Below are 70,690 nucleotides of genomic sequence, written 5' to 3'. Positions count from 1 at the left end.
GTTCCTTCTGTTTAGCTAGGAACTGCTGAAGCATCTCCTGGAGGTCGGCTTTGGTCAAGTACTCACCTGCGGACTTGTGTTCGGGACCTACCTGTGGGCGGCGCTCCTTAAACCTTCCACTGTTCCGACCTGCCTGCCGTTGGTTTTGGTTGGGCCACTTCCTGTCTGATTGTCCAGACCTAGGCGGCCAATCAGCACCCCCCTTCCCCTGTTGAGGAGATTGGGACTGCTCTCGCGGTTTAACAGGTCTAGGTTTAGCAGATTTTGGCTTAGTGGGTGGAGCTTCTGTGCCTTCAAGCTCCAAACGCGGCTCGGCGTCGGGAGCTAGGTGCATGACGCGGTGATGTGCGTCAGGCTTTTGGGGCTTTCCGCCGGCTTCCCAAGCCTGTTGAGCGTATCTCCTAATCTCCTGAGTTGTCAGTTTTTTCATCCGACAATACATTGAGACTTCGGAGCGAACACACTCGTGCAGGTTGTGAATGAACAGGGATCTGAAGGCAGGGTCTTCCTCGAGCCCAGGGCCGTTTCGACCTTGGAAATAAGCACTTTTGAGTCGGCGATAATACTCTCTGGGGGGTTCGTTCCTCCCGTGTTTGATGGAGAAGGCCCCCATTGTAGCTGACGCAGAGTCTGCATACGTGGCGTATTCATCTCTCAACGCTCGGCAGAGCGAGGAGTACCGATCACGAATGTCAGGTGGTAGAGTTTCCATGAAACCGTGCACCGTTCTAGATGTGGTTTTCCAAATTAGCTTGAGCTTTTCCCTTGAAGAGGGTGCTGGAAGATCAAGCAGACAACGTTCTATCTCCCTGAGATAATCGTCGACATTGGATTCATTGGTGTTAGGATCAAAACGTTCTACGTCTTTAGCTAGCGATTCAATTTGACGTACACGGAGCCCTGACTCACGGTACGGCGCGTCATCCTCTGACTCTGACCCACGGTCTGTCTCAGAGGGCGCTGGATATCGCTGGTGTGCTCTGGGCTCCCAATGTTGACTCCTGGGGCCCAAATCGGGGTCCGGCATGTTGTGGCGGGCTGCTGGCACGTCACGTGGGTGTCTTGGGAGGTCCTCCTCCCGGAGCACGTCTGCGTAGTGCAGCCTGCGTCTTTCAACTGGGGCTTCTGCGTAATACGCACTGTCCGGGTACGGACTGGCGTATGATGCTTGGTCATGCAGCTGGTTATCGGCATGCCGAATACCGGAGTAGCTAGGATGGGTGGATGGTTGAGGTGCAGCTTGGGGTGCATAACCCCAATCGGCACCTTGCACCCTTCGTGGACTGGGGGAGCGGTCTAAATAGAGGTGCCGCTCAGCTGGTCGACTTCTCACAGATTGAGAAGGCCGTGAAGATGAGGGTGGTGGTCCAACCTGGGGTTCGAGGGCGAACTGCCCTCGGCCCCTAGATGGTCCTGAATGCCCTATAGTGTGTGTAGGGAACGGGGCCGAAGGTTGGGACAGATAAGCTTCATCTCTCCCCTGCGGCGTGCGTCCGTCCAGAGAGTCCCACACCACATACTGTTGATTATCGTATGGAGCCGTATCAGGAGGTAGCCTACCTTTACGGCGGGACGGCGGTCCCTCGCTACCTTGGGTGGAGGGAACCAATTGGTCTTTGGCGATCGTCCTGGGCGGACCCTGGTTGGCTTTGCCGGCTTGCTTTCGTACCGGTGTGGGAGAGCACTCTGGCTCAGCCTCAGAGTCACGGTGTTCCCCCCCTTCCCACTGTCTGTTGTCATCAGCAGAAGGGGGCGGGGTCTTCTCCCCATCTTCCCCAGAATCGGTGCTGGCTTCCTCCTCGTCATCCTTCTGCCTTCCATTTTGCTGCCTTTCAGCTAGCATGCTCTGGAGCTTCATGATCTCTCGATCATGTTGGAGTTCTCTCTGATAGAGGATCAAGGCTAACTTAGCTAAGTGAACCTGGATTGGTTTTGTACCATCCGGGTTTTCTATTTGATCGATTACAGCTTCTAGCTCGTCGCTACGCTGTTCTTCAGTGAAATCCCTAGAAGGGTAGTCGGGTTCTCGAGCAACCGCGACCAGTTTGGACAATATTTGTCCAGAAAGTAGGCCAGGTTCATAGTCGTGGGCCGCAGCGCCACCTGGTTGCTGGGAGTTGGTCAGTTCACTACTCTGTCCCTCCATTTTTAACAACCGAACCAAAATAGCCTAGTAGAGCTTCTGCAGATAGCTCAAGCTGCACCTTTTGGGCAGCAACTGCTAGCTTTGTAGCAGAAAAACACTAAATTAACCTTTGTGCGCACAGGTTTTAGCGTTTTAAGATTGCACGGAATGCCGTGACTGATGCTTAAAATACTATTCCTTTCAGTATTTTAGCAAAAGCTGGTGCGTTGCCGTAGCAACGTCTTACAACACTTGCAGTGTTAAATATGCTAGTTATTCCTTCAGAATATTAGCAAACAAGGTGTTATCAGTCTTTGAGTGAAGGTTTCAGTTAGTTATAATAGCCACTGTGAGTTAAAGTCGCTAAATTAGCAGTTAATTTTAGCCTAAAAGGGTTAGTCAGAATTACTTACACGCTGCACCTTTAATGAGGAACTGAATTTTAACCTAAAAGGTTAGCCAGAATTAATTACACGTTGCACCTTTAAGGAAAAACTGAATTTTAACCTAAAAGGTTAGCCAGAATTAATTACACGTTGCACCTTTAAGGAAAAGCTGAATTTTAACCTAAAAGGTTAGCCAGAATTAATTACACGTTGCACCTTTAAGGAAAAACTGAATTTTAACCTAAAAGGTCAACCAGAATTAATTTACACGTTGCACCTTTAAAGAAGCACTGAGTTACTGGTGAGAGTTCGATGCAGCTTCCTGCTCAGCGAAATCAGCACCACTCTGTTGCTGGTTCAAGGCTGAACAACGGATTATTTTTAATTCAAGCTCTTTGGATTTATTTGTTTGTTTGTGCCGGATAGAAATCTCTGTGTATCCAAGCCTCACACGGGGCACCAATAAAATGTTGGGGTTATTAGGAGCGAACAATTCGTAAGCGTTAACTTACTTTTGGATTCTTCAATAAATTCTGTAAATATGTAAATATTTACTGATTTATTAATTAATTAAGATATTCTTAGATATACGGGGCACCATTCCCCTTTTTCCGGGGAAAAATTGAATCCAAAACTCTTATCAGTCTTTCTTGAAGTTCGTAGAATCCTTGGAGCAGAGACTTCTCTTCGACACAACAAAGCTACTGGAGACGAAAATCTGAATTTTATAACGTTTAATTAACAATTTGTCAAATGAATAAACAGTGGCATAAATGAATAATAACCATGTGATATAATAAAAGGATGTATATTCAAAATAATGTTCAAGGTGTTTTGTGTGTATGTAGGATGTATGAATGGGGTCCTTTGTTCTCACAAAGGAGTAGTGTGTGTGCGTGTGTATGGATTCAAAATGGAGTCTTGAATACAAGATGGCTGACTCCTTTGTCTGGCTAAAGTGTGGGTGGCAACTTGCACTTTAACTTCCAAAGCACTTAGAATCAGTAGTAACTTAACCTTAAATCACTCAAAACATTTCAAAGGATCATGCAACAACACAAAAGATTAATCACGAGTTAATATCCTTAGTTTATCAGCCTGGCCATGGCCGAACATTTAAAGATACCAAACAATGATTAATAAGCAGTTTATTCTTTCAAAATGACCCGAAGGACGAATTTGGAACGAAAGAGGAAAACACGAAGCTACTTTTTTTAAGCAATAGCGCGGTTTTATTGCTTATTCTGGACTATAGAGGAAACGGGAGAAGAAAAGAATGAGAGAAAAATGAGTTTTCTGATCACCAAAAGAGCGAGGCGTCCCTCCCCCTTTTGATTTGACGGTTCTCCGTGTTTCTCCGCAGTTTTCAGCGTCATCCGCCGGTTTGATGCTTTCTCCGTTGTTTGGCTCCACGAGTGTTTCTCCACGGCTGGACACAAAGAAAACGAAGTTCCTTTTGGGCTGAGTTTGACAACTTACAGCGTTTCTGAGAGCTGGATGGAGTTGTTGTTTCCCTCCGCAGTTCTGTGTCCTCAAACATCAGCTGGAGGGGAGCAGAAACGAGCAGATCTGATGGGCTTGCAGTTTAGTTTCCAGCAGTTCCGTGGCTCAACTTGGCACTTAGAGCTTCCGCGTGCTCAAGTTGTCGGAGCGTCGATAAGCGTGTCCTTACCGCCAGGTATCCTGGGCAAAAGAACGAGGTTTCTTTGTCTCTGCTGAAGATTTATGGTCTTAGTTTGCGGGAAAACTCCACGGCTTCCCGCACATGCGCAGAACGTGTTTCTGGTACTAGGCGGTAACATCACCCAATGCTTCCGTGTGCAAAGCATCATGGGAAATGAAGTTTCTTGGCGCTGATGTGATTATTTGCTTTCCAGAGCAATTTAAGCACAGTCATTTTGGAGAAAATCACTGCATAGTAATTTCCTCATGAGGTCAGACCCTCAACATAGTCAATCCGAGGCAAGATGTCTAAATATCAGGAAATAAGAGTCCAAATCCTGTGATCGGTGCTCAACTCTGATGAGAATCACTTCTAGTTCCTGAAACAGGTGCAACAGTGATTCTTTTCCCCAGTGTAAAAGTTACAACCTTTGAGTCCAACTGTTGTGAAGTTCTAGCCAGCAGCGGTGTGCTTTTGTGATTTCATCTGTCTGACTTCTGTCAATCTCTTGTATTAGAAGCAGATCCAGAGGCCGGAAACAAAGGAGAGAAAGCAGATCCAGCAGAGGCTAAATCAAATCCTGAGGGTACGATACACATACACTCACACAGATGATAAAGATGTTCACTTTGGGGTGTAGGTTAACCATTTATTTATGCTTTTCGTGCTTTTCTTTAGCTCTCGCCCCCCTTGTAGACCAGAAATCATGAGCAGAGGGAACTTCAATCAAGCAGAGTTGCAATCTCACTGTTAGCCTCCACCCCGAAGAGCTAAATTACTGTGAGACCTGAGAGAACAGCTTTGTGTATCTGTCTGTCTGTGTGTGTGTGTGAGTAGGTGTGAGTGTGTGTGTGCATGCATGCTGGGCCATATGACCCTGTGTGTGTTAAGTGTGTTCATTCCTGTTGTGTGCACATGGGAAGGAAAAGGAATTAGATAAAGATCAAGCACGTGAACTCAGTGGGTTTCTAATTATCAAAATGATCAATCAACATTCAACCCTGTTTTTAGAGTTACAATCAAAGAGATAAAATCTCACATTTAATAAATCCATAACATGGCTAACTTGCCACTATTTCTTCCCTGGTTTTACATTAATGGCTACTTTCCTGTTCTAGTAATGTGAGTTTAAACCCATAATAGAGTGATGTTATCAGTGTGTGACTTGTAATGAATTTCTAAACGTAGATTTTATATTATTTTTTTGCTAAATTCTAACATTTGTTATGACAAAGGTATGATACAAAAATCCACTGTAAAAATAGATCTCTTAAGCAACAAAAAAACCTATTAAAAATAGTCTTTTAAATTAAGTTATCTCTTGTACAAGTGTAGAATAAAAGGGTAAATGGCATAGATAACTACCACTATGTGTACAACACTTTTTGTCTGTTTTTATTTGTTTTTGTGAAGGTGAAATGGGTTTGATTTAAATCCTGTTAGGTGACAGTGTCTGCTTTTTCAATTAAATTAATTAGATGCAACTTAAATTAAACCTTTAAGCAGTAACTACTACAACTTCTTCTACATAAAAAAGAACAATTATCACTTAGCTAGAGTTAAATCAGCGGTCTAAATTCAATGCAAACTGGCATGCAGTCACTAAACATGGACAAATGTACTAACTGTAATATACTTTGTTCTGTAGTCTGTGTGCTGTTGTGATGCAGTCATTTCTTTGCTAGGAGTGCCTTTCACTGTCACAGCCTGGCTTGGTCAATGCAGAGACACACAGGAGGTTTATCTGGAACTTTAAAGCAACAAATTCCCCACTTCTCCCTTCTACTGGCGGAAAGTGGAATTACAACTGTCGTAAACAATCCTGCCGCAGACTGCTGTAGCTAGCGCTAACAATGAACTAACGGTAACATGAGCCGACTGATGTTAAATAAGCCACAAAGTAATACGATCCACACTGTTAAATAAAAAATAATATTACTTACGAGTCCAGTAGCATCAAAGCAGGGTCACCATCAGTCTGTGATTATTTCATAGCCTCCATTAGCTCCCTCAAATGAGAGTAGGCCGCGCTCTTTACTCTGGTTTTAACTCTTTGCTTTACCTCTAAAGACATTACGCACTTACAAGTTTAATTCTTCTGTTTTTTGTTGATGTTCCATGATCTGAAAAAGCTAATTGCTAGTCTTTAAATTGGCTCCCAGAACAGTGAACAGCTGAAGCAATAAAGCAGGTAGAGACCTCCCACTAGTGTTCCCACCAAACCACCAAACTGTAATGTGTGGTTTCTGGTCAGCAGGGGGCGACAGAGTGCTGTCCAATGTGAAGTCGCTCAAATTTCTGGCTCAAGAACTACTGAAACCAGTTTGAAAGCAGTAGCATGAAGTGCTCTCTTAAGGCTTTCTTTAATGTGAAAATCCACAAACTAGTTGATGAATATTAGCCAGAAAATGGAGCATGAATATTTAAAGTGTACACTGTAACAGCAGCAGGTTAGATTTAGTGTTTTATTTAGAACAATTGAAACAATCCTTATTGATTATAGCCTCCTCACATTGTGTGTCTTTTCATTTCAGCAAGCCAGTCGCTGTCAGTATTTTTGCATCGTTCATATAGAACCACTCGCCTGTGAAATATTTTTACATAGACATTCCAACCATTTAGCAGTGGTGCCTATTAGCCGACACTGATGGTCTTCAGTCAACTTGTTTGCTGTGTAAAATTTTGTGAATGTTATTGCAAAATGTCTCAGAAGAAGCTACTATGCTACTGCCTTTTTTTCTCCTACCACTGTAGCACAAACTAAATTCAGAATGTTTTTTTCTGTTGCCTTGAAGTTTTGTACCATCCCTAATCCTTTTGAACTTTAAAATGTGGTAGCACAAGTCATGTTGGGCTGCAGTTCATGAGGTGTGTTTAGTCGTAAAAGGATGTATTAGCTGCAATATAGGACAGAGACTGTTGCTGACAGCCTAGCCTCAAGCTGAGGAATATCAGTAGTCTGTGATGTCATATTCTTGATATAAACTGTGATTTTATTCTGCCAGCTGCCATCATATCCTGTAATCTGTGACACACAAAAGACAAATTTCTCTTGAAATGCAGAAAAAAGTTATTAATGTCTGATAATGCACAATCTACCCATCAAATGACAGTACAAACATTTTGGTATTACCAACAATGCCTTCAAAGTCTTCATTTGGATGCAGCACTCACCCAAATATGTGTTAAATATTCAAAAGAAAGCCGTTCTGCAGCACACAACGTTCTATTTGTGGGCGTTAAAAATCCACTCTACATTTTTTGTCCCAAGCCGTCACACAGAACCTTGAAGCACAGATTTTGAAACCAGAATATAACCCTGGTCCTGAAGTGCACTTTCCAGATCCTGCTATGGGGCATCAAACATGGCGCCCACCAGTGCTGCCTTATCATTTATAATCTCTTGAATATGGAGGAAAACTTAAAAATGGTGTCATGATCAGAAAAAAACATACAGGGATGTTTTCTAAGAACGTTTTTTCAATTGGAGAAGCACTTTCCTATCCTTGTATACACGTTGATTTATTAAACGCATTTAAACAGTGTAATTAATACTTTCCATTTTTTTATATTATATGTAGGAGCTGTCTTCTTCATTACTGTCATCTGGCACTTGTGCTTTTCTGCAGTTGTGTAAATAAGTCGATTAAACCGTTTTTGTGGGAGCTTTTGACTCTGTCTTGTTGTTATTTGGATGGTTTTGTTTTTCCTTTCCTTTGTCTGAGTGTCCTATGAGTCACAAAACACAAAAAATCAAAAGAACAACTCAACAAAGAAGAAAAATCACACCCAAAATTTCAAAGGAACAATATAACCATTTTTGACTTTTGTGCAATATCTACACAAGTGTATGTCCAATTTTAATATTAAACACTTCTGAAAATAACACTTCCTAATAAAGGTGTGGAATAAACCCATTTTTTAATGATAATTTCTGATTATAATCGGTCACTCAGAGTTTTTCATGCAGGCTGAACATGAAAACAGTCTCCTACATCTATCTCCTGCATTAGCTTCTGATAGAAAATAGACAGGAAAACTCTAGGATTTGGAAAGCCTGAGAGATCGATGCCACACACTGTCACTTAACTTTCATGGATTCACTCATCTTGACTCACGACGGGGTAGGCTGTTGTTGGTTTAGCGTTCTGGAAACAACAGAGAGCGTCTCAGCTAGTAGAAGCTAGCCATTAGCATTAGCAACTCCAAACTCCACCACACAGCAGAAGCTCCTCCAAGCTTGAGCTTTTTTTAGAGGTAAAACATCAATGTTGCAAGTGAGTGGTAGAGTTGTGTTGCTGTTATCCAGTCTGAGGCAAGATGTCCAAGTGCCAGGAAATAAGACTCCAAAACCTGCCGTCGGAAGCTCAGCTGTGACGTGGGTCACTGCTAGTTCCTGGAAATGGTGCACTGGTATATTTTTCCCTCTGAGAACAACTTACAAGTCATTGATTCCTACTAGAGACCACTGCAAATGTATCGATTAAACAAGTGAACCACATCTTTTTTTTTAGGTACATGAATATTTAGTAGCTTTTGGTAGAGAATTTCAGGAAGTCTGGAACTTATAAACCTAATCAAAGCGTGAGTTTCCTCTTTGTGCAGCTCTGCCAGACCTTCACAGCATCTGTTGTTTGGGGATCTCTTCATTTGCGAGAACATTCAGCTTAAATCTGCTCTTTTTTTTTAATTTCCTGTATAGGAGAAACCATTCTTTTTGAACATCGTCCCAGTTTTTGGGAAACATCCCCCTCAGCAGGATGTTCTCATCGTGGAGCTTCACCGTCTTTGATCAGACATGTTGAGGTTTGCACCAAACACATTAGTGATTCATGCGACAAAGAGATCATTTTTTAAAAGATGTTTCATGTGGCTGACTCAAACTCTTTAGGCGTTGCTCTTTTTGTAGCTTTCCATGAAGCTCGGAGTCTAAACAAGTCCTATAAACACAAAAACTGTGCTTTTCAAGCCCTTTGGGGTCATCTTCAGCCTCTATGTTATCTCTTTGCTCTTAGCTGATTGGTGGAGTCTGGTCTGGCTCCACTACTTTTATTTTGGTGCCACATTCTTTCTGTTTTATGATCCTGGATTAAACAGAGCACAGGGAGATTTTCAGTTTTGGATGTTGCCATTGTTTTCCAACCCTTATTTAAAAATCTTCGTCTCTGGCATATTTCTAAAGCTTCTTTTAAATGTTTGCTTTTTGGTTTGGTTTTTCCTATTCTGGTTTTTCTGACAACATGCACAAAAGGTTTACTAGACTTTTCGAATAAATGTGTGATTTATGAAGATAGGTTGTTGCAACAGATAGTTAAACATGGCTTTAGAAGAAGAGAAAAATAGCTTAAAGTTATTTTTAAAATCATTTAGGCACTTGTTTTATTTAATTTAGCTTTTTAAAAGGCAACTAGGCAGTTTTGACTCGCTTTTAGCACCTGCTACTGTCCATTTTTAGATCAGAAAGCAAAACCTATTTCCTTGCTGTGCGTTGTTTATTTTAACACTTTACCTTACAGCTGAAATGCCTCACAGCCTTCCTCTGTGTCTACAGGAGTGATGTATCACTGAATGAAACAATTCAGCTGTGTTCATGATCTAAAATGTGCAGGAAACTTGCTGGAACCAGACTGCAGCTTCAGGTATGTCAGCTCATTGTTGGCCCAGCAGAGCGGCCTACCAGCCTGAAGTTGCAAGTGAAATATTCTGGCCACAGGTGGCAAAGGGGGCTGGGTGGCCTTTTATTAACCCTGTAAAGCAGTAGTTCTGGGCCTGCAGGGCTGGTATCCAGCACGTTTTAATGGTTTCTCTGCTCAAAGTTCCAACACACTTGGTTCAGTGGTTGAATCATCAGGCTCTACAGAAGCCTGTTAATTACCTGATGATTGAAACCAGGTGTGTGGAAACAGTTCAAACTAAAACTATGGCGTTTAAAGCGTGCCACAACCCGTGCACGCGCATTAGGTCCACAGCGCGCGTGTGAACGGGACTCGCGAGCGAAAATATACATGGCAGCGCGCGCGTGAACGGGACTCGCGAGCGAAAATATACATGGCGAGAGGTAATTTGTGCACTGAGAGGGAGCAAACTGTGTCTGTGAGCGCACAAGGATGTGCACAAGTGACAAACCTGCGTGCGCGCGTTGCCAACGAGCACACGGCAGAGGAAAACGTGCGCGCTCGGCAGCCTCTGCGCGCTCGGTTTCTAATTCCGCTCGCTCGGCTGTGAGGAGTTTTGGCACTCTGGAGGCGTGGCCTGTTGCAGATCTTCCCTGTCCTCTGATTGGTTAGTTCAACCCGCACTTTACTCTCTACCTATCTATATAAAAAAATCTGAGATTCAGCAGTTGCTGTCATAGCTCAGCTGGGAGAGCGGGTGACTCTCACTCTGGAGGATCCAGGTTTGAGTCCAGCCAAGGAACATAGAATTGATGTCATTATTCTTTCCTAATTCCTGTGATATTATTTTACAGTTGTGACCGTTCAACTGTCATTAAACGTCCGAATGTTTGCTGGGCAGTGTTTTAAAAAGTGCACATAAGCTAGATGGTTTTAACCAGGTAAAAATAGACTTGTGGGTGTAGGTATGTTCAAGTTTAAAAAGTTCTTGCCTCATTAATGTATTGTTTATTTTTTTCAGCATTTAATTGACAAATTATCCTTTCAAATAATTAATTGATGAGTTACATAATTGTCCATTTAGAATTGTTGAATGGACTGAGTCAAGTTTGGTGCACTTTATATATTTCAAAACATGTTTTTTTTAATTATGCATATAAATAATTTTAATGTTAATTTATTGAAATATTTCTATTTTTTCATTACCTCACCCTTGTTTTGACAAAAACAAGACCTTTCTGGATAATATCACGGAGAAACTATTTGTTCACAGTACATGGCTCAGTGAGGATCTGTGTACCAAAGGAGGAGATACTCAGAAATCTGTCTGCAGATTGTTACAACCCAGACTGGAAGTGGTGGGCTGTAATAAGAAAGGAGACCAAACAGAGGAGTGGGGTGTTCAACAACTGATTTATTTAACCAAAGTAAGGATTTACTAAAGCAAGTTAGTGAACAGAAAATGGCCAGTGAGGACTCCACCACACAGGAGAGACCCAGTGAAAGCAGAAAAACAGTAGGCTTTGTAGGCAGCACCACACCCTGAGCCCAGGTGCCTCCAACGCTGCAAAACGAGCTGCCTACAACAGAAGAAAAACACAATTAAACAAAATGAAAACCCAATGAGACGGTGGGGGCATCACAACACGTTCAGGACTACCCAAACACCAGTAATTCTTGACTGCACTGATCTGAGGTGTCAATGGCCATATTCCCCTCTCTTCCAGAGTCATATATTTTCCTCAAGTTCAACTGCACTCTGAAGAGGCTCATTTGGATTGTGCCACATAGGCCAGTGACCTTTGTCTCAGCACTGTATGCTGGAACTATCAGCGACCAACCTGGGAATCTGGTGTGTTGACAATGCTACAACTAGAGATGGTCATCATGGTAGACAGGGGTTTCTTCATTGATGACATTGTGCCATGCAAAGTGTACAGGCCAGCTTTTCTTTCTGGCAAACCTCAAATGTCTGCATGTAAAGTTATAGAAACAGAAGCCATAACATCTCTGAGTGCATGTGGAGCGCTCCATTCATCTGGTCCAAGAACACTAGGATTTTGATTGTTGTTCCCCTCCTTGCATTTGTAAACAATCAGCTATATGCTGTGGTTTTTCTCCTTACCAACTTTTAAAATAGCCCACTAGTGAAGGCCTGGGCAAAGAAGCCTGATGTCTGAGAACCTCAACATATGTACGGCAACCACACTGTATATTTACACACTTTCATAAAGAAGCTGCATATCAAGCTTTCATTCAGATGACCTTCAACAGTGCTGCACCCTGCTGAGGGACATCCGAGTAAAACCTTGAGATGGCCATTTTCTGTTCACTAACTTGCTTTAGTAAATCCTTACTTTGGTTAAATAAATCAGTTGTTGAACACCCCACTCCTCTGTTTGGTCTCCTTTCTTATTACAGCCCACCACTTCCAGTCTGGGTTGTAACAATCTGCAGACAGATTTCTGAGTATCTCCTCCTTTGGTACACAGATCCTCACTGAGCCAAGTACTGTGAACAAATAGTTTCTCCATGATATTATCCAGCAAGGTCTTGTTTTTGTCAAAACAAGGGTGAGGTAATGAAAAAATAGAAATATTTCAATAAATTAACATTAAAATTATTTATATGCATAATTAAAAAAAAACATGTTTTGAAATATATAAAGTGCACCAAACTTGACTCAGTCCATTCAACAATTCTAAATGGACAATTATGTAACTCATCAATTAATTATTTGAAAGGATAATTTGTCAATTAAATGCTGAAAAAAATAAACAATACATTAATGAGGCAAGAACTTTTTAAACTTGAACATACCTACACCCACAAGTCTATTTTTACCTGGTTAAAACCATCTAGCTTATGTGCACTTTTTAAAACACTGCCCAGCAAACATTCGGACGTTTAGTGACAGTTGAACAGTCACAACTGTAAAATAATATCACAGGAATTAGGAAAGAATATTATGACATCAACTCTATGTTCCTTGGCCGGACTCGAACCTGGATCCTCCAGAGTGAGAGTCACCTGCTCTCCCAGCTGAGCTATGACAGCAACTGCTGAATCTCAGATTTTTTTATATAGATAGGTAGAGAGTAAAGTGCGGGGTAAACTAACCAATCAGAGGACAGGGAAGATCTGCCACAGGCCACGCCTCCAGAGTGCCAAAACTCCTCACAGCCGAGCGAGCGGAATTAGAAACCGAGCGCGCAGAGAGGCTGCCGCGCGCGCACGTTTTCCTCTGCCGTGTGCTCGTTGGCAACGCGCGCACGCAGGTTTGTCACTTGTGCACATCCTTGTGCACTCACAGACACAGTTTGCTCCCTCTCAGTGCACAAATTACCTCTCGCCATGTATATTTTCGCTCGCGAGTCCCGTTCACGCGCGCGCTGCCATGTATATTTTCGCTCGAGAGTCCCGTTCACACGCGCGCTGTGGACCCAATGCGCGTGCACGGGTTGTGGCACGCTTTAAACGCCATATAAAACCTGCTAGATACTAGCTAGCCCTCCAGGCCCGGAATAAGAAACCCTGCAAGGTGATTTTAGCACATGCTGGCTCAAGAGAATTATTTAAAAATATGATAAATGTTGCTAAGTAACCCTTTAAATTTGTTTTGTGTGTAGGTCTGTTACATAATACACCGTATCAATGTTATCTTAACTGGTGTGACATAAAAGTACTTTTTCTCAACATGGCATGAAACTTAATGATGGTCGGCTTCTTTTGAATAGAGCTCATTTGGCTGCTTTGGGGTTCACAGTACCTGATTTCAAATGGAAAACCCCTTCAGAGTTGACATCAGACCTGCTGAACTGGTTAGGAAAATAATTTAAAAAGTCTAAAAAACAGCTTTTGAGTTTATCTGTTGAATGAGTTTTACTCCATGTAGAAAAGCTTCTGCTGAATAAAAACGGATCCATTAAGTTTTCTCTGCAACACGAGTGTTTTGGGTCTTCACATTTAAAGTTCTACCAAAACCCTTTCAGTTAAACATTACTCGTTTCATGTGAAGTCTGCTTGCTCTTCTCAGAGTAAAACGAACTTTAAAAATCATAAATAACGTGTGACTAAAGCCTTACAATGACTTTAAAATCCACACAAACTTGTGTTGACGACAAACACCTCTGTGTGAAGTTTGGGCTTGTTCAAGTTTTTTTTAATGCCTATTTACTGATTATTTCTAAGTAACGCCAGGTGAATAAAAGAGAAACTAGACAGCCATGACAAGACAGGAATTAAAAAAGGCATATCCGGTATTTCAAGACTTGCGCAAAACGAGTTCATGGTATGTAAAAGATTTATGATGACAGTCCAATAAAAATCTGCCGGATTGGAACCACAGAGGAGAAGTGTGGGAACCAAAGGAAGGTTCTGGGCTCTTATTAATTTTGTACCCGGCAGCAAACACACCCACACGAAACCTTCCCTCTAGTGGAGACTTGATTGGTGACTAATAGATCTCATTTGATTAGAAGCAAATGAGACGGAATTATCTTTGACCGTTGATGCATAAAAATTTGAAAAGAAGGGAAAACTCAACCGTTGTTGGTTTCTAAGGAAAATGACTCATGTAAAAATATTTTATTGTGCACCCAAGGGCGTAAGAACGAGTTTAATATTGGGGGGGGGGGGGGGGGGGGGGGGCATTTTGGAAATCTAACAAATCTGTTGTAGGTCAATATATAGGTCAACTTCACTGAAAAAAATACTTTTAATGATTATTTCTGATTCTAACGTGTCACTGAGTGTTTCATGCAGGCTGAACATGAACATAGTCTCCTACCGCTAGCTCCTGCATTAGCTTCTGATAGAAAATCTGATAGACGGTGAAACTCTAGGATTAGAAAAGTCTGACAGATGTGACTCAGGGCATAAGGCAAAGCCCAGAAAGACAAGAAAATAACTTTTATAGCCCAGTTCACTAACATTCTGTTTTTTTTTGTTTGTTTTTTTTGATCGGGGACCCATGAGCCAGCCAGAAGGGGAGGAGACTTAGGCTCCCCATTAGCCAGATCCAGGTGATTACCGGCCAACGTGGACGTTTTAATTATAAAAAAGCTGTTTATGTGTCAGTACTGTTTTATTTTTATTTAAAAATATGAATGTAGGGTATATTATCTTATACATATGGGTAGAGATGTGTAAACAGATTTAATACAAGACTAAAGCTGTGAAAATTCAGTGTGAATTGATCTGACTCTGATCAGAATATTTTAAATTACATCAGCCAACAATGCTGACCAACTATCAGAAAAATCTGTTTGCTTCTGACAGAAAGAAAAAAGAAATAATTCACTTACAACAACAGCTGGAACTACATTAATATTCAGATGGACAAAAGAAAAAAAACAGTGGCCAAAATTGCAGTCTAAATGCACCAGAATGGAGAGTTTAACACTTATTTTTCTAATATTTCTAAGGAAGCGTGTACAGAATGTAATTTATTCTTAACCCTTTGATGCATGAATTATAAAATCTTTAACCATGATTTTTTTAAATATTTTTTTCATTCATCTTTAGGTGTGAATGAAACAAATTTCAACAAATATTTTTTGTAACATTTAATAATTTACAAATAATTTATTACATGTCCACCTCAGTGGACAGCGTGCATTCTGAACATGAAATATGTTGGCTTGACTTACTGAAGTCCAAATGGAAGGGCTCAAATGCAATAAAGTCATCAACAGTTGTGCTTAATAGCAAAAATAATAACAATTTTGAGTACTGTCATGGTCTGCGTCTGCCCCCTCCTTTTGTGTCTTCTAGCGCCCTCATGTGTCATGTCTGCGTCTTCCTCACGTGTCTCCTGGTGTTCCCCATTTGCCCTCTAGGTTCCCCCCTCAGACATCCCTTTCCCAGGTCCTGTGCTCTCTTGGCCCCCTCTTAGCCACGCCCCTGTTGTTTATTTCTATGGTGTTTTCCTTTAGTGTCAGCTTCCCCTTAGTATATTAGTCATGGTTCATGCTTTCTGGTCTTTTGTTTTTCTCTTAGGTAATTTTCCTTTGTTACAGCCTTTCAGTATTTAGTGTGTTTTTCCCACAAAAATATGTTATTTTCCAATAAAACAACTTTTTCTTCCTGGGGCATTTAGTATAAATCAGTCTTGGTCATGTTACGAAATATCTAAAATATTTAAAAAATTTGCATCAGTAGTTGTATAGCAACAGATTGATCTTAGTGGACAAAAACATCCCATTGACTTCCATTCAAACCCCGTTTTTGATCCTGTAACATCTGCATCGAATAATCTTGCTTTCTTGGATATTAGGGTGTGATTTTGGAGAAAAGTAGTCAAAGTAAGAATCATAAATGTGACAACTTTTCTCCAAAATCACACCCTGATATCACATAAAGCATGATTATTTGCTGCATATGTTACAGGACCAAAAACTGTGGGTTTGAATGGAAGTCAATGGGACGTTTTGTCCACTAAAGACTCAAGTGTATAGTGTGTATATTTTTTCATAGTGTTCCCTTGGTCTATTTTCAAAATTCCTAACTGAATTTCCAAATTTGTCCAGAGACAGGTTTGGTGACAAAATGTTGTACCATATACACAAACAATGGTGAAATGTCATCCAAAAGAAAAGCAAAAAACTGCCCAAATGGATAAAAATATGCCAAATGAAGCCTGAGGGTTAAATGTGCTTTATAAATAAATCTGGTATGGTATGGTTTCTGAGACCAGGAGGCTCACTATATATATATATATATATATATATATATATATATATATATATATATATATATATATATATATATATATATATATATATATATATATATATATATATATATATATATTTCAAATTGTATATAAAAATGTACTGTCTAGAATGTCATGAAAATATATTTTTTTTCTTTTACTGAGAACCATAGCAGCTAATTGCCTCAAAATTCCGTATGCAAAATGTCTTTACTTGTTTTTTTTAGTTATTACGGTAAACATTTCCCTTCGCAACTACTCGAGTAATTACAGGAGAGCCACGGAGGCGAGGTTTGAACAAAGACGGAACTTGTGTCTCTGGAGCAGTTTGGGTTTGTCAGGATGAGGTGAGTTGGAAGTAATTTATCCGTATTAAAAACAGTCGTGAATGCGTCATCTGCGGTAAAATAAACGAGTCACGTTCAGATTAATGTAGTCATCATGTGAAACGCAACTAAATGCATTTATGTGTGATGCAGAAAGGGGTTTCGGTGCGGGCTGTTTGCGGTTGGCATGCGGTCCCTTTTCAAATAGTGTTCTCAAAACCATAAAGGTGTTCTTGTTTGAATACACACGAGAAGCAGATGACGTCAGCGGCGCCGTAAACCTTATTTGAGACAAACTTTTGATGAAAGTAAAATATCTTTGCAGTATTTGAAATTCGTGTGTAGTGAGTGGATTTGATGATTTTGCAGCAATAAAACTGTTTTGCTTTCAATTAAAAAAATCTAAATAAACAAAATAACAGAACTCACAATCATTTTTCTGGCTTAATTTTGAAATGAAATAAATAAAAGTCTCATTATTTGTTTGTGATCATGTTTTTCTGAGCTAATTTTGACATAAATAAAATAACTGTTGAACTTCTGCTCAGGTCTTCCGTGCTGGCACCTCTTCTCTCGCTGCTCCTGACTGCAGGGGGTCATGTCACCGGGGAGGAGGTGGACAAGAAGCCCAACTTTGTCCTGATGATGGTGGATGACCTTGGGATTGGTGATATCGGTTGCTATGGCAACGACACCATCAGGTTTGGTAGTTAACCCATAACCGTTATAACTATTTTAAAACCTAGTTGTTTTTGCTATCTACAATCCATCACCAAGTTTGGAGTTTTAACAGTTTTTTTGTTTTTGTTTTATTTGTTTCTCAAGGAGCCCCAACATAGACAGACTGGCGTCGGAGGGGGTGAAGCTGACTCAGCACATCGCAGCGGCTCCTCTCTGCTCTCCGAGCCGGGCTGCCTTCATGACGGGCCGCTATGCAATTCGCTCTGGTAGGGAATGCCAGCACCTGAGGTCAAATGTTTACATTCTGGCTATATTTGTGTCCACACGCTTCATCCATACCAACTGTCCCATGCGTTTTGTATACTGATTAGGGATGGTGAGCACGGGTCGTGTCCAGGTTCTGCTGTTTCTAGGAGGTTCTGGGGGGCTCCCACCCAGTGAGACAACCTTTGCAAAGAGGCTGCAGCAGCAAGGATACACCACGGGTCTCATAGGTGAGATGTAAACAATCTCATAAATTTGTATGTGACTAACTTTATTTTCTGCTAATGAGGGGTGATCTTCCGTGACATTTTAAAGACTAATTTTCTCTTAAAACAGCCGAGGAGTTGGCGTGTGCATCCACAGTCTGTTTGTGAGATTTAAAGGGACACTGAAACTTTTTCATAATTTTAAATAATTTTCTTGAGGCAGTATTTTTAAAATGACCCTTTACAGGGGGTCATCCAGCCCCTATCGCCCCCTGTGGCCAGAATTTTCCACTTGCAACTTCAGACTGGTGGGCTGCTCTGTTGTGACTTAGAAAAAATTGAGTGTACATACCTGGTGCTGCAGTCTGGTTCCAGCTTGTAAGAAGGTTAACTCATTCACTGCCAATGACGACTAAAGTCATCATTTGCATTTTTTTACTGTTTGAGCATCGGAACGAGCCCCCGCGCTGAGAGAACAAACATCTCAGCCCTGAAGCCGATCTTCATCCACATACGTCACAGATCACATGATCAGGAAGCAACACATCCATGTGTTAGGAGATCATTTTGGGCCATTCCTGTAAAAAAAGAAAGTGAGGCGCGAACCGGAAAAGCTTCTGCCGATAGCAATTCAACAACGGATTATGAAAGAACGGATAACGCTCGAAACACACGGCTTCTTCCTGATGTAAGAGGTGAGTCTCCTCTTTGTTTTGGTTGTTTTGGCATCGACGTCATGCTAGCGCGTAACATTCTGTGGCTCATAAAAAAACAGTAAAAACGGTGAGAAACGCTGGCAGCGAAGGCCGTTAGTGATCAGGAAACGGCTGGCATTGAATGAGTTAATACATTTGCATGACAGTTGCAAATTGATAGCAAAAACACTGTCCATCCCACATGAATGAAACTTGTTGCAAAATAGTGATAAGTACCAATTCCATTAGAGAAATTGGATTGTGCTCTTTTTGATTTTCCAGACCCTCTGCTCTTTTTACTCCATGTGTGTCTGCAGGCAAATGGCACTTGGGTTTGAATTGTGAACACAGAGGGGATCACTGTCACCACCCGAACCAACATGGCTTCAGCTACTTCTACGGTTTACCGTTTACACTCTTCAATGACTGCGTGCCTGGAGAAGGCAGCGATGTGCTGGTGAATCTACAGCATTCACTCTACAACCTCACCTTGCTGCTCGGACTTGGACTTTTCACAATGGTTGGTGTAATTTAGTTTTTTATTGTGTTGTTGTCCAAAAATTTGATTAAAATGAATAAAAATGAGGACATAGACATTAATTTATATGGAGACAGTCTGAGAAAAGCAGCATTAAAAACAAAATAAAGGCAGAAATGCATTTATTGCCAGATAAAGACAGAAACTCCACAGCTTATGGGTGATCGCTTAGACAACTGCCGAAGGGTTTGAATGAAGATTGAGAACAGAAGCTGCAGTTCTGAAACTCACAGCTGCACCAGCCTCCAGTGCCTGGAGGGAAAGCACAATGTTAAAATTGAACATTCTTGGAAAATCTGGTGAATGGAAGCTCCTGTGGGACAAACTGGAACCAGACATGCTACAAGTATAGCAAACCAAAAATACTTGGTTCTAATGAGGAGATTAAATGAGAACAGCATCAAGAATCAGCCGTTTTTTTGTTGTTGTGTGCATTCCCAGGTGTGTGTCCGTGTTCTTGGCCTCTATCAAGTCAGCTTGTGGCTCCTGGTGCTGTTTTTCCTTCTCAGTGTGGCAGCAGCTGCTGTCTGGATTGTGCCTTTTAAGTTCCTGCAAACCTGGAACTGCATCATCATGAGGAACCAAGATGTGGTCGAGCAGCCCATGACTGTGGAGACGCTGCCCCAGAGACTGCTGGCAGAGGCACAGAACTTCATAAAGAGGTGAGACTGATCTGTGTTCCCAGTTGTGTGTGTTGCTTGGTTTGGTGGCTCAGGAGAGACGTTTGGCAAGTGGCGGTTAGGGAGCGGATGCTACCCCGCTCTCCAATGAAATCTTGTCCAAAGTTTGTGCTGTTATTGTATTAACTGTTAAAGCAACATTAAATAAGTTTATCTCTTCTTCCCCCTACTGGATGAATACAGAGTTACAACTGTCATGAACCCAGCTGCAGCCTGCTATAGCTACCACTAACACCAAGCTAACGCTAACAGAAGCTAACTGATACGAAATAAGCCACGGATTAGAAAGATCCACACTGTCCACAAAGAATAATATTACTCACAAGTCCAGTAGCAATAAAACCAGGTCACCATCAGTCCGTAATTTCAAGCTGCCTTCAGCTCCTTGAAACGAGTGTAGACCCCGCTGATGTTCACTCTGGTTTTAGCTCTTAGCTTCACCTCCAAAGACCTTACTCTCTTACTTTTACTTACAGGCTCCATGATTCCAACAAAAAAGCAAAATTAGCCTTCATCTTCTTGTGCTTTATGATGGTCGGCAAACTTAAAGAGCAAGTCACCCCCAAATAAACTTTCTTTTGCTGATAAACTAAATAAACGAGTGTTTAATCGTGCTGCAGACACGTGTAGTCAACAATTTGGCACTTCAGTGCATCTTAGTTAAAATTTAAATATTCTGCCTAAAACTGGCAGTGTTGTGCCATTGTCAGGTAAAAACTCTGCACTGTATTTTAATTTAAATCTGCCATCACTATTGGCTAAGAGGTATGCTATGATGTAAACTGGTACATTATGATGTCACAATGCTGTCGTGAGCCTGTGTGTGGGTGTATTTGTTAGCAGCTCCTCCTTCTCGGTCTGCCAGGCGACAGCATTTGTTGCATTTTTCAAACTTGAAGTGGGAGTGGAGTTAGAATCTGGTAGGGGTTGACTTGCTCTTTCAAAAGCTAACTGCTAGCCTTTATGAGCTACCGGCACAGTAAACGGCTATTGTCATAAAGCAGGTAGAGACCACCTACTACTGTCCCGACGCTACATAGAAGATTGTTTCTTCTTCTTCAAACCTCTAGACTGTTAGGTGCAGTTTCTGGTCAGCAGGGGGTGACAGAATGCTGTCCAATGTGAAGCTGCTCAACGTTCTGTCTCGTGAACCACTGAAACCAGTTTCAAAGCAATAGGTTAGATAAAAAAGTCTTTAGTGTTGCTTTCAGTTGGGATAATAAAACCCACTCTTCTGGATCTGAGCTCACGTGAAGTGTGGTGTTTGAAAGATTTTGCAAAAATGTAGTTTTGATTGATTGATTTGAACTTAAGACAACACTTTTTAAAACCAACCTATTAATAAAAAGATATATACAATTTAAGGAGAAAAAGGTGATTGCCCAAAGGGAGGCGGGAAAAAGCCGGTGCCTAATCAGTCCTAACTAATGCTAACTTCACATTAGTTAGATATTTATATCAAAACAAGCAATGGAGTAAAATTATAGTAAAATTCAAGTTTGTCAAGTTATGTTGAATTTCAGTCTAACCAATAACATATTAAAAGGCTTATTATGCTAAACTTACTGGTGGCTTCAATTGAATCTGCCATGTGGGTTTCTCCTGCCTCTAAAAAACATTGCAAACATGAAAAAACCCGCCCATCTGTTTTGTGTCAGTGTTTGGTTTTAGGATTTATGTGCCTAAAACAAAACCTCCCTGTTTGTGATGTCACAAACAGGAAAATTGGCAACTTCCAGCTTGAAACGGCTCATTCTGGTATGCTGAAAACGTCAAGAACCAAACAGCTGAAATCACTTTATGTGAGAAGGATTTTGTGCAAAGAACTCCATAATCATGTTTTGAATCAATCATAGAACTATTATGATGTAACAAAATATGTGCTTTTCATGCACCTTTAGAGCATAAAAATGAAAAAGCATTTTTTTAAATGCCTCATCTTTTTTACAGTTAAGCTCATTTACTTACCAGTTTTAAGGTGATTAACCAATTGAAATAGATGCATATCTAAAATATTTTCTAAAGTATTTCCTGTAGAAATCTCCTGATAAATTGCACACCAAGGCTTATTTGTTATTAATTCTTAATATTACTAACTCTTAACATATTTCATTCTAGGTTTTTACAGATTGTATTTAAAAGTATAGTCAGAAGTTATGTTACGACACAGTTTGCCACTCATCATCTTAGTTATTTAGCTAATTGGAGCATTTTAGCTTAAATCTTGCTTAAACAACAGTGCAACTCCGGAACTCTGGAACTGCGCTGCTCTGGGTGGCTGCGTGTTGGAGTAGCTCTGTTGACTATATGTAAGTTTTGCCTTTTCTTGGGCATTTTTTCTTCTAGTTTCTCAAGAAAAACTGTATTTTTTGGACACTTTGCTTTTCTGTTTCTGGTGCTGTGAAGCTTGGAGGATTTTTACTGCTATTTATTTTAGCTTTTTTCACTTTTTGAGCATTTGTTATGATGTGTAACCATGGCAACAAGCTGGTTTACAATCGGGAGCAGCTGATTAACATTGGGAAGGCTGAAATAATACCTCAACTGAAGCCACAAATCCCAAATGAGCTAAAACGCAAGAAGTGTGGATGCAGAGCGGGAGCAAAACGGAGACAGAGAAAGAGGAAATTCTAATCATCTCTTCCATTGATCATAATGGGCAATGTGAGATCACTGGCCAGCAAGATGGAGGAACTCCAAGCCCTTTCAAGGACTCAGGCAGAGTTTCGGCAGTTTCGGAACCGCTGGAGGAGATAATGCAAAGAAGGATTCTCCAGAGAATCAAGAAAATGATGGACAACCCTGAGCATTCTCTTCACAAGACTGTCCGACAACGGAAGAGTGTCTTCAGTCAGAGGCTTCTTCAGTTTCGCTGCAACACTGACCGCTACTGGAGATCCTTCCTGCCAACAGCCATTGTAATATACAATAACTCTTTGATGACTTGATTATTATTATTATTTTGAGCTACTACAGCAATCAATTTCCCTCTGGGATTAATAAAATATTTTTGAATTGAATTGAACAAGAAATCTTTTGCTTGTCACAGCTGACGGTCCCAAGAACATCACCTGTAATTCATGTTGACAGCAGTGTGAGGAATAATTAAAAAGGCCGTTTGAGCTGAGGACGTGTGACTCATTTCTCACTCTTCAGGAATGCTGATCATCCATTCCTCCTCCTCTTCTCTCTGGCTCACATTCACACACCGCTGTTCAAATCTCCAGCCTTTGCTGGCAGGAGTCGCCATGGTCGCTATGGCGACAACCTGGAGGAAGTAGACTGGATCATTGGTAAGCCTGGGTGGGAAGGCGGACATGTTAATATGTGCTTTTAGACAGAAACATGAATATATAAAATATGAAAGTTAAATGAGATAAGATGATTGAAAATGAGTAAAAATACGTTTTAGGTAAAGTAACGGAGACTGTGGATTCCCTCAACCTTTCCAACAACACCCTCATGTATTTCACCTCAGACCACGGTGGACATTTAGAGGATTCTGATTCTCTGATTGGCCAGAAAGGAGGCTGGAATGGTAAATATAAAGGTAAATTACACGTTTATCTGATTTCCTGAGAGCCAGTCAGACAGATATGTGTGTAATTCCTTCTGTTGTCTCACATTGAGGTGGGAAGGCCATGGGAGGCTGGGAAGGTGGGATCAGAGTGCCGGGTATTTTCCGCTGGCCTGGCAGACTGACGGCAGGAAAAGTGGTGGATGAACCCACAAGCCTCATGGATCTTTATCCCACACTGAAATATTTAGCCAAGGACACAAAACCAGACAGGTACGAAGTTTCACACATTCACTTGTTTCAGGTTTCTGGCTCAAGAACCACAGAAACCAGTTAGAATGCAAAAGCTTAACGTCTTTACTCCTTTTCAAATTGACTATGGAAGTTTTATTTTCAGGCTTGATTATTATTGACTTTTATTTTTTTGACATAACTGGAAAAAAGATTTAATTATAATAAAAAAAATTGTTCTTCCTAACTGTAATCAACATTTAATACATCTTGAAAATAACTCTCCCTGGGAGGAATTATGTAATCTATTCAATTCATTGGTGTCAACTCAAGTAGATTATTCCTCTGTAGATTAAACATTGTGAACATATGAAACAAAAGTTGAATTTCATGTATCTAGTAGTCAAAAGTGGTAAAGTTCAATAGTTGATTTCATTTTTCATAAATAAAAATAAGTTCTGATAGCTTTGATTTATAAATCAATAATCAGAAATGTATCTTTAACAAAAATTCTGACTCTGATATTGTTTTTCCCTTGTCAATAAATGTGATAATAATAAAAAAAAACAAAAAGATGTGTAATTGCCAGTTCATGTCCCTTTAAGTAGCTGCACCACCTTGAATCACATGACAACGTAACTCAACTTAATACATGAGACAGCCCCACCTAGTGGACAACCTTTGTTTCTGCACATACATTTAGTTCTCGTCCATTTATCGTTATCGAGGTGAACTCAGTATACCATGATGTTGATTTTAGGCCACATCGCCCAGCCATTCTTTGATTTAACTTTGAATGTCTGAATGAAACATTTTAGCAGGAACAATTCATTTCAGGACATCCAATAAAACCAGTATTGGTAATATAACTACCTAAAAAGCAATACTGACCATCACTGCAAATATGTATGATGTAGGGGAGGGGATTGTGATTAATTAGGAAAACATAATGTGTTAATAAAATTTATTGCGTTTAATTCTTTGTGCCCGAGAACTCACTAATTGGGGGGCATCGAAGTTTAGCAGCAAAATGTTTGCCCTAAATATCAAATATCATCAAGCTGCACCTCTAAAAGATCCAAATTAATTAATTACAAAGCCTCTAATTAATTAGATGAATGTTTATCCCCCAGTATAAAGACTTGATGTTAAAATATACTTTTTTTTTTGTAAAAGACTGATTACAGACAGTGAGTTGAATTATTATATGTAACAACTGCCTTCCGTATTTCTCTCTCTTGCAGACATTCAGACGGATTTAACCTCATGCCACTTTTGGAAGGGAAAGTTGCACGATCAGAGCACACATTCATGTTCCACTATTGTGGCGCCTATATGAATGCAGCCCGTTGGCATCCTCCTGATAGTAGGTGCACACACACACACACACACACACACACACACACACACACACACACACACACTGGTTCGTTTCTCAAGAAAACCTTTGTTTCTAACTGAGATCTAGTCTTTTCTTACCAAACCTGTAATGACTCACAAGAGGTGAAACGATCGATAACCCTGGCCTAAAGCTTGGTTTATGCTTGACGCATTCACTTTCCGCTTGGTGATGCGGCTCGCGGATGGAACGCGCTTCACAACTTGCAGCGTTTATGGTTCGTGCGTCTCGTCTCTGCGGTGAGCCAATATTCTCGCAAACTGAACAGGGCAGCATGGAGCTCTACAGCATGCATCCAACACCACACCATAGTAGAAGTAGAAATTACTGTTTACAACATGGAATTCCAGCATTTTTAACTTGTCTTTTCCGACAGTGCGAGCTATTTCTCTCCAAGAATTATTAACTACATGTTGATCACGGTGATCTCTGAGAGCTGAATCATACAAATGTCTGTATTTACGAACCTCTGCCATACTAGTTCTTGCCGGTCCGCCATGTTTTTCCGCGTCCGTCCGTCCTCGTAGTTAGAAATTTTCCGAGGTGTGCGTTGCGGAAATTCTGGGCCGTGCGGAGACGCGGTGGAGGGGCGCGGTTGTTAAAATGACGCAACTTTTCCGCGCGGAGCCGTGCGGACCTCGCGGACGCGTCAAGCATAAACCAACCTTTAATCTGCCTGGGATGGAGTTTAAAATCTTTTAACAGAAGATAACAAGAAACCAGCCACCCCAAGCAAGTTTTAACAAAGATTTAAACCATACGGTAGAATAAGGCCGGTCCGTCTGGTGGTCCTAAGCAGTATCTATAAATAACATCTGTACAGGAGTGCTTCTACGTTTGAATTGAACCAGTTTCCACATGCCAACCGTTTCCTGGAAACAAATCTATTGTAATTTTTATCCTAAATGTCACAGCTCTGCCTTTGATTCAGATGCTTTCTCACACATCCGTTGTTCTGTCCAGGTGGCTCCATCTTCAAAGTGCACTTTTTCACCCCTAACTTTTCCCCGCTGGGAGCCGGTGGATGCTACAACACCAAAGTTTGCTTTTGTCATGGTGAATATGTGACGCAGCACCGCCCACCGCTGCTGTTTGACCTTTACCACGACCCCTCAGAATCCCACCCTCTGATGCCCGACACCGAGCCTCGATATGCAGAAATCCTTGAGCAGATTTCCAGAGCTGTGGAGAGACACGAGCAAACCCTGGAACAAAAAGAGACGTCCAATGATTCGGCATCCAGCACAGAGACAGTCAGAGTTCAGAATCAAATGACGTGGGACAGGATCTTGTGGAGACCCTGGCTGCAGCCCTGCTGTGGGACGTTCCCTTTCTGTGGGTGCAAAGAGAACGCCACACACTTCAAAGGTGAAACAATATAGTGAGTTGAAATTGGATTTATAATTAAGCTTGATTTTTACCGATTGCAGCTATTACTAATGGAGATTTAATGAATGAATTTGGTCGTTTTCCCATTTAATTTGGTTTTCATCACATAGGATTCTTTAAAACAGGACAAAATTGGTTTAGATGTTTTCTGAAAATGAATTAGGAAAAACGCCCTGACTTTAATCTTTTGCTTTGAGCTGGCTGCAGAGCATAAACGCTTTTTGAGAAAAATCTGAAAATCTTACACATCTTTATTTCAGAGGTTTATTTTCAGAAAATGTTTTTTTTACTGCAGAAAAAAAGAAAACCACATGGTGATGGTGCCATAACCATGTCTGACTGTATGGACAGTGATAATACGGTCGTCCTCAGTGAGCAGTTACCTCTCACAAATGTGTTTGGAGTTTGACTTTTTCCTTCAGCTGAACTGAATTTACTTCTCAGAGTTATGTAGACATGTGTTTCTGCAGTATGTGATCTATTTATGCTGAATGCAGATGCATTTAAAAAAGACTCAGCTTTACAGATTAAGATTGAAATGAAGGAGCTTTTCTGTTTGTTTTCATGTTGTCTGTTTGTAAAAAAAAGGGGGAAATTTTGTGTTTTATAAATTAAAAGAGCTAATATAAAATTCTATTTGTCTTCATATGTTTCCCCCTTTAATTTTTATGCATTTGCAATTTCGTCGTCGTCGTTGTCGTCTTCCTCCGCTTATCCGGGTCCGGGTCGCGGGGGCAGCATCCCAACTAGGGAGCTCCAGGCCGTCCTCTCCCCGGCCTTGTCCACCAGCTCCTCCGGCAGGACCCCAAGGCGTTCCCGGACCAGATTGGAGATGTAACCTCTCCAACGTGTCCTGGGTCGCCCCGGGGGCCTTCTGCCGGCAGGACATGCCCGAAACACCTCCCCGGGGAGGTGTCCAGGAGGCATCCTGACCAGATGCCCAAACCACCTCAACTGGCTCCTTTTGATCCGGAGGAGCAGCGGTTCTACTCCGAGTCCCTCCCGAATGTCCGAGCTCCTCACCCTATCTTTAAGGCTGAGCCCGGCCACCCTACGGAGGAAACTCATTTCGGCCGCTTGTATCCGCGACCTCGTTCTTTCGGTCATTACCCAAAGCTCATGACCATAGGTGAGGATTGGGACGTAGATCGACCGGTAAATCGAGAGCCTGGCTTTCTGGCTCAGCTCCCTCTTCCCCACAACAGATCGGCTCAGCGTCCGCATCACTGCAGACGCCGAACCAATCCGCCTGTCGATCTCCCGATCCCTCCTACCCTCACTCGTGAACAAGACCCCGAGGTACTTAAACTCCTCCACTTGAGGTAGGACCACTCCCCCGACCCGGAGTTGGCAAGCCACCCTTTCCCGGTCGAGAACCATGGTCTCAGATTTGGAGGTGCTGATCCTCATCCCAGCCGTTTCACACTCGGCCGCGAACCTACCCAGCAAGAGCTGAAGGTCGGAGCTGGATGAAGCTAGGAGGACCACATCATCCGCAAAAAGCAGAGACGAGATTCTCCTGCCACCAAACTCGACACACTCCACACCACGGCTGCGTCTAGAAATTCTGTCCATAAAAGTGATGAACAGAACCGGTGACAAAGGGCAGCCCTGGCGGAGTCCAACCCTCACTGGGAACAGGTCCGACTTACTACCGGCTATGCGGACCAAACTCACGCTCCTCTGGTAAAGGGACTGCATGGCCCTTAACAGAAAGCCACCCACCCCATACTCCTGGAGCGTCCCCCACAGGGTGCCCCTGGGGACACGGTCATAAGCCTTCTCCAAATCCACAAAACACATGTGGATTGGTTGGGCAAACTCCCATGCCCCCTCCATCACCCTTGCAAGGGTATAGAGCTGGTCCACAGTTCCACGGCCAGGACGAAAACCACATTGCTCCTCCTCTATCTGAGATTCAACTATCGATCGGACCCTCCTCTCCAGTACCTTGGAGTAGACCTTTCCAGGGAGGCTGAGGAGTGTGATCCCCCTATAGTTGGAACACACCCTCAGGTCACCCTTCTTAAAGATGGGGACCACCACCCTGGTCTGCCACTCCCTAGGAACTGCCCCCGATGACCACGCAATGTTGTAGAGACGTGTCAACCATGACAGCCCTACAACATCCATAGCCTTGAGATACCCAGGACGAACCTCATCCGCCCCCGGGGCTCCGCCGCTGTGTAGTTGTTTGACTACCTCAGCAACTTCTGCCCCCGAGATCGGACAGTCCATCCCCAGGCCTCCCAGCTCTGGTTCCTCCTCGGAATGCGCATTGGTGGGATTGAGGAGCTCCTCAAAGTATTCCTTCCACCGTCCGACTATAGCCTCAGTTGACGTCAGCAGCTCCCCATCCCCACTGTAAACAGTGTGAGCGAGTTGCTGCCTTCCTCTCCTGAGGCGCCGTACAGTTTGCCAGAACCTCTTTGGAGCCGATCGATAGTCTTTCTCCATGGCCTCACCAAACTCCTCCCACGCCCGAGATTTTGCTTCGGCAACTGCCACTGCTGCACCCCGCTTGGCTATCCGGTACCTGTCTGCTGCCTCCGGAGACCCACAGACCAGCCACGCCCTGTAGGCCTCCTTCTTCAGCCTGACGGCTCCCCGAACCTCTGGTGTCCACTGCCGGGTACGGGGGTTGCCACCACGACTGGCACCGGCCACCTTACGACCACAGCTAGCAACAGCCGCCTCGACAATCGCAGAGTGGAACAAGGCCCACTCGGACTCAATGTCCCCCACTGCTCTCGGGACGTGGTCAAAGCTCTGCCGGAGGTGGGAGTTGAAGACCGTCTTGACAGGTTCTTCTGCCAGGCGTTCCCAGCAGACCCTCACTATGCGTTTGGGTCTGCCAGGTCTACGCGGCATGTTCCCTTGCCATCTGATCCAACTCACCACCAGGTGGTGATCAGTTGACAGCTCCGCCCCTCTCTTCACTCGGGTGTCCAAAACATACGGCCGCACGTCAGATGATACGACTACAAAATCTATCATCGACCTGTGACCTAGGCTGCCCTGGTACCAAGTGTACCGGTGGGCCTCCTTATGTTCGAACATGGTGTTCGTTATGGCCAAACTGGGGCTTGCACAGAAGTCCAATAACAAAACACCGCTCGAGTTCAGATTAGGTGGGCCGTTCCTCCCAATCACACCCCTCCAGGTCAAGCTGTCATTGCCCACGTGAGCATTGAAGTCCCCCAGCAGGACAATGGAGTCCCCTGATGGAGCATTATCTAGCACTCGTCCCAGGGACTCCAAAAAGGGTGGGTACTCTGAACTGATATTTGGCCCATAAGCACAAACAACAGTCAGGACCCGTTCCCCGACCCGAAGGCGCAAGGAAGCTACCCTCTTGTCCCCCGGGGTAAACCCCAACACACAGGCAGAGAGTCTCGGGGCTAACAAAAAGCCAACCCCAGCCCTCCGCCTCTCACCCGGAGCAACTCCAGCAAAGTAGAGTGTCCAACCCCTCTCCAGGTCTCGGGTTCCAGAGCCAATGCAATGTGTCGAGGTGAGTCCGACTATATCTAGCCGGTACCGCTCAACCTCTGCCACAAGCTCCGGCTCCTTCCCCGCCAGCGAGGTGACGTTCCATGTCCCAAAAACTAGTTTTCTTGTCCGGGGATTGGACCGCCAAGGCTCCCGCCTTGGTCTGCCACCCGATTCGCATTGCACCGGACCCTTCATGTTCCTCCTGCGGGTGGTGGGTCCACAGTTGGACGAGCCCATGTATCCAGATCGGGCTGGGCCCGGCCGGGCCCCATGGGCGAAAGCCCGGCCACCAGGCGCTCGCTCACGGGCCCCAACCCCAGGCCTGGCTCCAGGGTGGGACCCCGGTAACCCTCCGGGCCGGGTACTCCGACTCTTCGTTTTAACCTCCATGAAAGATCCTTCGAACCGTTCTTTGTCTCACCCTTCACCTAAGACCAATTTGTCATGGGAGACCCTACCAGGGGCACTAAGTGCCCCAGACAACATAGCTCCTAGGATCATTAGGGCACTCAAACTCCTCCACCACGATAAGGTGACGGTTCAAGGAGGAGCATTTGCAATTTCTTCTTGCCTTAATTTATATGTATTATGGAGTTCTTAGCATTAACACTGTTTTACTTTAAAGGGACAATGTGTAGTTTTTAGGGATGAGCCGGATACTCGGTACAGATAAAGCATTTTTGACGAATACGAGCATGAGACGAGTAAACCTCGGAAATATCTGTAATCATGCTTGAAGGAAAATCCTCATTGGGTATTTGACTGTCTTCACGCTCTGTGATTGGCCAGTCACATAGAGTGCCCGCCCCTCCCTACACACAAAACTCTCTAGCCGGCCGGGAGCTCAGTCCGTCCGGCTCATCCACGCACACACACAGACAGTAATGGATCTCGCTGTGATTGCTTCACTGTTGCTCACGTTTCTTCAGTTTTCCCTAGGTTTTCTTCAGCTCGCCTCTTTTTCAGTTGAATATTTAAAGTTACTTTTTTCGTAACTTACATGGTGCATTTGACAAGACAGAGCTGATGTGCTGCGTCACTCACTACCTCCGCTCCGGTTTTTTATTTTTTTAACTCCATCTCTCTCAGACACACACACCTTAATCAACATGGTTTTGTTTAACTTTGTGTGGCAAAATGCCAAGAACGTTAAGAAAAAATCTGTTTAATCAAATTAAATTAAAAAATATATATAAAGTTGTGTCTGGTTCTAGCATTTCATATTTCCTAGTTCCTACTGCATGAGTTCAGATGTATTAATCTATGCACTTAAATATTAATGTTCAGATTTTATTGAACAACTTGTTCTGTAATAGTTCCTTTACTGTTGTGATCAAAAATATTTAATATCTATTTTGAGGCTGCTCTGTAAATAGTTTTCAAATAAACAATACGCTTATCAACTTCTGATGATTCCATATATATTTCAGACTTAAAATAATGTATTGATGTAAACCATGCCCACTTCTGGTTAAACCACGCCCACTTCCGGGTTATGCCACGCCCATTCCGAGTACAGATACAGATACAGATAATTTAGTTGGTTAAACAGATACAGATAGTGGTGTACTCGCTCATCCCTAGTAGTTTTCATCATTGTCTGGAAATATCCATCAAAATGTTGTTGAAAATTAATGAAATAATGCCCAGTTGTTGAAAAATATTGGCGACTTCTTAACGCATAACCATAAAAATCTGGTCTACAATAGGTGGGAGCCTATTAGATGCCATGTTTCCTTCTACGAGAGCCCTTGAGGACAAAATGCATGACTGATTTGTAACAAACGGTTACAAAACTTTCACCATTCATAAACGTTGTCAGTTTACCGGTACACATTTACCTCTTCACTCGCTGCCACTGCTGAAAGGGAACCTGATGTGCTTGTCGTTTTGCTGAAGTTTGTACTCTCTAGAGCTTTTTGACCCTAATGGGCATTTGTTGGTTCGGTCTTACTCCAACACAAAATACAGCTTTCTTGCAACAACTTGGGTATCTACTGCCGACAATCACCAGGAAAAACTCACTTTAAATAAAAATAAATAGGTCAATGGCAAGTTCTGCTCAGTGCTGAGGGGAAAGGTAGTGACAGCTTTGTACCACTATGGGGAAAAATAAGACCAGTAAAGACAGATGGTTCTTTTCCAGTTCAAGTATGGAAACAGAATAATCCAGAAAGGAAAAATATTTATATTTAGCTACAGCTGTGTCGCAGCAACATACTTTAGCTTTACTTTATTATTTTATATCCTTGTGACCTTTTTTCTCTGTGCTCTTTGTCTTCTTATTGCTGGTAATGCTGACCACTGACTTCATGCCTCCTTTGTTATTTTTGTTATATATGCTAATACTCATAGCTGTCAACTGAATAATTGTTATGGGTGTAAATATCAGCCCTGGTCTATATAAGCTAGAATTAAACTTCTTATAAATGAACAAAGTAAATGTGAATTAACTTCTCAGTTCTTATATTCTATAGATTTATTTTATGTGAATTCTTAATTATGTCCAAATCTGCAATGAGAATGAAATATGTGGATCTTCAAAAACAACACAAAAATACACCCGATCTTCTTCTTGTCATGAGGAGATGCTCATAAATATCTGATCAGCAAACTCTTATAGCTGCAGAACAAACATGAGCTTCAAAATTTGTCAGTGAGGAACTTTTACAGTTCCTTCTGATGAGTCATAAACACGAGAACTTCACTTGACATTTGAGTTAAAGCTTCATGTCTCCTTTAGTCTGTAATGTGCAACAAAATGTCTCATAATAAACCCGCACTGTCACGTCTGTCTGACCAGCTGTCTCCATGGTAACCAAGTGTAAACGCATGGGAGGCAGCATGCAGGACGAAAGGAGAGAAATGAGGGGATTCATTAGAGAAGATAAAAAGTTTGCTTGACTGCTGGATTATTGAAACAAATCATGACCGTGAGTAAAGAATCATGAATTATGAATAATTACTAGTTATGATTATGTATTACCTCTAATTCATCAATGTTTTAGACTTTATTTAGCACTAATTTCTGTTTCACATTAACCCTGACTCCGTCACCACGGGTGTGTTGTCTGTCGTGCACACACATTTCCTTCGTAGACATTTTTATTATCAGAGACAACAAAGCCTGCACAACATTAACTGATAAATTAGGCCATCCATCCATCCATTGTCTGAACCCACTTTGTCCACGTGGGGTCACGAGGGGGGGGGGGGGGGGGTGCCTATCTCCAGCGGTCACTGGGCAATCGGGCGGGGTACATCCTGGACAGAGAGCCAGTCCATCGCAGGGCAACACAGAGACACACAGGACAAACAATCACACACACACACACTCACACCTAAGGACAGTTTAGACAGACCAATCAACCCAACAGTCGTGTTTTTGGACTGTGGGAGGAAGCCGGAATACCCGGAGAGAACCCACGCATGCACAGGGAGAACACGCAAACTCCATGCAGAAAGATCCCAGGCCGGGAAGCGAACCCAGGACCTTCTTGCTGCAAGGCAACAGCTCTAACCACTGCACCACTGTGCAGCCCATAAAGTAGGCCATGGGAGCTAAATAAAAGCTCCTTCAAGTCTTCTGTGGATACACTCCTTTATTGGTGACTCGACAGCAGCTGTAACGAGGGACATGTTTCCAGTTACGCCCTCTGCGTGGTCCCAGTAGGCACCAGTGGATCATTAGAGAGTGACATCACAGCAATAATCACACAAATGAAAGACACAGAGCTGAAACGACAGTTTAAAACAAGAAAGATTCAACGTTTTTATTGATTTCTCCCACAAAAGCTTTTTCTTTAGTGTGACTGGGAGCGTCTGAGTGATGGAGGCGAGGAGGAGGAGAAATGACGAGGAGGAGATGCAGAGAGGAGAGCTAGAGGAAGAGAACAATGCTGGGGATTTCATTTTGAGTCTTGATGAGCTGCAGGTCTCTGGTTGTGCAGATGATGAGCGAAGATGCTCTGCTCTTAGTGACAGAACTGAGGTGAGTTTCAGTAACAGACTTAAAACAAAGTCACCTTTTGTTAAACATTCTAGCGAGTCTTGGAAAAAAAAGTCACATGACACAGAAATTTTCCTTTGAAAAACAACAACATGTTTATGTGCATGTGGGAAACACGTGACCTGTAACACCTCCTTTTACATCCTCCGTGACAAACTGATCAAATTACGCCTCTGGAAATACTCCTAACTCAGGAGATTAGCAAAGCCTTTCAAAGTACAAATAATTACTTAAATTTTTATTTGTCTTGGTCAAAATAGTTTCAGACTTTTGATTGTCATTTAAATATTTAATTTGGATTTTGGATGCTTTTTGCTTACATTTCTTCTGGTCTAGTTTTGTATCTCACTGACGAATAACAGAAAACTGAGAAAAGTCCTGCAACAAACTATATTCAGAAGAAGTACAGTATCTGAAAGTACTTGTTGTAAAAATGCATGTAAAATAATTAGTTACTGCATGAATGGGATCTATTGTGTAGTTAAAAAAATAAACTCCCCAACAGAAGGAGCACGAATTTTCCTGTCGTAGAAGAAGAAATAATGGGGTACCGCCCAGAAAAACCCTGAAGCATCATCTGGATGACTTGTTTTCAGCGAGTAGCTCATTGAGAATCTACTGATTGGTGCTGAAACTTTAAATTTTACTTCTTGTGTTTTGTGTCCTTGCAACAGGCTGGTGCAAACCAAAAAGTAAAAGGGTTCTCTGAAGGTGTATAGACTTTTTTATGCTAGAATGACTCAGGGTTGAAAATAATTAGTTTAAATAACAATAAACAAGAAGATGAATAAATTATTTGGTTCAAGGAATGAAATGAGTGGAAAAGCAACCAACGTTTAACAGATTACCATTCAAATGCTTGAAAACTTGTTTCAGGATTTGGGTTCAGAATGTGGAGATTTGGACATGGAGCAGAAATCAGACCTGCCACACAGCCTCACAGAGGTAAACATGTTGTGGTTTCTTACATAGATGTTGAAAATCCTATGAGGATTCGTCACGGTGAAGATAGAATGTAGATCAGTAGATCATGGTTTGGTTCTGAAGGAGTAGTAGGCATCCAGATTGTGGGTTTCCTTCCAGGGGGAGGGAGGAGACAAGGCAGATGGTTAGCTGAGACAAAAAGACAGATGGTGATCATGGTGGTGAACTTTTCCACATTGTGTTAGGAGAAAACAGAAAAATATCTAAATAAAACAAGAACTTTATTTACTGTTCAAATGTGGGTCAAACTGGATTTTTACTGTGCAGTTTTTAAAGGTGTGGGACACTGAAAACCTATTTAATAATAATTTCTGATTATAATGGGTCAGTCTGAGTTTTTCATGCAGGCTGAACATGAAAATAGTCTCCTACACCTATCTCCTGCGTTAGCTTCTGATAGAAAACAGACGGTGAAACTCTAGGATTCAAAAAGCCTGACAGATCTAGATCACACTGTCACTTAACATTCATGGACTCACCCATCTTGGCTCATGATGGAGAGGGCTGTTATTGGTTTAGCGTCCAGGAAACAGCAGAGAATGTTTTGACTAGTAGAAGCTAACCATTAGCATTAGCAACTTCACCGCACAACAGAAGTCATCCAGGCTTGTGCTATTTGTGGTTGCAAGTCAGTGGTAGAATCACACTTCTGTTATCCAATCCAAGGTGAGATGCCCAAATATGCAATGTTTTTTTAATGCGTCCCCAGGTGGTGAATAACGAGACCGCCCTCGTTTTCCACCCAGACAGAAAATAATAGTTTTTGAAGATTTAATTAAAGAATTAGAACAAAGACAAAGTGGAAAATTCTAATAAAGTCTGGCTGGCTCGCCAATATGTAGGGTTTGGTAAATTTAGTGCTTTAAGAGCTCAATATATATAGTACCTCTACTTATGACCAATAAGCTGTGATACTCTATCTAAATAGAGAATGTCAACCCTGCTTGGTCTTTACTGTGTTTATCAGAAGATTCTAGGATTCTTTATTTATTAGGGGATCGTACACACTTCGTTTTGATTCAGAAAACAGTCAGGTTTATAAAAGTAAGAATTTATTTTACAAACAATTAAAACACGACAAGTTAACTGAGCATTTACTGTGATGGGTGGAACTAGATATGATGTTTGAAACCTATGTGTGAATGCGATGTTAGTCAGAACTTCAGTATCTAGGAGAGCTGAGTTCTGGATGTAAAATAATTTGGTTTGCTCTAAGCTATGAAGTTGATTAATATCAAAAAGCACATCAGACGCTATCTGTGCGTCTACTTCACCCGTTTTCGGAGACCCTCTTGGTGGATCCAAAGGTCAGAGAGGTCGGATGACCTCTGGCACCGAAGATCCAGTAGATTGACCACAGCACCGACTTCTCCAGTCCAGAGATGTCTCAGGTCATGACAGACAGATGGAACTAGGGCTGGGCGATATGGCAAAAATAGAATATCACGATTTTTCCAATATTTTATCACGATTTCGATTTATCACGATTTTTTATCCATGAATAGCATAACTTCAATTGCGTATTAAAGAAGAGAAACATTGAATAAATAAACATTTATTCATATTAGAAATAATCAACACAGTGCTAACACACTTATATTTTAAACTCACACCAGAGATGATAAAAGCCCTGAGAGAAACAATTACAAAAATCAGTTTTTCTCGTTTTTCAAGTAACTTAACATAAATTAAAATCGTAAACATATTTAAAGTGCAAACATGTCAATTGCAAACGTATTGTGACGATGGGTTAGGGTTAGGGTTCGTTATCATGTGTTCAGAGCTGCAGAGAGGCTCTGAGCTCCAGCTGCTGGGATGGAGGCGGGCTGATTTAGAGGGGACACATGCAGGCTTGTGTCTCCTTTTTGACCAGATGTTGAATGATCAAACCGTACCTAAAAACTGGCCATTGCTGGACTTTACATACAGCACTTTGGTTTGCCTCCTGGCAGTTGGAAAGAGCTATATAAATAAAGATGATGATGAAAAATCAGGAAATAAGACTTCGAAACCTGCCGTCTGAAGCTCAGCTGCATGTGGCTCATTTCTAGTTTGGTGCTCCCGTATTTTTATTCTCCCAGAGTACGACTTACAAGGCTTTCATTCCTAATCGAGACCACTACAACTGTATTGATTAAATGAGTGTCCCACACCTTTATTGTTAGTGATAATTTTACAATGATTTGTAAATAATATAAACATAAACAGTGGCTTGTTTTTGCTTATTTAATATTTTACCCTGAGTTGCTGATTAGAATTCACAGTTTTAGTAATTTTACGTTTATTTTACTGGCTTAAGATGAATATGAATCAAAAAATTGTCTGTTTTAAATTTTGAGAATGATAATCACATTTTTAAACAAATGTGTGTTCTTTATAGATAATTTTTCAACATCCAGAAAGCAATCTCCTGTTTCACCAAAAGGTTTTAAGCCAAGGTAAGGGCAGTTTTGTTAACAAAAAACATTTAAAAATTCATTCTCGTTAATTTTAACTAGATTTAGTGCTGATGGTCATAAAGGATCAAAGTTTTTTAAAGTATTCACCTATAAAATGTCTATCTTCAGATGTATGTTTAAAAAATGTATATGTTATAGTGAAATATGTCAGATGTTTGTGGCCAACATTAAGTTTTAATCATTTATTTTAGAACAACTGGAATTTAGACACATTAAAAAGGAGGAAATTCTTCTAATTAAAAGTACAAGAACTCAACAAAACCAGTGTTCAAAAGCAGAATATACAATTGTTTGTCCCTCACTGGGGAAATTGCCTTATTGCAACAGCCCAAGTACAGTAAAATAGTAGCAGTAGCACACAAGATATCACACAGGATTTATAGAAGTAAGTAACATAATATTGTTATATAACTAACATAATTAAAAAGCATTCAATTGTAAGTTAAGACAATTATTGCACATAAAAATGATAGTAGTAGAAGTTTTGCTGAAATATTTGCACATGATCAGCAGCTTAACGGCAGCTCAACACATGCTTTTTGTGTTTTAGATTAAGAGTTTAAATAATAATGGACTTTTTGTCAGTAATAATCTATAAATCCTTATCTACGGGTGTGGATCTGTAGAAGAAAGCCTCCATCCAGGCTTTTTACAGTACGCTGACAAAGAGCGTAATGGTCAGCGGCTTAGAGAGGCCCTCAGATAGAATCACCTCCACAGGGAGGGAGGGGGCTGAGGGACTGGATAGGAGGGGTTTCCACACAAAACAAGCCTCTGATGTGAGGAACCTTGCTGCGCATCTTTTACCACGGTGTGGTTCATGATATGAGGAGCGATGGCAGAGGAAGAGTATTGATTGATAAGAGTATGAGTTAATTTTTGTTTCTTTAACAGAAATCTCAACATGGGAGCAGAGAGGAGCCACAGACTTGGAAACAGGTGAGTTGATACCTCTATAATAAATATTATTATAGTGACACTTTTCATTTGTTATTTTAATTTTATGGAACAGGAAATCAAAGGGCACTACAATAGTTCACTGGCTTAAGCTTTTTTAAACAATGAATAAAGAAATGTTATATTTAAGTTACATATAGTTAGAAAACAGAAATGTGTGTGTGTGTGTGTGTGTGTGTGTGTGTGTGTGTGTGTGTGTGTGTGTGAATATTACATTAATATATGTGTCTTTTATAAGGAGATAAAGGGCATGTAACCTATTTGAAAAACACCATGGAAATAGAAAAAAACATTGGGCGAGTCAACCAAGATTTTAAAAGAGGAAGCAGGTAGGAAAATGTCTCTCTCACCTAATTTTGTTATTTGTAATGAATATCAGTTGCACAAGAAAGAAAATGCAACATAAAAACATGTTATCACAACCCCTAACAGGTGTTTAGACACAAATATTTCATGTGTGTAAAGGTAAACCCGCCAATTCACCCCAACACACAACTTCTTGCACTTCCTCCTGGGCTGCTTAGCATATGCCTGAGTTTTTACACCAGCTGTAGAAAAGAGTCCTCTCTGGTTACACTCACACACCTGTATGCAGGCACCTGTCACCGCATCCAGAGGACAATCTGTTCTACCCAAACACAGAAACGGGGAAAGAACTTTGGTGAATCAGACCTTTGTCTGTTATGAGCAGCTCTCAGGACTGAATCACGTCCAAGCTCCCAGAGGAGAATAGTTATCTGATTTCATAGAATCAGCTTCCAGGCGTTTGTTAACAAGTTTTTACTGAGTTTGGTAAAAGGAAATAAAGCTAAATTACTTTTTTGTGCATAAGAAATTATGTTCAATGTGCTGCTGCTCCAGAAACACCAATATTCATGCATTTTTCTCCCATTTGCAGAGTTTTGTGTCTCCCCAGTTTGAGCAACGTTAACAAACACTGGAGTCATGCAGCTAATGCTCTGTCAACTGGTTTACTAAATACCAGGACCGCCTGCCAGCCCGTACCTCCCAGACCAAGGTACATAAAGTCACGTGAGCCATTACTGCCTTTATCTGACCTGCATGTAATGCTTTTGATGTGTACCCAAAAGGCAGAGAACACGAAGTGTGGTTGATGCTTCCCCACCTTCCCGCGGTTTGCCGTCTGCCTCAGAGTCCAGCCAGCTGAGCCAATCAGCTCCCAGTGTCATGGAACCCCTGCTGTGTGCCAATGTGATGCAGGCCAGAGTCAACATTCAGACCCGTATGTATATTCAAAGCCTGTGTTTAGAAACTCTAATGATGGAGGACGGTTTTAAATTGGCAACTTCTCATCTGCAGGGCTGGGTCCTCAAAGTGCTTCAAATGAACAGAAGGTGAATGTAATTTAATCTTTATATATGCAACAAAGTGGGATAAAGACACATCAATTGTGTTTTTTGACCTGTTTTTGACCACTGTTTTTTGATTCTATGCCATTTTCCAAGGGCCCTTTTCCAGTTTTGCGTTCTCGAACACCAAAGCTCTTGGCACCTCTGGATGGACGAGTTCGAGATAGCAAAGTTCTGCCAGTGTTACAGCAACACGTTCCCCTAAAACCCATTAGTCCCCTTTGCACTAGGACCCAGCTGAGTAGAGCGAGGCCATTCTGGGACAGCCCTTGTCAAAACTATCCCATCAATAAGGCAGGCAGTGAGGAAAGCGGGTCCAGTAGCCAAAGTTCTATCAATCTGGAGAACGAGGATGATGTGAAAAACATTCAGGAGACTGCTCAGCTAGCCAGTCAGCCAAAAATCAGTCAGGATGGGTTGGTTGATGGAGAAACTAACAACACAGAGCAAGTCAAATCAGCATTTAGTGAAGACAAGAGGGACATGGGCTTCACAGCTGAATTGGACGCTGAGATAGGCCAAGTGTTTGACCTAAATGATCTTCATGGTGATGAAAGTTATGAAAGAAACAAACAACAAATAAAAGAAACCGAGTCGCAATATTCAACCAGTGAAAACACTCCCGAGGGCCCAATAGTTTCCAAGAAGGACAAAAAGACATTTAAAACTTTGATGGCAGCCCAGAATAAGGAGAGAAGAACCAGCGAGAATTATGCTTCCAGAGGAAATAATCAAACGAAACAGTCTATGTTTGGAACTAAAGATCAAAATATTTTAGGCTTCAGGAGGACCAAAATGAATGTTGAAGATAAAACCAGGGAAAGCCCTGACTTGACAGTCCCTAATTACAACACTTTGACCAAATTCAAGTTAAAGACGAATTCTAGGAGCACTGCAAGCCCACGTGTGGTTTGTGAACTCCCACAGGACAACGCAGCACACCAGAACACACCCGTGACGGGGCCAAAAAGGGCCCAACAGTTAAAGAAAGCATGTTCAGGTGGGAAAGCCCAAAGATCTAAATCTGCTGTGGATCTCATGACCTACCAAAACTTGTTTCAGCAGATCCAAAGTGATGATGAAGGACCAGTCATGTATGAGATGTTTGCCGGTCCCATTTCTGAAAACTTACAGATTTCCAGCTCCTGTGGGAGACCTAAAGCAACACAGCTGGAGTCCGCTGCAACTAAAAGAACAAAACAGTACCGCAAAGTCAAACGCAGACCTTTAAAACCAGTACAGACCAAGCTGAAGCGACGCTCAGGGGAAAGTGCAGCTGTTCCAGCTAAAAGCAAAGCAAAACCTATTTCATCTTTTAATAGGAAGGCCATTCACAGAACAGAAATTAGTCCTAAACTAGAAGCTGAGGTGGCCCCTGTTATGGATGCTATAAGTCACAAACGTGGTCAAGAGGAGAACGAATATCAGACATTACTGACCATAGAAGAAGCGGTTTCTAAATATGACACATTAAAAGCTGATGATGCAACTCTGACTACGCCAACATCTTCCATCCATGTGATAGATTACAGATTCCTCCATGAGCACAAACTGTCTCCAGATTCTCTAAAAACAGAAAATCCAACCCCAGTACCAGATGTTGCATCTTCATCAAGTCATCAACAGTCAAAGATCAATACATGGAGGTCTTCTAGCAGCAGCAGCAGCAGCTGCTGCCATGCCGATCTTTCACCCGTGTACAAAAAGTTTCTGGATGAGGTGGGAAACAGTCCACTGACAGATGACTTACTACAGTGTCTGGCAGAGGAGCTGATCTCCTTGGATGAAAGGGAAGTGTCTACAGGTTTGGAAGACCCAGAGCAAAGTAAAAAGAAGCTCAGCCGAGGGGAAGAGCTCGTACCTAGACAAAATCGATTTTCAGAGGTAAACCTTCAAGTTTTTTATGGAACAAAAGGTGACTTTGTGGTTAATAATGACCAAATCCTATAATCTACATTTCTGCTCTCTCGATCTTAGTTGTCTGAATAACGGACTAATTTGTATTTTATCACAGGTTGCTCCATTAGAAAGAGATGATCTTCTTGACTCTGGGTTGGTTGGAGAGAACAATATCACATGGACCAAGGGGGAAGTACTTGGCAGAGGAGCGTACGGCACAGTAAGTACGCTAGGATTGTTCCTTTAACGTACCCTTACCAACACTGACCCAAACTGCTTTGTTGCAGGTATACTGTGGCCTGACCAGTCTGGGCCAGCTGATTGCTGTGAAGCAGGTTTATCTGGATTCCTCCGATCCTGACGCTGCAAAGAAAGAGTACGACCATCTTCAGGGGGAGGTGGAGTTACTTAAAGCTCTTCAACACATCAATATAGTCGGCTTCTTGGGTACTTCCCTTTACCAACACGTTGTTTCCATCTTCATGGAGTACATCCCAGGGGGATCCATTGGTAGCATACTTCACAGGTTCGTTGCTTCCCATGAAAATCTTTACGATTTAAGTTAAATAATAAATAAATGTTCCTCTGAATGCCTCTAGATTTGGTCCACTGCCAGAACGAGTCCTGGCCCTGTACACCCAGCAGATCCTTGAAGGGGTGGCATACCTTCACCTGAACAGGGTAATTCATCGGGACTTAAAAGGGAACAATATAATGTTGATGCCAACTGGTGTCATCAAGCTGATAGATTTTGGATGTGCACGACGGCTCAGTTGCTTAAACCACACAGCTTGTAACAGTGGAGAGGTGCTAAAGTCGATCCACGGTACACCTTATTGGATGGCACCTGAGGTACATCTGGTTTATTTTTGTTTGGTATCAATATTTAATACATTTCACAATTTGACTTGTCTTTAAATCCTGTGTTCTAACTCTCATCACACGCCGAAGGTTATCAATGAGTCCGGCTATGGCAGGAAGTCAGATATTTGGAGTGTTGGTTGCACAGTGTTTGAAATGGCCACTGGGAAACCGCCACTTGCACACATGGACCGGATAGCGGCTCTGTTCTATATTGGGGCTCAGAGAGGGTCAATGCCAGGGCTCCCAGATGGGTTCTCAGCATCGGCAAAGCACTTTGTACAAGTCTGTCTGACAAGGTAAGCAGTTCATGGTTGAAATGAAGTACATTGAGATACATGAACGTGGTGTCGAACTGGTTTCCATTTCTGACATTTTCATTTTTTGCTTTATCAACTCTAGTGACCAGAAACTACGGCCATCGGCTAACCAACTCCTGAAGCATTCCTTTATCCCAAAGAAGGCAACAAATGTGAAATCTCGAGTAACACACTGAAATATGCTGGTGAAGGTTCTCAGTCATCCAGGTCATGGTAATCCAAAGGGTTCAAATGAAGGCAACTGGACTTCTTTGGTTTCTTGAAGACGTTTCGCTTCTCATCCGAGGAGCTTTGTCAATTATAACTGGAATATGGGAGTCAAGCTTATAAGCTGTAGCTGTCTGTTACTTAACGAGCTAAAACAAAAGGCGGGGTATCCATTGTAGTTTTGGCTCCTCGGATGAGAAGCGAAACGTCTTCAAAAAACCAAAGTCCAGTTGCCTTCATTTGAACCCTTTGGAATAACACACTGAAACTGTAACTAAATGGGACAGTGTACATACTATTAACCCTGGCATTTGTTCTGTGACCCACCGTGCTGTAGCGTGGCTATGGTACTATAGGAAAAGCTTTAATTTAATATCAAATACCTTTTCAAATGGTATAACTTATAAAATTTAAATGAATTTCAAAACTGATGTACGTACATCAATATTCTTTGAATCCAAGTGTTTTATTAATGTAAATTATGGCCCGTAGAGCTTAGTCTGACCCACGATTTCAATGTGCAAATGCTCAGAAAAGGGTTTTAGAAGAATACTCCTGAGGAATGTCTAACATTTGAAACCTGCACAAATATTAAACAACCAGTTTTTAGAATCAAGATGGAATTTTTTAAAGTTTATTTATAAAACTGAATAGGAGAAAATGTTATAGATTATTACTTTAATCTTTTTCCAACTGCTATTTCATGTAAAAATCTTCACATCAGGTACATTCCAGGTTTAGCACACTGGAATAAACCAGAAATGAATAAAGAACAGATTTTGTACAATGACAGAGGAAATTTGTGATAGGGGAATTCCATCCACACATTTTCATCTGCTTATCCAAGGTAGGGTCGCAGGTTAAACAACCTAAGCAGAAAGACCCACACTTCCCTGGAGAAACAGTCCCTCCAGCGTGTCCTGGTCTCCTTCCAGTTAGACATGCACAAAAACCTCACCAGGGAGGCGTCCAGAAGGCATTTCTCATTCACTGCCAGCCATTTCCTGATCGCTAACGGCCTTCGCTGCCAGCGTTTCTCAGTTTTTACAAGAGTCACAGAACGTTGCACACTAGGATTATGTCGATGCCAAAACAACCAAAACAAAGCGGAGACTCACCTCTTTCATCAAGAAAAATCTGTGTGTTTCGAGCGTTATCCGTTCTTTCATAATCCGTTATTGAATTGTGATCGGCAGATGCTTTTCCGGTTCACGCCTCACTTTTTTTACAGGAACGGCCCAAAACGATCTCCTAATACATGGATGGTCTGCTTCCTGATCATGTGACGTATGCGGATGAAGATCGGCTTCAGGGCTGAGATGTTTGTTCTCTCAGCGCGGGGGATCGTTCCGATGCTCAAACAGTAAAAAAAAAAATGCAAATGACGACTAGTCGTCACTGGCAGTGAACGGTTGGATCTAAAATGACGACTTTAGTCGTCAATGGCAGTGAATGAGTTAACCAGATGCCACCTCAAATGGCTCCTTTCAATGTAAAGGAGCAGTGGATCTAGTCAGAGCCCCTCCCAGAGGACCGAGCTTCTCACCCCATCTTTAAGCGAGAGCCTTGTCATCCAGCAGAGAAAACTCATTTTGGCCTCTTTTATCCATGACCTCGTTCCTTTGGTCACTACCTAAAGCTGGGTGACCATAGGTGAGAGTTGGAACTTAGATCGACCGCTAATTTGAGAGCTTCGCTTTCTAGCCCAGCTCTCTTCACGACAGACGAGCACAACCGCATTACTGTAGTGATAAGGGAATGAATACGTTTGCCATGTATTTTCTCAACAATTTAAACCACTATTTCAATAGGCTGGTTTTATGCACCTTATGGGAACTTTAGTATTTCCAGTTTTTATTTTAGAGGCAAACACTTTGGCTTTCAGCTTAACATGTTTATTTATTTGGCAGACGCTTTTGTCCAAAGCGACTTACATTTTTTTTTAACCTATAGGGCATGTTTTGATCTGTGGGGGAAACCGGAGTACCCGGAGGAAACCCACGCATGCATGGGGAGAACACGCAACTCCACGCAGAAAGGCCGCAGCAGAGTTTCGAACCTGCAACCTTTGTGCTGCGAGGCAACAGTGCTAACAACTGCGCCACCATGCAGCCGCATGTTCTACGAGGTTGTCCTTTTATTGGCACAAATTACTGATTGAGATAGTGTTTTTGTGTATAGTAGAAACAACCGTCATTCACACAATGACACACTGATCAGCAAAATAAAACTATGTTGTAGGGTTTATAGTTTTCTTGGTATAATTACAAGCAGCTCCAAACCTGAGTAGTCATGGAATAACATTTTTTAAACATAGAAAAAAAATTATGTACATTTTTCTCAAATTTCTTTTGTAAACAAGCAGTCTTCTTTTCAATCCCTTTGATAACTAACATGCAAGTCAAATGCACAGTATTTATGTCTGAAAAGAAACCAAGACAATAAAGTAATTTAGGAAATGATTTTGCATCCATCAACAGTATTAAACGAAATGCCAGCAAACAAGCCATTTCCAGCTGGTCATCCGACTCCTTCTACACGATCACACATGATTCAATTAAATAAAGAAAAAGAAGAAAGTGCATCTTCCACGTTTTTATAGAACTTGTAATACTATTTTCTCATATGAAAGTCTTACATATTGGGAAGGAACTTTTCCCGATGAAGGAGATGCACTCAACTTATGTCACACACATCCGTCTTTCCACATTCTTTGACCCATTCGAGGAAAAAGAATAATTGAGCAGCAATTTGACACCAACAAAGTCAAAAGACAGTCTGGAAGCTTAACTCGTCTCAAAATCAAGACCTTCTACAATACTTTTGATTGCAGAACGTTTCTCCGATCAGTAAAGGGTTTATAATCACAAAATAGTTATTTTTCCTAGGGCACTTGACAAGAAGGTCAGCATAGTCTAAAGTCTGAGTTGTAGTTTGCTTCCATGTGCTGGCCACGACTATAGAATAGTGTTTTTAGTGTCTCTGTTCTCCCACTTCGTGTGGCGATTCACTAGGAGGGGGGAACTGCTGAGCGGTCCGCAGTCCACCTGGGTATGACAAGGAGGAAAAGGATGGGAGGGAAGTTAGACAAAGAGCTGTGAGCCAGACGAGACACACTGGTACAGGAGAAGATCAAAGAAAAGGAACAGGGAAAGAAAAGGATTAAGTACCTGCAGCAACAGCACCACCTTTGGAGATTTTGTTCACTTTGGAGCAAGAGCTTGAAGAAGAGGATGATGGGTGGTGGTTGTGACTGGTCTCATGGTACATTCTCTTACGGGAAGAGGATGAAGTCAAAGGGTTTGATGGTTGACCAAGTCCCTCCATGCCGACCAGTCCCGGAGGACCACGTAGTAGACCCACGCCACCCCCTGGGGCCTCTGTGCCTCCTCGACCATTGCCACTGTGTGTGGTGGGGTGGCTGTGCTTGTGGGAGCGATGGAGGTTGTGATCTGCTCCACGATGTTGCTTTTCTTTGGTCACCAGAGGGCTGGAATGCTTATTCTTGCTGCTGTTGGCAGACATGCCTTCATCTGACGAGCTGTGGCGTTCCGATAAAGACATTTTTATCTTCATCTTGAGCTCATCTTTGCTTGGTTGTCCACTTTTTTCTGTCAGAGAACTGCCACTGGAGCCAGGAACCGCCAGGCGAACTTTAAACGAGCCTTTGTCTCGTTTCTCACCGTAGTGGCGCCTATCATGACCAGAGGCTGAGGAGGAAGAGGCTTTGATTTTCATTGGGGAGGCAGCGATGTTACCACCATAGGTTAGATGAGGCTGTGCATGCTTTCTGTGATCTACTTGGGTAATGTTGGATGGTGCGTTAGGAGAAACCAAGTCCACTTTCATGTCACAGTCCATTACACCCCCAAGATGCTCCAGCCGTTGCTTCTGGACAGGGACAGTCAGCTCTGCAGAATGTTTTTCTCTGTATTTATCCAGAGACAGCTTCTGGACTGAAGGTTGTGGATGAAGAGGCAGAGCCGATGGAAGATAAGGAGACTGAAATGCTAGGTTCTGCTTGCCCAATCCACTTTCACCAGCTCCTTTTGGTTCCTGTTTGACAAGGTTTAAATCTATAGTTTTTTCAGTTTTAAAAGGCGGGGGGTGCTGAAGCAAAGACAAAGTGGAAGTTTGTAAAGACAGCATAGGCTCTTGGATAGGAATGCTGAGGGGTTCCTCTTTCACACAGGTGGAAGGGTATCCAGTCTGGCACTGGTCCCCCTGGGGCCATTCGTTGTGGCTAGCTGGATTGTATGAGGCAGCCATGCTGTCCAGAGACAAGGGGGCTCCTCTGGAATGTCCAGGCATGGGCACAGGGAAAGCCGCGACTGCTTTAGAAAAGCTCGAATTGGATGAGGGAGCCCCAGGAAGCAAGACATCACTGTGGTCCTGAAGCATCGATGGCCCAGGGAATGAGTTGTCCCCCTGCTGCATGTTCTCGAGCTTGGGCTTTTTGGCAGCTTGTGTTGCCTAGACAACAGATTTAAAAGATTGTGATTAAGTTCATATTCTTAAAATTTGTGCTACAGTGAGCTATTTAAAAAAAATTGCAGCATGAAATCCACTAAATACTAGGGCTGGGGGTAAACGATTATTTTTAAAACGATTATTCTGACGATTATTTTATCGAATAGTCGACTATTCTAATGACTATTTAGAAAATTAATCTAATGATTATTTTTCTATTGCACAATTAACAAAAACCAGAAAATCTCAATAAATTCCTCAAAAAAATTGATAAATTCTTATTGTAAGAGAATAAACACTACAGGCCTTCCATTTTGTATAACACTGCGTTTATTGTGTTGGTTGGTTATGTTCTGGTGACGTGTAGAACTTGGGAGTGCAGGCTGCTGCCTGAGAGGTGGTAGAAGATGGAGTGTCTCCATGCTGCTTTGTTTTGGTCACTTATGTGCGTGAGGCGAGTGGTCTTACGGGTTAAACCAAACTCAGGTGGTATTTTACACTAAACCGAAAACCCACAACACTCTAAATGTAATGAAAGGGAGATCTACACCACAAAAAAGATGAACTCTAAACCAAAACATACGTAACAGCTTATCCCAACGCAAGAAGCTGTTAGCGAAGATGCTAACAGTAGCTTTACCAACATTAAGTTCAAGTTACCAAGTTTAAATAAACCAAAAACACCCGGCAGCAAACAGACCAGCATGGAGGAGAGACTGCTACCACCAAAACAGCTCTCCTCGTGTCTGAAAGAAGCTCCTTAATGAAGGGAGAAGCGCTCCCGGTGATTTTCTGCATCTGCGATAGACACGAAGCAGCGCATCTGACCCCGGAAGTTGTTGTCCGTTGCCGGGAGACGAAGGGGCAAAACAGGAAAATAATCTAGTAGTGGACGGACGTTGTTCCGGGTCTTCGGTATTTGGCGGAGATGTTAGTGAAGGCGGAGAAGAGGGCGAACTAGAGGAAAAACAGGCAGATTCTTCCTCTATTTACAAACTCCTGGGGATGCAACAAGTGGGCGCGGTGCGTCGACTTCCGGATCTGACGTCGACAAATTTTTAGAATCGAGCCGTCGACTTCGTCGAGGCTTCGCTACAGCCCTACTAAATACATAGTATAAGTTAACTGATCCCATACAACAGGGATTTTAACAGCATGGTTTAAGTTTAAAAGTATGTACATAATGCATGAAGTCATAAAACACCATTAAGCTTAAAATGGCAAGCATCTTACCCTCCAGTTTCGTATCCTCTTCAACCTGCTAGGAGTCTTCTCCAAAATCTGCAGAAACTCGTTTGTCAGCTCTGCAAAACAAATGAGCATTCAGTCATTTAGAAAACCGTTCTAAGTGAAAGCCATGGACAAGATCTGAAATAATTAATGCTACCATCTCACCATCAAGCAGCTCGAGGGTTACAGAGCTGTCCACATACTCCCACCAATGCTTCCCATCAGTAGAAACTGGAATCTCCCAGTTGGACCACTTGCAGGCCAAATGAATGCATACACAGGCAATCACTGTGGGCTTGTATTGGAGGCAGAAGGTAGTGAGGTGTAGACTGTGGGATATACGAGGGCATGTGAAGAAATAATTCAGGCCAGGGAGGGGGGAGGGTCAATTCATCCCACATGTGGAGAAAAAACAAAAACAAAGAAGGGGCAGATTGTGTTAAACACTGCAGGCGTGGGGTCCTAATCAGTAACATTACTGACAACTGATTATGTAGACAATGAAAATGTTTAAATGTTAAACAGCATTTCATTTCACTTCTGATCTATGAAAATGTTGGTCTTAACTGGAGAACTCTGCTTGCTGATCATCTGAAACACTGAGATAACGTGTCGCTAGGTGAAACGAGTCAATAATTTCTGTAATTATCTGACAAAGATCTCTGACTTCACTTTGCTGGGTGTCATTTATTTATTTGTCAGGTATAACCAAAGTGAGCGACGCCTGAAGTTACACACATTCAAACCAAGTGTCTGCAAAGAGTTTGAACACAAAAGTAAACAAACACTTGGAGTCACTGGGAATACAGCATGATAACTATTTTAAAGACCAAGTCTCCGTTCCTTTCTGCAGAATGAAAGCAAGTACCTCTGGTGAAACAGCTTGTGTATTTACTGCACCAGAGGTTTTACTTATTGACTAGAGTTTAACTTCTAAAATCACACACATACTTTTAAATGTAAGCAACGTTAAACTTTGTATAAACTTAAGAGCATTCACTTACTCATCTACCAACTAAATCCTGCTACTTTCAACCAACTGTATCAGAACTTTAGATGTGGTTAGTGCCTTTCCTCTAGCAGATGGCAGTAATGAACAATGCTCAGCTATGCCAGTTCAGGGCTTTAAGTCCCATTAGTCATCCCACCCACACTGGTGAAACCCATCTCCGCATCTGACCCATCCCTGTGGGGAGCATCGAGCTGCGGCTGTGCTCGGGAACTATATGGTGGTTTAACTTCCAATCCAAACCCTTACAGCTGAGTGTCAAGCGGGGAGGCATTGGGTTCCATTTTTAAAGACTTTGGTATGACCCGACCGGGATTTGAACCCTGGTCTTCCAGTCCCAGGGTGGACACTACCACTAGGCCACTGAGAAAGTTTACTGCATAAAGAAACGTGCTAATGTTGGACTTGTCCGTTCTACACCCGAGCACAAGGCCATTTAGTTTCCCCACCATCTTATCAGGACCATTTAAACAATATAACTAACGCAGTGAGCGACCACAACTGGATATTTATCTCGTCATGGCGGCCATCAGAACAAGACATTTCTAATTAAAAAAGGATTTACAGGGTATCTGCAGGTTTAAGGGAGACAAATTTAAGACTTTTTAAGACCTTTTTTAAGGCCACTCTGACCAAATTTAAGCTATTTTTTAAATGTAATTTAAGCTATAATTTCCAGCTATTGCCTGGAACCGGTGCTAACCACGTCGCGAACGTGGGATTAGCCATCCAGTTACCATTTGACTTGCACTTCCCCATGGCACAAGCTCCCACTAGCTTAACCAGCTAATGTGCTCATCTAAAAATAGCCCCCATTCACAACCAACTGGATGTGTGCGGTTCCGATTTTGTCATTATCATTCACAAAAAATGCTGAACACTAACTAGAAATTCACGAAAATTTTATAGAAATGAAATAATTTTGTTTATTGGGTCTTTGGTAATTTAAGACCTTTGGGAACTGTACTGAAGGATTATTTGTCATTTTTAAGGATTTTTAAGGCCTTAAATATGGAAAAGCAAATTTAAGACTTTTTAAGGACCTGCAGATACCCTGTAGTAAACCATCAAAAGTATTTAACCTTCATGTGTACATTGCATTACTTGATCACTAATTGAATTGTTTTAACCGTAAATAGCTGCACTAGTCTTTAAATATTAAAAGGCTTCAGTTGTACTTGAAAAGCTCTTAAAAAGTTTAATCCTATTTTATGTTCACGTTTAGGCTTTCATCTCACTTGTAGTAGCTCTAAACAACTATTCAACATGGAGCGGCTAAAGTGGACCAATCCCAGCTAAAAGCATCAATGTAATGTTCCGAAGGCTTTTAAAATGAAGCATTATTAGCTTATTTCTTGATCTTCTAATAAAAGATGTAAGACTAAACAATAAATCTGCAATTAACAACAAGTTACAATTACAAAACTGTAATTTAAACAAAGTGACATGATAAAAAAACTTCAGAAATTAATCTGCAGTACTTACCAGAAAGACCTCTACGAGAAATGTTTACATCTGTGAAATCTTTAGCGGATATTCAGGCTACCAGTGTCTTTTAGAATTATGCACTTTTTCGCAACCGAACAAACGTGTGGTTTTCAAGCGCACCACTACACTTCACATTTTGCATTCAACCCATCTGTGCCAACACGTGCTCCCTTGTACAATACACCGCACTGCGACTGGGGCCGGTAACGCTACGAGCCACCCTTTTCCCGCTACCTCTGAGGAAGGGAGGGGAGCTGAGGGGAGGAGGCAAGCGTCCCAACAACCACCAGTGCATGTAGGGCCGGTTGGACACTGAAAGGGTACCCTGCATTACAGGAAGCTATGGTGTGCAGTCAAAGTGCAATAAAGGAGGGGCAGGATAACAACCTGTTGGTAGCCATGAAATAGGAAGTCTGTGCCAGATCCTTGCTTGCTGTGAAAAAGAAAAGCACAAAGACAAAAAAGGGGGAAATTAATATATTTTGCATTAATAAAGTAATTTAACTTAAGATTTACCATTCTTAAGTTAATTTCAATGAACCAAGCCAAGACCAAGACTGAGAAGATGACCTTTTTTTTTCTTTCTTAAAAATGAGCCATGGAGCAAATTTCAAACTAAAACTCCAGATTAATTTTATGGTAATGGTTTGCAAGAACTTTATGCAAAAATAAATCATAGCCAATAGATTTGGTCCATAAATAATACATTTTTGATTTTCCTGTAATGCAGTTTTTATTGTTTTAATCAAGAGTAACCTTTAGATTATTTGTAAATAACCAGTTTTACACACTGCTTTGTCATGTAAGATTTTGAGCTAATTTGGGGTCATTTTGGCTAAAGTAGCTTTTACAGTTAGCAGTATATTGATATGTTTCAGTAACTATAACATTTGTACAAGCCAATTTCCCAACCGTTTCCAATCTCACAAACGGAACCTTTCCAAAGCAGAATTGAGTATTTTTTCAGCCACGTGATTAAATAAAACAGGCCATTTTCTGACAAAGCATTTCTGGGTAATCCGTCTCAGTCTTGGCACCACTGGGCATTTTTTTAATGTTACATCATAAACCAAACTCAACAGAAAATCAAACGCTATTGCGGTCAGGTGACCATTAAATCAGCATTGTTTTCACCCTCATCCCCACCCCACATCTGAGGTGGGACAAACAAGAGCAAAGAAGGAAGCCTCTACCTCGCACTAGCTGGGTACATTTCACCACATCAGTGTGTGGGTGATCAATAGTAATTTCAAAGCCTGGAACAAAATACATAACAGGTGAGTTCAACACAAACAGTGGGGAGGTGACATGTTACTTTAAAATTGCAACAAACCAGAGAATCCCTCAACTTTTAGCTGGTTTTTTTTTTGGATTCAATGTGGTATTTAAAAAATGAATGAAGAAATTTGAATGCCAATTATTCAGTGTATGAGACTTGTTTGTTTTTGGCAGGCAAAAATGTCTCATTACAAAGTTTAATCAATATTTCAGTCCAAACGGTTCACCACTCTAGTCTCGTAAAGATTACATTAAAAAGCTAATAGTCATTACAAGAAAATAACATGTCACCTTTACATGTCTCAGTAAAATATGACATTGACAAGCCAACCACAGAGTAGATGATTAATAATTTTAAGGCTGTGATAAAACACATTTAATAACCAATGACACATGGTTTTATTTACCGCCATTAACCAGCAGTCATTTCTGTAAACAAAGCTCTCAAGTCATCCACTCCAGTCACCACTACTTACCCAGGGTCTGCAGCACTATGGATTCAAGTATCACCAGCTCTTGAGCTTGCTGGAGGTATGCCTGAAGTTTGATAGACAGTCATTACAAAACAATTGTAATGAGTCTATTAATCTAAACCCCTAACAAGTGCTTTAACACGGCCAGACATGGACTCTACGTATGGGTGGGTGTTAGGTACACACCAACTGCAAGCAAGTGCGGCGGAACGTGACACAGCCATTTTTACATAAATGAAACCGTAACCAGTAAGAAAAAAGAGGAAAAACACAACCTTAAGAGTTTTTAACCTCGAGAAACCCAAACTTACATTGCTTTTTGTGTCTAGAGGAGGTTCTTGTGAATTTAAACAAGCATGTGCAACTTTGATCACATGCTCAAGCTTACGGGGTTGCTCTTCAACCTTTGCAGCCAAAAACAAGGTGGTTGGAGATATTACCTGTAAAACAAAAACAAAACACACAATTAAGTTTAAAAACCAACTTGCAGTGGGTCAACATAATCGTCATATTTAAAATACTTACATTTCGATGGAATTTGGCGAAAGAATGCTGCATATAAAATCTATGCATATAAACAATAGATGTGTTTATTGTTAATTGCGAGCTGGAAGGTGGTCAAGGAAGTTTTTATTTAGCTGGGGCCTCATTTATCAAGCTTGCTTACGCACAAAACGGAGTCGGAAAACTGCGTAAGCAACTTTCCACGCAAACTTTGGGATTTATGAAAGAAAACTTAGCGGAAAAATGTGCGCAACTTTAAGTTGACTAAGGACTTGGCTTACGCACATGTTGGACATGGAGAGCACCTGCAGTGCTGCTGCTGAGAAGGATAAAATTATGAAATCCTGCAGCATTATCACTTGTACTGCTTCGTTTTCACACAGAACAAGACCCCCCACACGCACACCCTGAAGCGCAGAATACGGAATGCTGAATATCAGCAGGGGGACAGATTGAGACGGAATGTCATGCGTCTGTGTGCTGTCACTGTGACCCGAATGATCATGCACCCTGGCAACTTATGGGCCATTCCCATCATCATCTTCACTTTGTTTATACTCATGATTTAATTTTCTACGTTTATCACTGCTATTGTTTTTCGGATGTTTTAATTGGTTAGAGGTATTTGCCCTGATCTTTATCATGTTGTACAGCACTTTGTGATTTATATCTCTGAAAGGCGCTATATAAATAAACTTTTACTTACTTACGGGGTCGGCCCGGGTAGCGTAGGTTGTTTACATATCTGGGTGGCCTGGTATTTTTCCGGGCCAACCAAGGCTCATTCTCAGCCCTCTTCTCGAGGGGGTCTGCTTCAGGCCGACCAGCGCCAACACACCCAATGCTGACAGCAAATTTACACCTTCCATTAGAGCAAGCCTCTGATTGGTGGGAAGAATCAGCCCACATGGGCTTAAGACAAGGATGTGTGGAATCAACCGGGCCAGGCTGGGGCCGACTGGGGCTACCCGGCCCGGGCCGACCCGGTACAGCTGGGAATGGCCCATTAGACATGAGAGATCTCTGGGTGATTGGTTAGCACGCGTGACTTTCACCTGGGAGTCTGGGGATCAAATCCCGAATGGACCTTTCCATATCCGCCACAGATCTCTGAAGAATTCACAACATTGGCGGCTTCAGCAACGCTGTGCCACCCCGTGGATTTTCTCTGTTTTGCAAAAGCACTTCCTTTCATTTCTCCACCTCACCCACAAGTACCTCAATTTCTGCTTCTGTGAAATTGTGCTTCCTTGATCTGCCTTGATCTACGATCGCCATCGTCATTGGCGGAGAGCTGCAACAGTCGGCTTTTGTATATGCACGAGGTCCACAAGGCACTTTGCATTGACTATTTATGGCAATAAGTGGGCGTGGTGAGGGCGGGATGTGACTAAAAAGCAGCTGAGAACCTTTCTAGATACTTTCTGATTCATGAAGCGGAGATTGCGTGCAGCTGTGCGTACTCCATGTTTGACAGATCACAAACCTACTTGGCACAAGTACATTTTTTTTTTTTGCTGAGCTTAATTACGGTTTTAGTACGGATTCTACGCAATGTTTGACAAATGAGACCCCTGGACATTAATAAAATACACAGAAAGGGTGTTACATTTTTAAAATAAATTATTTAACCATTTCAATGCAAATGTAAAACTATAGAGTACAAATTTTCATCAGCAATAAGGGTGGCGAGGACATTTATTTTGAGATCCTTCACAGTGATAGACATTGTTGACTCCAGATGTCACTAAGGCCTAGTCCACACATAGCCGGGTTTTTTGAAAACGAATATCCGCCCCTCCAAAAACTTGCATCCACACCACCTCGTTTTAAAACAAAACTCTGTCCACACGTACCCGGATAAATACGTTGTTAAGGACATGCCAGACCTGTAGGCGGCAGTACTTCCCCCGTTCTTAACCTCGTCCTTCGTCTGTGGTCTTCCGCAGGGAGCAGTAATTCCGCTTGCAAAAACAAACAAGCAAAAAGCGCTTGGACAATTGATAAAGCGAGCGCAGCTCTGAGGGCATCCATGCTGTCGGCTAGTGTAAACACAGGTCGCACACGTGATGTCAGCATTTTTTTGTCACGGAAAGCGACGTTGCGGACCTTAAAACTCCGGTTTTGTCTGTCCACACGCAGACACCCAAAACGGAGAAAACGCAGATCTTCACTTTGGCCGGAGTTTTTAAAAAGATCAGTTTTCGTGTGAAAAAACTTCGTTTTCGTGTGGATGACAGGCCAAAACGTAGAAAAATATCTACGTTTTGGCAGATCCCCAGCTACGTGTGGACAGGGCCTAAAATGCACCCTGGGTTGTTAATGTGGATCACATAAGAGACGTGCCTGAGATATATAGCACTATAAAGTAAAAGTGAAAATTTCATAACAGAGATGGTTGAGTGAGACTAGTGTTGGAAAGGAGTATGCCACCAGAGACCCTTTATAAAGAATGTTTCAGATGTTTCCTTGCTCCAGCATTTCTGAATTTATGGTTGAAGCACCTGTTAAGCACATCGTAAAGCCTGCTAATCACCACTGATTCAAATCAGGAGTGTTGGAGCAGAGGAACGACTGAAACATGCTGGGTAGGGGAGTCCTGATATAAACCGTGCCTTCCTGGTGATACAATATACAACATAGCACATGCTATTTAATAAGTGATGTTTAAACATCACATAATTTTGACATATAGCGTTACCAAATTATTTGTTTTGCCACATGCCAACTTCAGAAGTGTAAGAAGTTTAAAATCAAAATACTATTTATATTTACGAACAAACGTCTTCAAGATCCTTTTTTCCATTAAGATACTTTACTTCAAGCATTGCCACCTAAATATAACCTATTTTAAAAGGATTTAAAGAACCCTCCATTAAATTACGTAACGAAAGCACGTGCCACAGCGCGCTGGACAACCACTTTAAAGGGGAGACGTTCATCAAATTAAACCTACTTAAAGTCGGTAAACGACGGACACATTTTAAACACATCGAGTAGAAAATAAGACGAGCAGCCATGTTAAAGCCTATTATTAGCGCATTTTAACTAGACCACACCGAACCCAACCCGTATTGATGGCCTTTGGAACGCTAACAGTTAGCACGCTAATAGCAGCGCGCTAAGACGGCGACACACCTAAACGATAACGATAGCAAGTTAAATGTTAAAAAGAATGTTTGCTGCAATTAAAAACACGTTAAAGGCACTTAAAAGTTCGCACTTTCTCTGCCCAACATCACCTTCGGGTTAGAGGAGCTAATGGGCCCAAACTGTTAGCCTAAGCTAACGAGAAGCAGCGTGTTACTAAAAGGATACACGTTGAGTCTTTGACCCATATCCTGGATCAGGTTCGCCGCTTGTTGCCGGTAGGAGAGTTCTCGGTCTGGCTCTACTCCAGAGCGGCGGGACGGCGTGTTTTCCAGTTGTTCCCGAGTGAAATACCATTTCGACGAAGAGCCCCGGCATGCCGCCATTACTCCGTAATGATCACTTCAGCGTCAAGAAAGCGGAAGTGACGTGTAATCTGGCCGAGAAACAACGTACGGGTTAGATTCTTACTGCCACCTACTGTCCAATACCACTCACTGCAGCTCTCATTAAATTGTGTGGTTACGCAGAAACATGCTGTACACATTTTATCAGCATATTTTAGCAAATAGGCTAGATGTACTATGTATAATGTCGTCTAAATACAAATCTTACAGTTTAAAAAATGTACCTTGCCACCCGAGGGAGTTATTAATTCATAAAAGCATTTAGGCTGGATGCATTTCATTATATATTATTTTGTTACTGGACATAAGAAAGAGAGGAAAATGCTTTGTAAATACTAACCAGTTAAGATGGACAAAAGTTCATTTGACAGAACAACTTTATTGTTTATCAAGATTTCTTGATTTTCTATTTGAAATCATGGTGTACAATATTAAAATACACAATTATTCTAAAGTACAATTAAATAACGGATGCATTACCAAACTAAATAATTCCCATCAGTAAAACATCTGTGTGTATATATATATATATATATATATATATATATATATATATATATATATATATATATATATATATATATATATATATACATATACATATATATATATATATATATATATATATACACATACATATACATACATATATATATATATATATATATATATAGGGTATATATAACTCTGATTTTCTGCTCTGTATCACATCAGACTCCTCACCGTGACACGAAAAAATGACAGAGTCTCCCTGAACACTTTTAGCCCCGGAGTTTATTTTAGCACCATTTTATCCTCCATGCTCACCTGTCCTTCGTGCTGAGTGACGTTTGTGCTTTGGTGGATTGGGTGTGCACTCCAAGCGCTTCGGACCCGCGGTAAAATTCTGCCTCCTAGTTTGATTGACAGCAGCTTTCTCCGCACAGTTTATGCAAGATTGAAACTGGAATTGGGAGACTGTCAATAATGCGGGACAGGAGTCTCGATTTGCGGGATGTGAGAAAAGTGATGAAAATGCGGGACTGTCCCACACAATACGAGAGAGAGCCATGTCAACCAACACAGCCCCACAATGCCCAGAACCTTAGTGAACTTCAGGATGTATCTTTTTCACCCGAGGGCCCTTGCCAAGAGCAGCTTTATGACCACCTCAGAGATCTCAGCATCAGATAGAGCCCAACCCAAAGTCCACAGATTCCACTTACTTGCTGGAAGACATGCCGGTGGGATTGAGGAGGTCTCCATAATACTCCGCTCACTGATCCACTATGGCCTGAGTTGAAGTCAAGTGCACACCGTTCCCACTATAAAGTGTTGGTAGCGCACTATTTACCCCTCCTGAGGCGCTGAATCGTGGACCACAATCAGTTCAAAGCCCTTGTTCCATGGTCTCATCAAGGAGTCCCTGGAAGGATTGTTCTCCAGCACACCCTCCATGGACTCCAAAAGGTGTGGGTAATCTGACCTGCAGCTTGGTGCATATACGCACAGACAGTAAGGATCCATCCTCCTACATGTAGGCAGAGGGAGGCTACTGATTCACTCACTGGGGTAGACCCCAACATGCAGGCACCAAGATGGGGGTCAAGCTGGAGTTTGCCCACTCCTGCGCTGCACCTCAGTTAGGGAAACTCTAGAGAGGTAGAGTGTCCAGCCCCTATGAAGGAGACTTGTTCCATAGCCAGAGCCATGCATCCAGGTGAGATCGACTATATCAAGCTGTAATCTCAACCTCATACACCATGTCAGACTCTTTCCCCACCAGAGTGGTGACATGCCACGTACCAAGACCCAGCTTCTGATGGACATTGAGGGGAGGGTGCTGTCAGTTACTTCCTCTGCGCCACAGCTCTCCTGATCCACCAGATGACATCTTAAAGTGCATTTTTTTTAACAAGAGTGGGTGGATATAATGCTAGGGGGGTGAATGACTCTTTAATTTATCAGAAATGAACATTGTGCATATTGAGAAGGTTATTATGGATTATTTGGAATGTTTTTTAATAGAAACAATAGATTTTTAGATATTTTGAATATATATCTTCCTAACAACTGTTTAAACAGCCTGCCCTAAGCGGTGTGCAGATGTACTCCTGCAGCACTAGTGATGGGGACACCCCTTCATATGTGAAACCATCAGCTGACTGACAGATGGTACAAACAATGCTTTTGTGTTATTTCCAGCAACAAAAATGATATTAAACATTGTTTCTCTCCCTGTCATTTTCTCTTTAACACTCATAACACTGGTAGGCTAAAAGCACACCCTGTTGTAACATAATTATTATTTTTTAGCAGACGCTTTTGTCCAAAGCGACTTACAAGTGATAATCGGCATATTGCCCTTGAGGCTAACAACAACAATAACAACAACAACAGTGACATCAGTCATGGAGAGGAGGGAACAAGGAGTGGACAGTAGAGAGGGGAACGGGTGCAGGGAAGGTGATAGTTTAGAAGATGCTCTATGAAGAGCAGGGTCTTCAGGAGTTTCTTGAAAATTGAAAAGGAAGCCGCTGTTCTGGTCGTGCTTGGAAGGTCATTCCACATTTGTGGAACGATGCATGAGAAGAGTCTGGATTGTCCTGAGCGTGGTGTAGACACTGCTAGCCGACTATCCTGTGATGACCGGAGCGGCCGGGCCGAGACGTAAGCCTTTGCAAGAGGATTCAGGTAGATGGGAGCCGTACCATCTCGGACTTTGTATGCTAGTGTTAGCAATTTGAATTTGATGTGGGCTGCTAGCGGTAGCTAGTGGAGCTCAATGAACAGAGGGGTAACATGTGCTCTTTTTGGCTGATTGAAGACCAGACAGGCCGTTGCGTTCCAGACCATTTGAAGAGGTCTCACAGTACTGCCTGGAAGACCAGTTAGAAGGGCATTGCAGTAATCGAGGCGGGAGATAACAGTAGATTGCACCAGGAGCTGGGTGGCATGTTGTGTTAGGTATGGTCTGATCTTTCGTATATTATACAGCGCAAAGCAGCATGAACGAGCAACAGAGGCAACATGATCTTTAAAGGTCAGGTGTTCATCAATCGCAACACCCAGATTTCGAACTGCCTTTGAAGGAGCCAGAGATAGGAAGTCATTCTGGATTGAGATATTGTGCTGCATGGATGGTTTTGCTGGGATGACAAGTAGTTCAGTTTTAGAGAGGCTGAGATGGAGATGGTGGGATTTTATCCATTTTGATATGTCAGAGAGACAGTTTGATATTCGTACAGAGACAGTGTGGTCGTCCGGTGGAAATGACAGATAGAGGGTCATCTGCATAGCAGTGGTAAGAGAAGCCATGTGATCGAATGATCTCACCCATTGAGGTAGTGTATATGGCAAAGAGAAGAGGTCCTAGTACAGAGCCCTGAGGGACTCCTGTGGCAAGATGGTGCATGGTAGAGGATTGTCCAAGCCAAGATACACTGAATGATCGTCCTGTGAGGTATGATTCAAACCAGGCGTGTGCTTTCTCTGTGATGCCCATGCCAGAGAGTGTGGACAAAAGGAAGCCATGGTTGACAGTGTCAAATGCAGCCGATAAGTCGAGCAGGATAAGCACTGACGATTTGCCTGTCGCTCTAGCTTCTTTTAAGGATTCCGTCACTGCTAACAGAGCCGTTTCAGTGGAGTGGCCCTTATTGAACCCAGATTGGTAAGGGTCAATCAGACAGTTTTGTGAGAGGTATTCTGTGATCTGCTTGAAAGCCACCCTTTCAATGATTTTGGACAGAAAAGGGAGGAGAGAGATTAATAACATTTGGGATGGCACTGACCATCAGTCAAAAAAACTCATGTTGTTGGGCCTTTGGAGTGAAAGAGTGAAGGTTATAGACAGGGCCGAAGTGGACTGGTAATCTGAGTTCTTGAGAATCCAATAACGACCGGTCCTCTGGGACTGTTGGATGTACTCCAAACCGGTGGATGAATGCACCCCCACCACCCTTGCGAGTTGGAAATCCCCGTCGGAGATCAAGCTGACTGCAGCAGCGATCAGACTCCTCCAACCCGGTCAGAGTTTGCTAATGATCTATATTTCTGTTTGGATATATGTCTAGCTCCATCCTCCTGCCTGTTGAGCATCTAACCATTTAGCCACTGGCTGTTCAGGTGCTGCTGCTGTCATTGCGGGAACATGCACAGTGTTGGATAAATCGTCTCTTTTTGTGTCTCCTCTGTGCTGACGGGGCTGAATGCGCTGTGCGTCTCACGGCAGTGATGCACCTTTGGCGCAAAATGCGGACCTTCATGGAGCGCGTGTGCGACGTATCGGGAGTGGCTGCGCTGGGCACAGACTGTGGATGGCTGATGTTGGAGGGACAGATAATTTTTTAGAACTCGGGAGATTTTGACTAATAAATGACCCGAAAAACTACCACTGCGCACCGCCTAGAAAAAAGTATTTAAAAAAGGTATACCGAGAGGTCACAGAGTTTGAAGTGGCGGAGCATGTTGCTGCAAACCGAACCCACTTAAAGCACAGCTTTCAGTCCATATATTCAGACTTTCAGTCCATATATTTAGACTTCGGTCCATATTCAGAAGTATTGTGGTGTGAAGATGTTAGATCCCGGGGCGTTGGCCCCAGGAACTAATGTCGTTGGCAGCGGTTGAATCCTCCGGCCTGGTCATCGCCGGACGGTAAACGTCTGGGGGGTCGTCGCTGTTGGCCGCGGCGCTCTCCATGTCCCGGCCCTGGCTAACTACAGGAGGCGGCTGGCCTCCCCTCCTCTCACCAAAATGCCTCTCCTTTCGCTGGCTGTCTTCACCGCCAGCAGCCCTAAACAGCTGCGATTGACACCCACCCCCATCACCAGGGCTCTGTGTCCGCTCAGGCAGTCCGACTGTTCTCCCAACCACGAGCCTTCCCCTCCCCAGTCTGTTTATCCCTTCCCGTGCCCTCATCAGTGCGATAATACCTCACACCTCCGCCCTCTTCACACCACAGTATTCTGCTATAAATATATAATAATTCCCTGAACGGCATGCCATAATATATATATATATATATATATATATATATATGAGACAAGGTGTAGTTGTTACCATTAATCTCTCGAAATATTCATTGAAATGTTGAAAGTGAATGAAATGATGCCCAGTTGTTAATGTAGCGTTGTTAAACTACATACTAGAATCAACACTGTTTGCTATCAGTTTGGTTAGATCCTGAGAAAAGATCCAAACAAGTTAACCATGAAGCTTCTATTTTATATAAATATCTAGGATATTATATATTCGATCGAAGTTAATATGCCAACGAGCTTGGTCTATTTTTAATCCAAAGATTAATGTGTAATTTAAGATAATACAATTTAATAGCAAAAGTTTATTTATTTAATCAGAAGTTAAAGGAATCTTTGCTTTTTCAATAACCAGAAATATACACCATTCTGTGTTTAATTTCAAGTAGAGAGTCAAGTTTTTAAAGTTAAGAATTTATTACTAACACTTTTAAAAAATGACAATTTGAAATGACAATTTAGAAATGACAATTTTTAACTGATTATTTGATATTAAACTTGTTTTAAAGGCAAACCTGCGACTGAATGAAAGCTAAAATGAAAACACGAGTTTTTTGGACGCGTGAATGAATATCAGAAAGTTGCTTTCAGCGAGAGAAGCGTTTCTGGGTGGAAAGTTGTTTTGCAGCTAACTGATGGTTATTAGAAGAAACAGCATACAGACACCATCTGTCAGAAGTGTCTACCTCACCAGGAGACCCTCTTCTGGATCCGAGATGTCAGGTGGAGATGGTTTCCTCCAGGCACGAGGTTGGTAGAAGGACCCTAGTGCGACCAAATCGGTCCTGAGATGTCTCCTTGGGTCACTCGACTGGTGGAACTATTTGCGTCTCAAAATCAGTAACTCTGAAGGAGTTTTGCGTCAGCTGGAAACAGGTGCGTTTATTCGGAGCAAGTCTATCGGCGTGACAGAATGCTTAGTAGAGACTCGGGCGGCCGTCCCTCGTCTCCTGGTGGGTTCAAGAACTGAACTTTGCTGCGGGATTTTTAGTTTTAACAAAACCCTCAGAACACGCCCACTCAGCATCAAAAAGCTTGGTCATGAGTAAAGACATTTGATGATTTTACCCTTTACCCTGGATATCCCTTCTGAATGAGGCTGGTTAACGTGCGAGATGACCTTCTGGTTTGCTGAACACACATTAGGATTATCAACTATAATCATTATTATACCCAAAGCATAATAAGTCATTTCAGTAATTAAAATACATTTATACTGAACCAAGAGATTATTGATGATGATTGTAATAACAGTAATAAAGTCAACAGTTTATTAAACTTATTTTTTAAAGTTATTATTGTGAACTTGAAGTGTCCTTCAGCCTGGGACGGAACAGCAGCAGATAAAGATGATTTTCAGCAGACATCATGGCTCCTTGCTTGGTTAATCCGTGGGGCAAAGTTACAGTCGACCCAGCTTGACCCAGCTGGGAAAATGTGACCTTTGTCACAAATTAGAGGCCATTCATGACGCTACATTAATAATTTTGGCAGCTTTTAAACATATAATCATAAAAATTGGGTCTAAAATACATGGGAGGGGTCTATGGCCCAATACCAATACTTGCACTGCGCCCTGTGGTCTTCTGTGAAGTGCACTTGGAGGAAATGCCTATTAAGGCAGCGAGTGTGTGGTACACAAATGTGCAAATATTTACCGAATTGGGACAGGGAGCATTGCGTCATCAACCGCAATGCATGCCTGGATGCTGGTCGCTGTGCTATTTTTTAAAAACCTTTAACAACTTTCAAACAAACAAACAAACAATTCTTTGAAATACATTTATAATAATTGCTGCTTTGTCTAAAACATTCAGAGCATAATTAATTAACTACTTTCACTTGAAAATACATATTTTCTGAAAAGGCACTTGAACCTTTTTTCCCGCTGCAATGGATTATGGGTAATACCCTTCCCCCAAGTCCACATTGATGCAGACTTGGAAGCGAAGCCAAATAAGATGCAATATTTTCTTCTGAACTGTGAGGACAAAATGCATTCATTGATCTGTAACGAGCAGTTATAAATCTTTCGCCACTCAAACATTGTTTTACACATTTACCTCTTCACTTGCTGCCAGTGATGAAAGGGAATCTGATGTGCTTGTCATTTTGCTGGAGGCTGAACGATATGAAGTACATGTTTAAAAATGGTGCTCCCTGGGATTTTTGACCCTAATGGCCATCCCGTTGGTAAGGTCTTACTTGAACAGAAAAATACAGCGTGCTTGCAAAGATTTAGGTATGTCGCACCCTATTGCCAGGAAAAAAACATGTCACTGTAAGAGAAGGAATTCAATTTGATGGATCTTCTTTGCATTGCTCTGCAAATGTCATCCTCTAGTTGGAGCTGATGTTTGCCTGTGTTATTTCATAAAAACTGTTCTTGTTTCAGACCCAAGAATTCCAGAGCATTTCCAGCAAGTAGTTTGTCCTGCAAAGTAAAGAAAACATAGACAAAACTTAGAAAAAAAAAACCCTGAAATGATCAAATGTTTTTACTTCTGTTTCTAAATTTTCTATTTGCTTTTTTCAAACACCTGAAATTTTCAAAATTTATTTACATTTCTTTACAAGACTTTGTGTGGTAGAGTTCAGTTTAAATACTGTGACTCTAAATGTTGTCAGAAGACATTTTTAATACCTTAAGTGTACCATCAAAGTCATCCATCGACTCAATTAGGGATCCAGGCTGCAGCTCACCAAGTGGAAATGGATAATCTGTTCCCAGCATCACTTTGTCCTGGAAAGTGAATTCAGAGTCTCAGCAGCTTTGAGTGCAGCATTAAGATGCAACCAGGTCAGGTTCAAGTAAACAATCGCTACACTCCTTTGGTATGAGTTTAAGCTATTTCTCTTTAAAACACGTCTTGTATGCCAATTAAATTACAAATTCAAGCTCAATTTTCCGTTTCTTTCTTCCCTGTGTCCTGTCTGGCTGTGAAGCAAACAGAATTGATCTGAATGCTGGTGACAAGCCTTACACATTTACTCTCGGGTGGAGCATCAAAGCATCTGCTTTTAATGTCACGCCTGATACTTAAAACTTCATTGTCAGTGTTTTTGGATGCTTTTTAATTCCGACCAGACACGAAGACAGAGGTGAAAGAGAAAGGAAGAGACAAAAGGAAGAGTGGGGAAGGTTTCCACAAAAACAATCAATGATGAACAATAGTCTGCTTCTAGACCCGCAGAAAGAGAAAAACGAAGAAAAAGGGATACACAACTGTGTGCAAGCTATCACCGCGTCAACCTACTGAGGAAATATAAAATAAACATTGTTTTGCTAAACAATCACACGATAATAAATCACAGTGCATTTAGTGCCAACCACAGCCTTTAGACATGTGTTGAAAATGCCCAAGTCCATACTTAAGAGAGCACCAATCGCTACACTCCTTTGGTATGAGTTTCAGCTATTTCTTTGTAAAACACCTCTTGTATGCAGATTAAATTACAAATCAAGCTCACTTTTCCAATAACATCGACTAGCAGCTTCAGGGAGATCCGATCATGAACCAAGGAGTCGGTGTAGAAGGAACCAAGGTAGTTACGTGGACTGATCCGATTGTCGACCGCACACAAGTCAGGGCGAACTTTGTGGCCATGCTCAATTCTGCCAACAGTGAATGGAAAAGAACCACCTATAAACAGATGGACAAAGATTTTAAAAAAGGACAAACAAGGTTTCTCAAACTAAAGTCTTAATCTGCGTAACGCGGAAGAGGATTAGGGCCACTGAAAATAAAATAAAGAGAATTTTGACTTTTTTCTCAGAATTCTAACTTCAATAATCCTGATGGGAAAAAAGTCAGAATTCTCTTTCTTAACTTTTTTCTTTTCAGTGGCCCTAATCCTCTTCCCTAGTGCAATCTACTCAAACAAATCAAACACGGAAAATCAATTTTCTTTACCTCCATGAGCAAAACAGACTTTCAGTTTAGGAAATTTCTCAAAGATGCCTCCAAAAATCATTGAGCAAATAGCCATTGTTGTCTCAGTTGGCATGCCTTCAGGAGACAAAAAGAAGAAATAAATAAGATATACGAGATTAGCAGCAGAAGGAATGAGTTAAATAATCCCTGCTCATTTAAAAAAGTTTGATTAATCCCACTGTAGTGACTTGGCTTCTTTTTGGGCTTCTTTTGCCAAATATTTTTGGTTTCTGTTCCATCTCCCTCACCTACCAGCCAGGGAAGCCAATACTTAGCCATCCTTCCATCTGTCTGCATGTCCCATGGGTGGACAAATATGGAGCAGCCCAGCTTTTCGGCTGCCTGTATGGTAAAAAAATGACTGTAAACAAACCAACTAAAGATAAAACCCATAAAAGAACATACAATCATCAGGATCATTGTTCATGCTGACGGGGGATTTCTCACAGCGTAGAAAGGAAAGAGTTCGGAGGCGTTGAGGTCCCAGTTGTTGATGTGCGATCCAATCTGCACACCAGGGAAGCCCAGCTCCTTCACACAGCGTGTCATTTCCATCACGGCCAAATCAGGAGCCTGCATGGGCAGCGTGCCGAGGCCCACAAACCTCTTTGGATGGCTGTGCACTGTCTGGGCCAGATCGTCGTTCAAAAGGACACAGAGATCCAGCGTGTCGTGAGGTTTGGCCTGCAGGATCGAGTACAGAAACAACAGCTTTGGATGTTCTGCAGTTCCTGCTGTGGTTTTAGGATCAGCAATAAACCAGCTGTTTGTGACTGGAGCAGTGAACTCTTACCCAGTAACTGAACATCACAGGCACTGTTGAGAGGGCCTGAACGGTGACACCTGCACGCCACCAACAAAAGCGTCAGCTAAAACGAAACCATGAGTGTCATTTCTGTTGTGTCTGTTCACACACCGTGTTGATCCATGTCTTGTATGCGTGCACTCGCATCCCAGCAGTTTTCTTGAATGACCCGGAAAAGCTTCCCGTCCTTCATCATCTTTGCCTCTCCCTGGAACACAGCGTCAGCGTCACTCACTGCCTTATCGAACATAAAGTTCCTTTTCAGACTTTGTAGAGATTGCTTTTTTTGATGGTAGTGTTGAAGGCTTCGAGACCGGTCTTGGTCTCTAGATCAAATTTTAATGTTCTTTGGTCTTGTCCTGGAATCAAGTGCGTTTTCACTCGGTCTTGTCTCGGTGTCGGACTGGGCGGACTCTGGTTGTTTTTAACAAGACCGGTCGACTCGAGACCGCAGCTGAAAGGCTTTTGTCCATGCCTTATTGATGAAAGGAAAACCACCTAAAGTCATTGGTAGTGTAACAATTTTCCCCAGCTGCCATAGACACCAACTTGCAGTGGGTGGATGCACTGCATGCTGCAGCACCACAATGACACACACCTGAGTTAAGCTCTTCTTAAATCTCAGCTTTCATGGAAAGAAACTGGACTTAGAGGTCTTTGCCAACAAGCCCTTTGTGGCTTCAGGGTTAGGGTTAGGAACTACACAAAGCCTTCTCCATTACATCCCAAAGATTCTCAGTAGGGTTCTTAATCCAATTTTAGTCGTTTCTGCAATCTCCTTAAGCCGGGCGTACACTGTGCGACTTTTTCACTTTTTTGAGCCGATTTTCCACTCGTGCAAGAATCCACGACATCGGGGCGAGTTTTGCGCCGAGTGTCGTGTAGTGTACAGGGGTTTACGAGAGGCGATTAACACCACGTGACCAGCTGCCGATCAGCAATCGTGAGGTCGCTCGGACTTCTGGCGTGTTTAATATTTCGCTCGTCCCTCGTGAGGGTATCGCACTGTTGAAGCGGCGCTGCGAGCAGCTGCGGCCCAAAAAGTATCAGAACCGCTCACGGCGCATGTGCAATCCTGCATCAACGCCGCTCGCTATTTCCCTAATAACACACGCTGTTCGTTTTTGTTTCTACACGTTTTTTTACTCACAAAGATTGTCAAGAAAGCGTGTTTGTCGTGTTCATGTCAAATTAAACTGATCACAAAACACAGATTTACTTTCTTTATTTCGTTTTCCTCATCCAACCCCCATAAATCCCTGTGTGTCCTCCTGCAGCACTCCCGAAGGACAACAGGCAAGACAAGATAAAAAAGTCAGATGTGTTGAGTAAAAACTGCTATTTTTAGCATATTTTTAGGGCCGACGTGTTGCTACCAGACGTACAGTGTGAGCAGTCAGGTCGCATGCGAGAACTGGGTCGTGCAGTGTGAGCGCATGACTCGTGAGATCTGCTCTGCGAGGAAGTCGTACAGTTTGAGCTGAAGCTGAACACTACGAGTGAAAAAGTCGCACAGTGTACGCCCGGCTTTAGATGTTTCTCTGCTTGATGCATGCCAACGATGTTGCCCTTTTCAAACCGACTAACGTATTTTCCACGACCACCAGATGTGTCTTTTGATGTGGTTGTTTAAGATATGAGAAGTAACTCATCACATCAGTTGGGGATAAATAACTTGTGAGCAGCTGAAAGCCCATGCGGTAATTATCCAACAGCAGGCTTGCACCCATTTGCTTACTTAAAGGAGACTTTTTTTGTTGCCATGCAGTGGATCTATATATTGTTTTTCTTTCATTATAATTTTTCCTTTGATATATATGGTCTTAGCCTTGTCTCGGTCTCGGTTCTCTCTGATTTTGGTAATTTCAGTCTCGGGTGGTGTGGTCATGTTGATGACTTGGAATAGTTTGGCTCCTTTCGGGGTTTAAAATATATCCACAAGGGGGCAGCAGGCAATCAATTCTTAATAAAACCTGCTCTTTGTTCTTCACCCCTTTTTCAGAACTTTTTTTTAAATAATAACCCATCAAGTTACGTAAAATCTTCCTAAATTTCTATAAATCATCAACTAATTTCATCCTCCTCTGCAGCTCATTTCACAAGTCACTCAACCGCCTCAATGTCATATGTTTTATGAATCGTTCAATAACGCAATGGTGCACATGTGCACATGTGGGTTGTGTGCTGCCAGTGTTATCCTGCTGTGAGCTCAGCAAAGCAAACATAACAAAACTTCCCTGTGTTTTAGTTTCTCCTGTAAAAAAAAGAGGACTCACTTTGCAGTGATGGTGAAGCTGCACAAACCCTCCGTATCCGTATCTCTGCAAGACACAAAAATCACCCCAATGAAATACTAGTTATTGTAATGTATCTCACACCTTGGTTGTATTTTATCTTGACAAAAGCCGTGCATGTAAATAATCACTCATGCACCTTGCTGGAGGCCCCTTTTGCAGATTGTTTGTTGCGTAAATGTCCAGAAGTCTGAAATCTGCTCTATAAATAACTACTAGCTGAGGCTGCTGAGGCGTTTGCATACACATGAAACTGCAAGTGATGTTTATTAAAGTACAGTCAAGCTTGAATTTGATATCTGAGCAGATCAGCTGTGTCAAAATATGGTTTCTAAAATATAATAAAGGGATAAATAGTTCAAGTTGATGAAGTTTCTATTTTAAATTCGAGGTCCTGAGCCACGTTCAACAGCTTGAATCTAAATTTTGGTTTTAGAATAAATTTGATTTTATGTACTAGAAAAGTAGAATAAGATAAAAGACATTAGCACACCCTCCATCTGTCCAACAGAGTAAAAAAGACATATAAACGGTGGAACGAACAGACCGAAGCCAAGGATTATTGATTAAAGTTTAACCATCCGTAGAGAGAGCAGATTTACAGAGTGAGCTGTTAATCTTCTTGCTGACACGTCCGTGAAAACAGATCTTTTTCATGTTTCTGTCATTAAACTCAACCCGTTTTACAAAGAAGTAACTCAGACACGGAGGCGTTTAACCAACAGAAACCCTCAGATGTTTACAGGCCAAGCAAATCTGCTCCGGGGCGAGGCGTCAGGTTATAAAAGACTCGTCTCAGAGTTCCTACCTGCTTCAAGTCGGGCCATTCTTTTGGTAAAATATGATTGTGAATATCAACCTTCATCCTTATATATAGTCAGGCTGGAGCTTCAGGTTCTTTGCAGCAGCTGTGAAAACAGTCCCTGCTCCTGGTTTGGAGTCAGTGACCGACAGGTGAATGACTTCTGGGAAGAGCTGGTCATTTATTATCTAACATATCCATAAAACGAGATGAAAGTCTAATAATTTGCATGACTTGGGTATTCAGTAACATAAGTTTTGTTTGGGGGGGGGGGGGGGGGACTTCAATCGCTTTAATCTAAGATAATTATTGGAGCAGAAATACGATTTTATGAGTGCATATATCTGATTGGGACTTCATGGATTGTTTTTTGCTTGTTCCTTATGGATTTCTTCAGAAATATAGAAAACATTAAATATTAAATTGTGAATATTAACATTTTTGTTGTGCTCTAATGTTGTCCCCCATTCTAATCATGGTTTATCAACATTTAGCTCAATTCAGCAGGAATATTTAAAGAAAAACTTTTCTTACAAAACAACTTTAGTTGTAAAACAGGAACAACAACAGATTTTCTGAAACTATCACTTGATAGTAATTTGATAGCTTCTCCCTTCTCATGTGAAGTCATTCTAATCTCACACAGTCTAGGTTACAACTTTGCATAAAACATCTGATGTAACTTTTGTGACATCAGGCTGCTGCTTCATGCTCATCTTGGCTTCATTGATCTCTACTGATGGGAGCAGACGCTAACAGAGTGAGGCGTTGTCGCTGATAAGTCTGAAAGAACTTCATGCTGCTGCTTGATGAGAGCGTTCTTTGTCGGGTCTGCCGATCAGCCACTTTGTGGTCATTTCATGTGTTTGATGCAATCGTTCCCACAGAGAGGT

General features: G+C 42.0%; 4 protein-coding genes across 9 annotated transcripts in view; 2 read left to right on the top strand and 2 right to left on the bottom strand.

The window, feature by feature from the left end:
- The window catches only part of si:ch211-39i22.1 (probable transport accessory protein MmpS3), a 35,468-nt gene extending 30,351 nt beyond the window's left edge, over window positions 1-5,117 (top strand). The window contains exons 11-12 of the mRNA XM_070543940.1: window positions 4,692-4,760; window positions 4,853-5,117. Coding sequence (XP_070400041.1) covers window positions 4,692-4,760; window positions 4,853-4,884 — 101 coding nt within the window. The 3' untranslated portion in view covers window positions 4,885-5,117. The remainder of the gene's footprint in view (window positions 1-4,691; window positions 4,761-4,852) is intronic.
- An 11,640-nt stretch (window positions 5,118-16,757) lies between these two features.
- On the top strand, window positions 16,758-46,930 carry LOC107390166 (arylsulfatase H). 4 transcript variants are annotated; one of them, XM_070543937.1, is made up of 15 exons: window positions 32,750-32,858; window positions 33,721-33,916; window positions 34,811-34,879; window positions 37,299-37,356; window positions 38,272-38,316; window positions 38,573-38,663; window positions 39,233-39,352; window positions 39,426-39,577; window positions 39,655-39,689; window positions 39,801-41,588; window positions 41,719-41,823; window positions 41,891-42,129; window positions 42,203-42,455; window positions 42,555-42,763; window positions 42,867-46,930. In XM_070543937.1, exons 2-15 carry the CDS (start codon window positions 33,755-33,757, stop codon window positions 42,958-42,960), a joined length of 3,420 nt encoding a protein of 1,139 aa, XP_070400038.1. In that variant the 5' UTR covers window positions 32,750-32,858; window positions 33,721-33,754; the 3' UTR covers window positions 42,961-46,930. The 4 variants fall into 4 exon arrangements, with proteins under 4 accessions (XP_054603027.1, XP_070400038.1, XP_070400040.1 ...); XM_070543939.1 differs by lacking the exon at window positions 42,867-46,930 and having other exon boundaries at window positions 42,555-42,860; XM_070543938.1 differs by lacking the exon at window positions 32,750-32,858 and having other exon boundaries at window positions 33,143-33,916.
- Window positions 45,217-56,971, bottom strand: ccnt2a (cyclin T2a). 3 transcript variants are annotated; one of them, XM_015966734.3, is made up of 10 exons: window positions 56,762-56,966; window positions 53,465-53,546; window positions 53,251-53,379; window positions 52,943-53,003; window positions 52,382-52,444; window positions 51,576-51,621; window positions 48,857-49,020; window positions 48,695-48,765; window positions 46,162-47,464; window positions 45,217-46,038 (listed from the first exon to the last, which is right to left on the bottom strand). In XM_015966734.3, the coding sequence occupies exons 1-10, from the start codon at window positions 56,917-56,919 to the stop codon at window positions 45,965-45,967; spliced, it is 2,151 nt and encodes a 716-aa protein (XP_015822220.1). In that variant the 5' UTR covers window positions 56,920-56,966; the 3' UTR covers window positions 45,217-45,964. The 3 variants fall into 3 exon arrangements, 2 of the variants coding, with proteins under 2 accessions (XP_015822220.1, XP_054603029.1); XR_001573501.3 differs by lacking the exons at window positions 45,217-46,038; window positions 46,162-47,464; window positions 48,695-48,765 and having other exon boundaries at window positions 48,882-49,020; window positions 51,186-51,621; window positions 56,762-56,971; XM_054747054.2 differs by lacking the exons at window positions 51,576-51,621; window positions 52,382-52,444; window positions 52,943-53,003; ... (1 more) ...; window positions 53,465-53,546; window positions 56,762-56,966 and adding an exon at window positions 51,186-51,534.
- A 6,758-nt stretch (window positions 56,972-63,729) lies between these two features.
- acmsd (aminocarboxymuconate semialdehyde decarboxylase) lies at window positions 63,730-69,966 on the bottom strand. Its single transcript, XM_015966735.3, has 10 exons — window positions 69,804-69,966; window positions 68,978-69,022; window positions 66,813-66,909; window positions 66,690-66,739; window positions 66,344-66,580; window positions 66,145-66,238; window positions 65,876-65,971; window positions 65,433-65,605; window positions 64,606-64,704; window positions 63,730-64,395 (listed from the first exon to the last, which is right to left on the bottom strand). Exons 1-10 carry the CDS (start codon window positions 69,858-69,860, stop codon window positions 64,333-64,335), a joined length of 1,011 nt encoding a protein of 336 aa, XP_015822221.1. The 5' UTR covers window positions 69,861-69,966; the 3' UTR covers window positions 63,730-64,332.
- Window positions 69,967-70,690: the final 724 nt, after the last annotated feature.

This window comes from Nothobranchius furzeri, chromosome 14 (genome assembly GCF_043380555.1).
Source record: "Nothobranchius furzeri strain GRZ-AD chromosome 14, NfurGRZ-RIMD1, whole genome shotgun sequence".
In the NCBI taxonomy this organism is placed as follows: domain Eukaryota; kingdom Metazoa; phylum Chordata; class Actinopteri; order Cyprinodontiformes; family Nothobranchiidae; genus Nothobranchius; species Nothobranchius furzeri.
The sequence above is the reverse complement of the archived record's forward strand: the minus strand, read 5'-3'. Positions and strand labels throughout refer to the sequence as shown.

Excerpts from the sequence above, each read along its gene's own strand:
- LOC107390166 (XM_070543937.1), top strand. The coding sequence starts at position 33,755 with ATGGAGGCGAGGAGGAGGAGAAATGACGAGGAGGAGATGCAGAGAGGA. Across the intron at positions 34,880-37,298 it reads TGCCACACAGCCTCACAGAG|ATAATTTTTCAACATCCAGA; the intron begins GTAAACATGTTG and ends TGTTCTTTATAG. Across the intron at positions 42,456-42,554 it reads CTTATTGGATGGCACCTGAG|GTTATCAATGAGTCCGGCTA; the intron begins GTACATCTGGTT and ends CACACGCCGAAG.
- ccnt2a (XM_015966734.3), bottom strand. The coding sequence starts at position 56,919 with ATGGCGGCATGCCGGGGCTCTTCGTCGAAATGGTATTTCACTCGGGAA. Across the intron at positions 52,445-52,942 it reads CATAGTGCTGCAGACCCTGG|GCTTTGAAATTACTATTGAT; the intron begins GTAAGTAGTGGT and ends ATTTTGTTCCAG. Across the intron at positions 47,465-48,694 it reads AGAGGATACGAAACTGGAGG|GCAACACAAGCTGCCAAAAA; the intron begins GTAAGATGCTTG and ends TCTGTTGTCTAG.
- acmsd (XM_015966735.3), bottom strand. The coding sequence starts at position 69,860 with ATGAAGGTTGATATTCACAATCATATTTTACCAAAAGAATGGCCCGAC. Across the intron at positions 66,581-66,689 it reads CTGTGATGTTCAGTTACTGG|GCCAAACCTCACGACACGCT; the intron begins GTAAGAGTTCAC and ends TCGATCCTGCAG. Across the intron at positions 64,396-64,605 it reads ACTTTGATGGTACACTTAAG|GACAAACTACTTGCTGGAAA; the intron begins GTATTAAAAATG and ends TTTACTTTGCAG.